A 71,683-nucleotide genomic window follows, 5' to 3' on the forward strand; every position below is an offset into this window, starting at 1 on the left:
TTTTTTATGGGATTTTTCTTTTTCTCGCGTTTCTTTCGATAGTTTCTCTATGTCTCTCTCTCCGTCTCTCTATTTTTCATTTTTCTTCTTTTTTTTTTTATTGAAAATCACAGAAAAACTATTTCAAAAATATCTTGAAATTTCTCATAAGAAAATGAAGTAAATAAATCCAAATGTACAAGTGCGCGTATAGAAGAGTCTGATAAAGAGCTGAGTAGTTGAAATCTCCAAATAATGATTTTATAAAACTTATTACGGATTTCCATTCAGCTATAAAGAAGGGAATTTTTTCGCGTTCCGCTATTAAACGCTCTACACCACTTCGCTTAATATATAATTATTCATATAACGACTTTTGAAAATAAAGCGGATTGTATTGCAAGTAGTCGAGAAAGTGGTCCGATTCGAAGCGATCCTATTTTCAATAGTGTTCGTCCTTGAGGCAAAACGCGGCAGTGTATAAAATTTCATTAAAATTTGTCAAAAATTACGGCCTGTAGGTTGAACGGACGACCGGACAGGCAGACAGACAAACTTAGATTCATTCCGAAAGTGATTCTGAATCGATCGGTTTAATAAACAGTGTGCCTATCTCAAATACTTGCGTGTTTTGCATGTATTCAGCACAAACCTGATATATACTTGTATCACAAGTTGTATAGGATATAAAAAAACAAAAAATACTTCTCTTCCTTATTTAATGACAGAAGAGCAGAAGCTACGAAATTATCGCGCCTCTTTCTTTTTCTAGTCCACACCACTTGCTGATGATTCTGAATCGATCTAAGCTTCTCTGTCCACCTATCCGTCTGGTGTTTGCCGCTGTAAATTTGTGTTCAAACTACAGGCCGCAATTTTTGATATATTTTGATGAAATTGGGTACACTGACGTGTTTTGGCCCAAGGGAAAACGCTATTGCAAATGAATTAAGTCGGTCAGCTTTTGTTTGGGCCACCCGCCAAAAAATTGCAATTTTCAAAATCCTCGACAATAGTCGCTGAGTAATTCGGCCTTAGGGACCTTAGAAAGTTGTAAAAAATTTGGATCGGGCGGGGTAATTTTTTCAGCCCTCTTGTATATAATCCTTTTTACAAAAACGCAAACCTCATATGTTAAAGCGGCATAATGCCATTGACAATAGTTCGAATCGGTTCAGTATTTTGACCATTTCCTTATCATTCCATATCATTCGTTATCATATGGAAAAAAACTACAATTTTCAAAATTGTCAATCAACAACAATGGCTGGATAATACTAATGCGACATTACAATTTAGCACAAAGAACTTTTTTCGTCAGCGCGAAGTTTTTGAACCGCCTCTAATATAATAGTTCCTGCGAAAACTGAATCGTTATGTAGTAAAAACATACGATTTTTAATATTTCATGTAACAAGCGAAGCGGTGTAGGGTATCTATCTAATGGCCGGCCTTGCTCGACTATAACATTTATTTCTATATATTTTGTATTTGTTCGCATAATATCATCGAAGCACGCAGCGAAGAGTGTGCCTTGGGAAAGTATTTTATTCCAAATTATACTAACATGACCCTACGTAAATCTATTAGAGAACGCAATACCTCTTTATCACGACCTGTAATCTTTTGTTTTTAAAACCTTTTTCTTTCTTTTGTTTTTTTTTTTTTTTTTTTTTTTTTTGCTCTGTTGCAGTTTTTTACTGCTTTTGAACTATTGTAGAAAATGAGAGTAAGAAATGCAGTTCGTATTTAAAAAACAAAGTGTCCTTCTATTTTCACGGGCTTTCGATCAAAAATATATCTGTCATCTTTTCCATAAACGCTTCAGAAGAACTTCGCCCCAGCAAAATAATACATCCAAATTGAAGCGATTCACTCAATAAGTCTCTGGTCTGAAACATACTATTGACATATAATTTCTGAATAGTACCAACCTTCAAACGATGCGTGTCAAAGTTTCCTTCTTGACATTCTGACAATTAGTTTAAAGGTCACGCGATTTTTGATATTTCCAGAATTCTGGAAAACTCTGAGTTTCGTTGGTTGATTAAATGGTGCTTTTTAGTAAGAAAAAGTACCGTTCAGACTTGACATTGGTTTGGAAAATGTTATGGCTGCGCTTGGCTGTCGAAAAAATAAATTTTTAAGTAGTTCGCTAATTTTAAACAAGGTTACGTGGACCGATGGCCGATGATGTTGGATACTCTGGTCGCCAAAATTCGTCACTTGTTGTAAAAAGTATAAACGAAGTGTACAAAATCGTTTTGGAAAATCGAAAAACGAAGTTGCTTGAGATAGCTGATACCCTAATTTGGCATCAACATTTATCCATGGGGAAGATCTGCTCGAAGTGGCTGCAGCGTTTGACTGCTTTTGATCGAAAACAACAAGGTGTCGAAGATGATGTTTAAGCGAAATGAGAAGGGTTTTCAGCCGAGCGGACAGCAGCCGGCGAGAGTCGACCAAAGCAACCAAAAAATCAAAAATCGTCAGAAAAAGCAATGGCACCCATATTTTGGAATGCATATGCTACAATAGAGGTCGACTATCTCAGAAACGGACAAGGGATCAATAATGAATATTATGCCGCATTGTAGTTAGATCGGAGACTTATTGAATACTGTGATATAATTTAAATGTTTTAATTATACGCATGAACAGAGTCTGTTACTAGGTTTCTTTACGAAATCAGTTCAGAGATCACCCTGATGATCACGAAATGATTGCAATGCACAGACCCGAAGCTTTCTCGTTGAAGATGAAAATTTTCATTGCAAAATTTACTGCAGGCGCCTTAGATCTACTTTTACTTCGGCATTAAGCGAGGCTGGCTTACCCACAAGAAATGCGTACAAAATTGTCATATCGATGATAATTTCATGCTGGTGGTGGTGCAACTACAACTACCGTGTCGCTAATGGTTTTTATTTGTAATTTTTACCCTTTAAAAATGCAGCAACAGGCATCTGAACTTGTTCAGCATCTACGACGAAAGTATGCAAAAGCTCTCACAAACATTAGGAATTAAACAGGTGATCAAGTATTTGTAGACTCAATACTTGCAAACACTTTAAGTAAAAAGATCGAATTTTAAGATTTCGTTGAGACGAACAAATGAATGGTCGGTAATGTATCGACTCGGAGTAGAACTGTAATGTAAAGTATTTATCCGTTTTTTTTTTTGCAGGTTTTCTTTACTTGTTCCGGGTAGAAAACAGAAAACTATCCTGAAACTTCTTAAAGGTATCCAACGATCACGTCTCTCATATATCATTAATTGAAACTGTTTTACAAAATGTAACAGTAACACCTCTTGATTTTCTCACTAACACGATCTCTATGATCTTCTCACTTATTATTATCTATGTACATATCAATTTCTGAATAGAAATTGAATTTTCTTCTTTTTTTTTTGCTACAATTTCTTTATGTGTTGTTGCTATTAAAATATAATGCATATTATATGCCATGTGATGATAAATACTAATTATAAAATAATTCTATTACTTCCTGTATGGAAAAGAAGAAAAACAAGTAAGAAATTCATACACGGCATAGATCGACGCTTTCGATAACTACAATGTATTTGTTTTTTGCTTTTTTTTTTTTTTTTTTTTTTATTACAATTAACATAAACCTAACATGCTATGTGGGTAAATGCCTTACAGCTTAATTTTGTCATAAGGTCGATAATCGATTACTCTCTTCGGTAAATATATTGTATATGCTGCTCGATCACAAGCCTATGGAAAAGTCGATTACAAATAAATTGGGAAATGTACGAGTGACAATTAATTTTTTAATTCGTTACAAATGCTTGACAAATTTCATGTCTTGTATTTTATATTATGTGCGCGTGTATGTGTTTATCACATTATTTCAATTATATTCTTGGCCATTTTATTAATAATTAACAAATGCTTTATTCTACTAAAATTTTTTGAAGCGAATGCAAAAAAATGCATCGCGCAATTTTACTTGCAGTTGATATGAAATCAAAAACTAAGAAAAGTAATAAAAGAAATTCTATAACAGTTTAAAAGTAAAAACTAAAAAGTATAGAGCTTAGCACATCTGCGTACATATCTACATATACGTATACATATACTTATGTATATATATTCGTTGGGTGGCTACATATAAATCTTCTGTTGATTGTTATAACAATTTCTACTTATAAAAGAAACTAAATACCGCGGGACTAGGCAAATACAACCAGGCAATTACAACTGCTACGATATCAATGCAAATTGTTTAACTTATAAACTTTCTAAATATCATTCAATGTTATCAAAAGTAAAGAAAAAGAAACGAAAAAGAAAAAACTAAAAACATTTTCTTCTTTGTCCCATACGTCCATGACATTATATTTTTAGGTAGACTTCTCACTATCTTTTTGCAAGAATTTCCAGTGTAGAGTGTCAATCATGTGTGGTGTATGAGTTAATTGCAAGAGTTAGTTTAATAATTGCTTCTGCTCACTAACTTGCATTTTACAAGATTTTTTTTCTTTTTTTTTTTTTTTAGCCTTACTTTTCAATAACATTAACGGCTTAATATTGTGTATAATTTTCTTGAGTTTCCATGTCATGCACTGATGCCTACAAAACATTATGCTATTATATATGCATCTATATATATATATATATATATATATATATATATACATTGTTTTATATCTTTTTATAGTTTTTCATCTTCACACTTGTTGTGCATCAATTTCAATCTCTTTAAGTGATAGAACTTTATACTCACACCTCACATGCAACCTACCTAAACAACGCGTTTGATAATGTTCTTTGAGAGAATTTCCATTCATATTATTGTTCCGTGTATTAAGGATGCTGTTTACATTGTAACACTCATCGGACAATCATTATCTGAAAATTTTTTTTTCACCAAAAATACGTATGACATATCGTATATTCGTGTCAGCAGTCATTTCTTATTAGAATCCTTAAGTTCACGAGAAATTTGCGCAAAAACGATCAAATTTAGCGAAAATTTTCTAATATCGCTTTCGCATTTTTGTGATTCGCTTGTAAGAACCCTCACAACAGCTGCGAGTTCAAAACAATTTTGAAAACTCAATAGCAACTAATTTAACAGAATAGAAACCTTCTCCTTGCAAAACAGTAGACCCTTTTCCATAGCATAGGCGTATATTAGATATAGCCAGTCAAAAAAAGAGGAGTCAAAAATGTAAGGTCGGGTGACAAATTACACCCTTAAAATTCTCATGCTGACTCAACTTCTTCTTTTTTTTTTTGTTGTTTTTTGCTAGATTGCACTCATTTGAGGTGATGACCTGAAAATTTCAAAAATGATGAATAGTTTTAGGATCTATCCAATCAAATTTCATTTGAATCGGATTGCTTACTCTGCTGTATAGAAAAGGTATATATATATATATATAAGTACACTGCAATAGAAAGAAAATTAACTTTTTTCATTTTTTAGTTTCCTAAATTTTTCGCAAAATAATTAATTTTTTTTAAATTTCTGAATTTAACTCTGTTTTCAATCGGCTCCAAAAAGTATGTTACAAATCTTGTATCCAGATTTTATTAAATTTTTATATATACACTATTTTGTTGTTGCATTTCGATAGCGGTCGAAGCTGACCGTGACTTTGTTATTGCATTTTGCAATATTATTTAAATTCTTATTTTATTGTTGCATTTCGACAGGTTAATTTGAAAAAGTTTGAGCATTCTCAACTTGTTTGTAACCAGTGCTAAAATATGGACCGCGAGGGACAGCAAGAAGCGAATGGAATTACCCGCCTTACGATGTTTTAGTTTGTCAAACCACAAAACAAGAAACCGTTCAAAACAGACTTGCCTAAAAATTTGTTCATTTGATTAAACCATCACATACACAGAAATGGACTAAGGTAATTTGCATTGGGCCGTACTAATGACAATGACTCGTAAGGCTCGTAAAAGCTTTTTCAGACTTAATGCCTAGTCAACCATCTTTGGCGGGCAGTTCTATACCTTCTTCACCTTTATTACCTTCGTTAAGCCATCGACTGCGTATAACGCCTTTATGCGATACGCTATTAATGAAGGGCAGCTTTTGTTCTTTCCAGTCTTTTTATTTATTTTTTTAAAACTAAGTCCGAATTCCTTAGCTATAAGACTCTTTCAGTACTTTAAACCACCGAGTGCAAATGTCGGACGACGACATAACCGCTTCATACCTTTCAAGTAAATAACGATCGGGAGAGCATAAATCTAAAACCTAAATTTGTTAAATAAGTTTGCTAATATGAATATATTTTTTTTTATTTTAATACTTTGTAAGTAAGCCAAATATTTCTGAATTTTGGTGTAGCTTTCTATCCATGATTTTTTTCTATCCTTTTTTTTTCCTTGTCGTTCTTTCATAATAACAAGTGCGCTTCGTTTACTATTTAGGCGATCGTTTTTATTCGCAAAAAAAAACTTACCATCACTTACCCTGGTATACAGAGTAGCGGCGATGCTTTGTAGAGATGATAAAAGATTGAAGCAATTCCTTATAGAACTGATTCAAACCTGTTTAGAATCGCATCTGTAAAACAAATATCGCATAGAGTGCGGCAAAAACAATGAAAAAAAAAACCAATTCCTAATATAATTATTTGGGTGTTTTTTCTGGTATCTTCCTATATGATTAGTCAATTTTTTCTCCATCTTCTTGGAGTTTGGTTTTCATGAATTTTTTGCACTTCTACAACACATTTCCTTTTTTCCTTTACTCTTTCTTTAATAATAAAATATGCTTTTTATTTATTATTGGCATTATTGCTTCTACACACAGCTATATAAAATTGACGTAATTTTCCATAGAATTACTCTTGCACGGCGGTTTCGCTATCGATATTAGGATTTCTTTGTATTCAAGAAATACAGCTCCTGATCATATATATGTATGAAGTACGATGTAAATAATAAGAGTGTGGCAACGCCATTAAGAATATCGAACCATACAGTTACTCTTGGCAACACTAACGACGCAAAAAACAAAAACAAAAAGTCAAAACAAGAGTTTTTTCCTGAACACAGAAAAAATTTACTTTGTAAAAGTGGACCTGTTCAACTGATTTGAAAATAAAAAATTAAAACATTTATATAAATGAAATTAAATAAATCAAATGCTTAGAGCTCGTTAGAAAAATTGTTCCCAATTGCATGCAAATTGATAAGCAAACAAAAATTAGTGCACTTAACCACTTCAAAAATCGAGTTGTCGTAAAAAAGACGTACAGAGAAAAGTATAATAAAGAAAATTGGATTAGCAGAAAATTAATTTAGTTTCACGTGCGGTAAAAGAAAAAAAGAGAGAGAATACTTAGTATATGAAATATACGTATATATAATATATATACGTAGCGATATAGGGAAAGTAAAGGGTCCCCACAAACCACTGATGAGTAAACTACAAAAACAAGTAAATTGGCAAGAGTGACAACAATTCTTTGCGACCTTGACTTTAAAAGAAGTGTAAACTTCAAGGACATTGCATGTTTTCTTTGATTATAAAAGCATCAAAAACAGTGTCGCAAGAAACATTCGTTCGGTATATTGGTGGAGATAAAGAAACTTATCAGTACCAGCAGCCGCCGAGAAGAAGACTGACACTTCATATGTTTTTGTGCGTGTTGAAGGAATTGTCAAAATTGTGTTTGGTCTGCAATTGTGGCAACCATCCCAATCCTCTCCAGCTATACGAACACAGGGCTGGTTTGGATTCGGATACACACCCGATCAGTTACTAACATTGAGCCGGCGTATACAAAAAATCTGCAATAAACGGGATTTGTTAAATATGTCTCAATCGTCGGCCACTAATTCAGAAGATGACAGCAAAACGGCAAACAATGAGTCGGTGGCTGTCGACAGTGTAATCGATTTTAAAGGGAAACACTTCGGCCTTGAAAGCACATCCCAAGATTCGGATGATTACTTAGTTTCAGGATCGGAAGGCACTATGATTGATGTTGAGAGATTTTGTCACGCCGACTATCGTATAGAGCAATATGCTCACAGTGTATTAGACTTCAGTTCACAATATGGTATAGATCTAAGTATATCATATACGGCGCCAAATATTACGGGGCGTCCGTCAAAATATCCGGAATATGGGGATTTCCCGCAAACATTTGCTATGGTAAATCTAATAATAAAAAAGGAGATTTTACAAATTTAACAAAGTTTTTTACATATTAGCGTACTTACGGTGCTTGGTGGGATAGAGCTCCGTCACGTCTTAAAGAAATACAACCTCAAAATGTATCAGAAATACCAGCAGAAGATTTTATAGGTTAATACACATTTTCAATAAATTTGAGCATTTTTCTCCTATCCACCATCGAAATTGTTCCAAATCTCTAAAAAAACTGAACTCTGCATCTTCGCTTGTCCAAAGAGTGCCGATTGCAAAACTTGAATTCCTATTCGTAGCGTATATTGCCTTACACGTATGCTCACGATAGCTAAAACACTTAAAATATTTCCAGCAATATCCTACCAGATTATGATACATACAATGTGTATAAATATATATATGTATCTTTGAGCTGCGCAACTGGACAAAATGATGCAATAACACACTAATTCTAAGATTATTTCTGTACCTACAGTCGGATGTTATTTTTACTGTCATACCATATGCAAGATCCAGTAGCAAGCTTCAGAGACCCTGCGTACATTGGTTTATACATTCCAATCTGTCCGACACACCAACAACATAACACATCACTTTGAGAATAACTTTGCTTTCTGCTTATTACTCCTAAACTACAGCAGACACAATAATTAAAAAATATCCAAAATATATTCTATAAGTGATACCGCAGTACCTGTGCATGGCCAGGCCTTCCCAAGAGTTCCTATTTTTTTTTTAAGATAAGATGATGGATATAAGATTCGGCCACGGCCGTATGCAATTTTTTTTACTTACTTAATTTCATTGTATCGCTCTATCAGTACTTTATTTTGAGGACTACATTATACCTGATGAAATAGCAATTTTTGAGACCTACAATCCTGGCGCTGTAATACGCGTGTGGGCGTATACCATAGCTAAGACATGGATTTGTTTATGGGAAGATAAGGAATTTTACACTAAACCTATATATAGCCCATCTCGTGCCCGACGTTTTACACCACCACTTAAGCGAATACAATTACCCACAAAGTAAGCGCAAAAGTGTTAAATTATTGCTTTTATGACTAACAGTAAACTGCTTTCAGGACGATAAGACTGGAGTTCAATCATCAACGACTTCATTACTATACTGAAATCGATGCGGTATTATTAAGCGGTAAAAAATTCAATACACGCAATATGCAACATCTACTTGATTACTATGAAAGGCAAAGAAAAGGTATTTGTTAACGCATTTGAATCCCCTTTTTTTTTTAATGCATAAAAAGAAGTTTTAACTTTAGGTTCAATTTTATGTAAATTACAAAATATGAAATTTCGTCCGATCTGCAGGGATAACTATCAAAATCGTTTGCAGCATTTCTTAATGCATGATCTGGATAAATTTATCTCGGTGTTGTCTGATGTGCAAATACAATCCATGCAACGCCAACAACAACAGCAGCTGCAATCATCCAACACTGATGAAATGAAAATTTCAAAAATCGGTTTGAAAAATATGCCGGTAACTTTATCCGTGGTTTTCATATTTTTTTCTTTTATGTATATATATTGATTACATGAATAACTTGGTCTTTACAGTTCGAGATAATGCTAAAAATTTTTAGCTATCTGGATTTGAAATCTTTATTCCGTGTAGGAGCAGTATCGCGATTCCTCTATGATGTGTCTACACATCCTCTCTTGTATAGTGAATTGAATTTGAAACCTTATTGGCATTTAGCCAGTACCGAATTATTGTCTACTTTGGCCAAAAGAGCAACGATATTAAAAAAATTAGATATGTCCTGGTGCGGCTGTACTGTTCAAACCATATCACCAACCGAATTTAAAAAGTACGCATGACCAGCCTTTTAAAAAGTGTATAATTAATTAATTGTTCTTACTGCCTCTTCTATTATTCCAAAGATTCATACAACAACGAGGCGATTCTTTAACACATTTGCGATTGAATTCTACTAAATTCTTAAATGCCAGTTGCATCGATACGTTGGGCATAGTCTGTGATAATCTAAAAGGTAACAATTTTTATATCAATTTATAGAATTTATCTATGAAAAACTAATAATAATAATAATATCTCCTTGTCGTATTGTAGAATTATCGTTACGTAATTGTTCTCCTAGTCCGCCGTTGTTGAATTTTTCTTGTTTAGCAAATTTAAAAAATCTCGAGCGTTTAGATCTGTTTCAAACCGTTATCGAATCCGATTTGTTGTTAACCATGTTGGAGAATAATCCAAAATTAAAACATTTAAATCTGGGTAAACATAATATAATAATATGCGTATAACATACGTATCCCCATTATATTACATTATATTTAATTACGCTATATGCACTTTCAGCATTTTGCAGTGTAGCCGTTAATATGGATGATGTGGCCCAGCACATAGCCAAGTATAATAAACAGTTGATCTCCTTGGATATGTGGAAAGCTCATTTTTTATCAGCCCAAGGATTGTTGGTTCTATCGAATTGTCATAATTTAGAAGAAATTGATTTTGGCTGGTGGTAAATATTTTCTGTTGATCTTTCGTTTTTGCTTAATTAATTTCCCTCTTTCTTCGTTCTCCGTCACAGTTTGCGTGAAGCTTCTTTGGGGGACAGCTTAAGAGAATTTCTTACTCAGTGTACAAAATTGAAAAAATTATTTTTGGCAGCTGTTCGAGGATTAACAGATCGTGACCTAGAGTATATAGCGAATTTGTGTCCAAATTTGGAACAATTAGATTTAATGGGTGTTTTAGGCATATCCAAAGAAAGATATATTGAGTAAGTTTGGATGAATATATATTTAATTGAAAATATTGTTCATTTTATTTATTTATAAATTTTTTACTTAAGCATTTTACAAAAGTGTGCTAAACTTCAACTATTGGACCTATGCTTTTGTGATAATATTATGGATTATGATGTAAGTTTACTAAACACTCGCCTCATTAACGCATTACAATAGATGATCTATTATCTATTTTATTATCATTAGGTGGCTTTATGGTCTCGCACTTTCAAAGTGGATATCAAGTCTTGCCAGGTACCTAACGATTTTAGATAAGTTATTTTTCTAAGGTCAAAAATTTGTTGTAGTTTTAAATGTGTAAAAGAACATTGTGAACATTTTGAAGTGCTTTTAATAAAAACTTTATGCTAATGTTAAAATAAAACCAAACCAGGTTTTGCTACAAAATATATAAAAATAAATTGAATTTTTAATTTTATATTATATACGAATGTATAATATATATTTTACTATTCAATTCGTTCGGAAGTGCACTATCAAAAATTAAAACGCGATATTCCTTTTGCAAAGCGCATATAATATTTCCGATTACAGCTTCCTCGACTTAATATAAATACGAAGCTGGCTATAAACTCCAATTCTAAAGGATCCCAGTTTATAGCAGTTTATTTACATCAACACGCCAGGTTTTTGAACGTTATGTCAACAGTAGTCAACCGACGAAGAAAAACAACTGAGACACAAAGCAGTTGAGTAACCAAACGGCAAATCTTTATTAGTTAAACGCGTAAATAATTTAAAGCTACAATTTCAACATACAATAACAATATAACAAACTAAATATTTTGATTGTCATTATCTAAACTATGTTTGGAACGTCCATATTTTATACATATCACATAAATAAATATGTGTTCAGACACACAACATACAACATGCATACATACAGATTTCATGTCTGGCTTGCTAACAGACACTCATTACATGCACATGCATATTGATTATTTATTCTCCAGAGAATACGTAATCAGAGTCTTTGCATTCACATTGGCCTGTAGCAAATATGCAAAGAGAATTGTTAGTTACCCTTCGATTCACGTAGCCATCAAGAATATGAGTGGGAAGAACTATGCAAGTAACTTTCTCAGTTTAGATTGAATTTTGTCCATTGATACTATAGTAAGCCTTTCCGGACTTTACATGCAAGCAATTCAATTGAATCAGTAGCCTTAGAGCGACTGGAAATTCGTTTAGCATTGAAATGCGAACTCTCGCAATAATGGCTTTTGTCTAGGACATCGTTGAATTTATCAAAATCTTGCAAATTTTGATTTCTAAATGAATACAATTTTCTTGCAGTTCATCGAAACTGATTTTATTACCTTTGATAATATTTGATTGAGTTTTCGAATTTTTTAGGATTTTTTAGCTTAGAAAAAAAAAGTAATATAAATTGAATTGTGTTATTACCCCTCTACATAGCTGTGTTTTTTAAAAGAAATTGTTTATCATACGGAGTAAATTCCCTATTGTAAACAATTTAATTTTAATTAATTTCAAATATATCCAAAGAGCGAATTTATTTTATTTTCGTTAGTATCGATTTTAAAAATTAGTAATATATATAATAATAATAGTAATAATATTAACAGTTGATATATATAAAAAAAATTATGACAAATAAAAGAAGTGGCAACAATTCTAAGAAATGCAACAACAAAATACACACGGTCTTGCTTTTGAAATGTAAACAATAGCACGTGCAGGACAAATGTAAACAAAAATGGAATTTGCAACACCCAGCACACATGATATCAGTATTTTGCAACAACAATCCTACATATTAGTAATTTCACAACGATATACAACCACACAAGACGAAAGTAGCTAAAGCTACGACACAATCACACACAAAAAGCTTTACAAAAATGGTGATTTTTTAGCAGAGTCGTTGTTCACGGAAAAAAGGTAATCACATTCCTGAAAGCATACATTTTATCCAGACTTGGTAATACTTTTCGGTGACAACAATTTTTCCATAAAGAAAGTAATTTTATAAAACACCTGAATTGTAAAGAAAAATTTTATTTGCATTAATTTTTGTTGAGCGGCTCATATTAAAATTAAAATGGAAGTGCTTTGAATGGGGTCGGCGCAAAAAATTCAACTTATCTAATCATCGGCTCTATCTGTCGTAATTATATCTAAAAACTAATAGTTTCAATGAAATCTTACGATAACAAGAAAATGATGTGAAACCATAAAAGAGAACAAGGAATTTATGCCCCAAACATCAGACATTAAAATCTAACACTCGGTAAAAAGCAATAACGAGAGTTACAATCAAAAAATATGTAATTGAAAAAATACCGAAGGATCAAAAAAAAAAAAAAAAAAAAAAAAATTACAGGTGAAACGGACAGAAACACAAAAAATGTCAAAATTACTTTGTTGTTATTTTCATACAGCGTTGCATGCTTACGGTGTGTATATGTTCTAATTGACTACATAATTACTTTTGCTTATATTGGACAATCCGAAAACTCTGAGAAAAGAGCTATTCAAGTTAGAAAATGTAATTCGTTGACGTTGTCTAAGGATTTCATTAACGACCGATGAGTATTAACTATTTTAAAGACTAGATCATTTTAATAAATTAATTAAATTAATTAATTAGTCCTTTTGCTAGTTAATATTCAAAATTTGACGTAGATAATGGACTACAATAGTTATTCAGGATTCTATCATTTTCTAAATTATGACAGATGCAAAAGGTCGAAAAGTATATATATATATATAATGGAATATATTGATATAAAATGCTTTCGACATCCTTTCGATTTCGGTGATTTTATTGGCTTTTCTTCTTGCTCTTGAGAAGATTTCTTTCAAAACAATATGGCATAAGTTTCATAAAATTTTACTTTTTCACAAAACATATTGCATAAATATTGTGTTGAAACGAATATACTGCGTTAAATTTGCGACACTGCACAAGGCCGACGTACGAATGACATTTCATACTTCTCTTTTTTTTTCTGTCTTGTCGTCCGTCGTTTTCTCTTATTCGTTTGTGGAATTTCACTGAAATGCGTTGCAATTTTGAACAATTTTAACGCAAAATTAAATCTAATCAAATTATTTTTCAGTTTAACTTGCATCAAATCAGTCAATAGAATAATAATACTGCTTCTAAATCGCAAAAAGAAGAAAAAAACGTATATATGCATGCATAAAAAGAAACGTGATAATACAAGCAGAAAAAAAATCGTTTAACTAAATTTGGAATAAGTGGAGAATAAAAAGCAATTTTTGTGAGAATGAGCATGAATATGTGTTTGTGTGCGAGTAAATGAGCAATGTACGGCTAACAACAAAAAGCAAAGGAAGAAGTGCAAAAAAGTTGTGATTGTACTAGAAAGAAAAATCTACAGCATAAAAGAAATTCTAATTAAAAAAATAGATGAAGTCGTTTTGAGTTCAAAGAAAGCATAAAATTAATAGAAGTTAAAGTCACAAATATATATATATATATATATATATATATATATATATAGAAAAGCAAAAAAAAAGGAAAATTTTTAATAAAGTTAATTGAAAAAGAGCGCACAATAATAATTTCACTGGCAGAAAGTCGAAAATTTGTACAAAGAAGCAAAGTAAATTTCTTTGGTGTTATTTTATGGCCAAGGCTGGCCAGTCCGAGTGACCATCAGTACACGCCTAAAGCATATATTGTGTACATGTGTGCCGCTTTGGCTATTGTACTTCTTTTTTATTTAATTGACTTTTTTACCCATTTGAACGTTTGGCGTGTTTGATAATTTTCATCGGCCGCTTTGAAAGTTGATTGAAAATAGCAGTAGCAAAGGTAAAAAAAAAACAAAAAAAACTTGTTCTTCGAATTGAACAAATACTGAGCGCTGTCAATAGCACAAGGCGTTAACGCCAACGTTGTCCGTCACCTTCAACATTCGCAACGATCACACTTGAGAGAGCAGCAACAGCAATAGGAGAGCAAGAGTAACAACAATAATCAGTAATCAGACAACAAAACATAAACAACAACTTTTTTAAAAGGAAAAAAGAAAACAACGAAATCGCTACAACAGCAAAACAGTAGAAAATTACAGAAATGGATGAAGATGAAAACAATTTAGCCAATAGCGACATGAATAACGACGACGATGATGATGACACCGATGTTGATGATTTTGATGACGATCTACTCGCCGGAGTAGAAGTAGCTATGGCAGCGGCCACTGCCGCATCATTGGTTGAATCGGATGTGGAAATTATAACATCACCCTCGAACTTGTCCATTAGTTCAGCTACCGTAAATAATGTAATAAGCGCCACGGCCGGCGATGTGTCTGATATGAGGACGATTGGTAGCATCAGTGAGTCTGCGTCTAGTGAGCCGACTTCTAGGACAACAGTGGATTTACCTTCAAGCCTCCTAGAGTTGCGAGAACTTGAGCCAGTTACCAGTAGGGAGGGAAACGATAATGATGCATTAGCTAGTAGCTCTTCAATGGCTTCAACGTCAACTGGAATCAGTAGCTCTTTCGATTATACAAGTTTAACAAGTGCAGCAGGTGTTACAACAAGTAGTTCTAATATTTCCGTCGGATTAAATAACGCAAATACAAAATTAAATTTTTATCGTAACTTGTCCCGTTCGACCAAAACAACAGTTGATAGCAGCTCGGAAGCTGCTGTTGACGGTGCATCGTCTAGCTGCAGTGGCGGCGCTAAGCCTAGTTTTTGCTTCGGTACATCTTCGTCCAGTTTGCGGACCCGTAAAGAAGTTGCCGCTTTTATTAATGCAGAATGCTGTCGTGGTGGTCCCACGCCTGATCTAAATTCCATCATGGACACATTATTCAATCCCAGCACACTTATCGATAATCCCGATAATATCGAGTGGATACGTTGGCTAATTGCAGGAGGTCGCACACCACAAGAATTCGTCAAAATTGGTAAGCGTAATCGCTTTTCAAATGCAACAATCTCTTTATCGAAGTTTATCAATCGTTTTTTAATTGTTCTTGAAAAACGAATTTTATTAAAAGATCGTAACAGCATCCTAAAATCCATAAAAGCTTACTCGGCGATGTTTGACCTATGTTGTTATTCTTATACACATAAAATCGAGTTCCTTTTCTGATTCTTACAAACGTACAAATTGTATATAAAATCATGCTCGCGTATCCAAAGACCGAACGACTTCAACCATGTTTATATATAGTTTGCAAGTTTTTTTCTTCTTTTTTTTTTTTTTTTGTTTTTCTTTTGTTTGTTTTGTTCAAATTGCAGTGGAATGCATCAAAAACAGATATGGAACTTATACTAATGTCATTTTCAGTATTATGGTTCTGTTGGTATTACATTGGCATTTGGCCATCAGTTCAAGCCTTTAAATTCAGTAATGCCTAAAAGACGAGTAGATTTCAATTTCTACTGATTTAATTTTGTTTGAATTTCACTTTAATGTGACGTCAGCAAAATAAAATAAAAACAACAGTAACAATAACTGCACAATAAGCTAATTCAAGTCATTGCCCCCACAACAACACATTTGTACAGTTAATGAAATCATTTTACACAGATCAACAAAAAAATTACTAAAAAAAAAAAAAAAAGAAAAAAAAAGACGAATTGGGTTAACAAGCAATAAGGGAAGCTTATCAGAAAAGTTTGTATCAACGGATGTTAATATGTGCTTGTATATGTGTGCATCACGAAATATTTAAACGTTCAGAATAAAAGGTGATCGTTTTTACTGGTTTCTTCTTCTACTTCTCCTTCTTTTTTCATTTCAATATGCTCATGTATTTGTTTTCAAGTGAAATTGATCGATAGGTGTTAAAGGGCAAAAAACGAAAACAAAAAGGAAAAACCGCTGCATTCAATAACTGCATTTATTAATATTTAACTATGTATATTACAATTAATTTCGCTAATTAAAAGGAATGAGGGAACGATTTTATCCTTCATATTTGCGCACTGTCCGAACAATCGATATCCCCTTAAGCAATTTTCATTTCTTAAAAACCTCAAAGAACAAAATCATCGAAATTATCCATTAAGCCGTTTGACATGTATATTTGTGCACTTGTGTGCAATAAGAATAGCGATTGTTGTAACTGTTCGTTCGGAAACTACAACAAAATTGCATTAACTATGAGCGGAGATATAATGTAGATTGATTGAAATGATTATTATCCCCGACTAACTGTTATCTAAAAAATTTCACAGTTTCTTAAAGTTATCTTCTTCTGCACTTCTCATCCTCATAAGATTACTGCAATTTTTATAACTATTGTTGCGTTTTTCTCTAAAAATTTTAGACAAATTTTTGCTCTTCTCTTTTTGTTCTCATCGACACTGAAGCCACCGAAGGATGATGGGTATATTCATTTCATCGAAACGTTGGCAACGCCAAGAGGGAACCTTTTGAACATATTACATAGTATATATTTACTCAATTGGTATTAAATTCTGAATTGATTAAGCATGTCCGTCTGTTCATTTATGTAGTATCTGTTGTGAACATCCTTCTAGGCGTAAAAATGAAGCTATCGGTTTCAAATTTGGGAGCAGCATTGGAAATTTTTGCACGCAGATCGGTACTGGCAATAGGCCAAATCAGTCGAAGGAGAGGCCCACAATACGCCGAAAACTGAGAACAACTCTGCTTTGCAAAAGTAATAAAAAATTTGTATATTTTTATTATTTCTCATACTGCTGTAGCAGATAAATGTACAAAAATTTCAAAAGTATATTCTAAGGGCGATCCTCAATACCTTTTTAAGACGCAAAACTAAGTTTCAAAAAGCCCTTAAAATATATAAATTCTTGATCAGTTTCAAATTTGGTATCTACCTTAAGATGTCCGTTTGTTCGTCTGCCTGGCTCGGATGGAACTGCCCTTCTCGACTACTATTCATATATCGTCTTATCTTAAAAATAGTTATATGAATAATTGTAAAGTGATGTAGGGTATTTAAAGGTGGGCCGAGACTCAAGGTGATCTACTTACTTGCATTATATTAGAGAAAAGGACATTAAAAATGCCCTAACGTTTTCAAATATTCATTCTCATTCTCGTTCTTCGGAGACTCTGAGACTGAACGCGTTTCTGTTTGCATAATTGAGATTGAAACCCTTAAATTTAACAACACGGACATGTGGACGGACGGACAGACAATCACTATAATAAAAGCTGAGTATATTTTAAATCCTTCCGCATGCCATATGCGAACACGAGCCTATAAGAAAACACGTATGCTTCAAAATTTTAATCGCGTTTTTACCGAAACACAATTTTTCATAGCAGCATATACCATGACTGCGACTATTTTTATTGTTTCATTTGAATATTTTTATTCGTTAAACTAATATTAAAATAAGTAATGTAATAGTACTGAAATTTGGAGGTGATTTTCGATAAGTTCCTTTAAAAATTCTTTATTACTTTATATAATAATAGATTGTTCTTTTTTTTTTTTCTTTTCAATAATTAAACTTTTTCATTCATATATCGTGTCAATCGCGCAAAACTCAATACTCTTGAAACCCCAACATATTTCTTATATTTGGCACTGTAGGTGTTTAGGTTAAATTTTTTTTTTTTTTGGTAGTTCAAATTTGGATCAGTTACGTATCATAGAGATGTTACGCGAGAGTAATTACGTTGTTGACGGTTTTTTAATATTTTTCCAAAATAATTTATTTTTTCCTTCTTCAGTGTATGCGCGCTTAGTAAGTAACCTTTACGAATTTTATCATTCTATTAACTTTAGTTATGTCCTTAAAAAATTGTCAAATGTAATCGCTCTTTTTTCTTGGCCGCTGCTATGGAATTACCCCTTAAGGTTATTCAAAAATTGTAACGATGCAAGAAACGCTTGATCAAAGAAAATGAATGTTGCTTTTATAAATGATTAGTAATGGGAAAGGCGACGAGACATGAATTAATCAGTTAACTAGGTCGGTCGGCTTCTTTGGCGATGTACTCGCGTATTCGGCAAACACAGGGTATGTGTAATATGAAATTAGGTTGTAATGGAATGACTTGGTAAAATGATAAAAATGTTTTCTAAAATACATTATTATGGCAAATGCACATTCATAATGATAAAATTTTATGAAGAAATCCGGCAAGGACGGATGGACGAATCATGATGTTTGCATTTATAATATACGGTTAACTAGTTAAAGGTGCTTAGCGTTTTTGAAATGCTATTCTAAACACCTTAAAGGTAATAGGGTCTAATTTGATAAACCCAAGCGTAAAAAGAATGATTATTGTCCGTCCGTCCGATATTAACAACGAAACCGGATCTTCATACCTGTAAGGTAATGATAGTTAATATTAATGCAATGTAACGAAGGAGCGCTTTTAGGATCTATAGAATACGATCAAGGGCGAATGTTATCAACAGCAGCAGGAGTAATCCGCAAAGTGTGTACTACTCTACTACATATAAAGAAATATTTAAAAAAATTTTTGAAGATATGCACAATGCAATCAAAGTGCTAAGCCGATCAAAAGAACGCTTCAATCGCAAACTGTGCCAAATAAGTCAAATAAGTCATATTACGATACCCGTTTATCGTTTACTCCGTCTGAAGTTTAGCTTCAATTTTTAGAGATATGTTAGGTATTTTTTTTTTTTTTTTTTTTTGTTTTTAATCTGATAAGAAAGAACAGATAAAATTTGAAGATCTGATCTTCGATTTTAGCAATCGCTTAAGGATAATAAATTAAATGAATTCCACCACACTGCAGATAAAAAAGTTATGAAATTTGATGTTTAGTAAACATTAAGCAAATATAATAAATTATAAAAACTAAAGCAAACAAATTACTGGCAGAATAAATACTGTCCAGGCGCGAACTACACTACACACTTATTTTTCTTTCTTTTTATAACGGTATTCATAGAGCCCTTGTGGTACAGGATATATTAAGTTTGTGCGAATGTATGTAATACTCAGACGGGCTTAAGATAGGCCTACCTTTTATTATACCCGTCAATTCAGAATCATTTTCTATCGGTCCACTTTTTCGACCACTCCCCATACCGTTCGCCCTAATTGGAAAAATGTAATGTGAAGAATTTCTCGACAAAAGTTGCTGAGTAATAATAATAAAATAACGAGTAATAAAAAAATATTTAGACATTTCAAATTGGCGCGAACTATTTTTTTCGTCAGCAGCAATTTTTTGAACACCCCCTTTTTATACCTTTCATACCGAATCATTCTTATCAGAATTCTGAATCTTTGTAGGAGATGCATCTAATTTTCAATATTTAATGGTGTGAATTACTTCATAATAGTAAATTGACAAAGAAATCAATCTTACCGAATTTGAGGGACGTGGGTCTATTTTTTGGCTACCACCGCTTAGGATTAGGATTTTGAGAAAATGTAAACGCCTGTACGCCAAAAATGCCTAGTTGTTCATATTTTATGAAGAAGAAAGTTTGTTTATGACATAGAAATTAAGTGGGGGGTAAATTTGAACCACATGGGTCTATTTCTTAGGCACCACTCCATGTACGATTCCCCACAAAGATTTCATTTTCAAAAATTTATGTTTGAAATTGGTCCATCGTAGCAATTTAGCCAAAAAATTGTCGATAGGGAATGTGGATCAGGTGTAGGTCTATTTTTTAGATACCCACATATAAAAGGATTGTCGTGAAAAGCAAGGCCGCAGATGGAAAGTAAGTCTAGTTTTCCGTTTTTTATGATCACGCCATATGATGACGTATGTGTAATATTTGGTATATTATTACCAAAACGAGTGAATAACTGTGTTAGGTGGCGTATTGGCGTGGAGTATCTAATGATCGGCCTTGTTCGGCTTCCTTGTTTTCACATAAAACAATCCTGAAAATAAATGATTTTTTTCACATTTATGTTATTTTAAAATGCATTTTTACATTTATATATCAAATTTTAACACTTAAGCTACCGACGTTTGCGTGGACCAATTTTTATCAGAAGGGATCAATTCTGATCCGCTTTTACTGTGAAATTGCCGCAGCCGTAAAAATGAAGATACGAAACTATAATTTTGCAGCAGTAAACATGGGGGATGGGCGCCGCTTTGCATCGAACGAGAAGGCGGTCTTAATGAATAACTGAGTAGCAGTTTATCCGAAATATGGCTTAGTTTAATTCGTAATATTTATTAATGACAATTCAATCGCACGTCAATTAATAGTCATTACTGTAACTAACAATTGATTCGCCAGTGCCGGTTGTACGTACGTACGTACGATGTAAGAAATAAAGACAAGACAACGACGACGTGATTTATACTTTATAAAAAGCTTTTATATCAGATACTTTAAAACTACTCGGGCTAGTAATCATTTCCATAGCTCCATAGCTTTGTAACGTTAACGAAGAATGTCGTCGATGATGTTAAGTACTTGTGGTCTCAGGCAGAATTAAATTCATTATCCATTCAGATTTCGCGAACTGAATTCTGTCATGCAAATAACCTCGTGTTCGGATCCGGATATGCTTGTGGAGAAAAAGCAGATTTCTGATATTCAGATTTACCGTAAGATCGGAATCGAATTGCTATATTCTACTATATATCTCCGTTTGTTGGAGATCCACGTGGCACACTTGTTGACGACAACTTGAAATTTTTCATTACAAAGCTAATCTTGTGGTGGTCTTATAATTTTCGATTCTTACAGGTAGATATTTAAAAGTCTTTTTATACTAGTCAAGGTCACAACAAAATTTTCTAACTTTACACGACTTTTTTGTGGCCAATTTTTCGAAAGTCGAAAACAAAAAAGAACGAAAGAATGTTTTACTCGGTAGTTCTGGTATTAATCATAACCACTTTTATATATTCGGTCATTAAAAGCGAGACAATGTGCTCTTGAAAAATGACAATGATTAAGAAAAAAAAAAGAGGATGAAAATAAATAAATTTGAGCAAACGTTTTCGTATTGACTTAACAGAGCTCCGAAAAGGTTCACACGGGGTCACGATACTTAATTGGCGAATCGCGGTAAACAAAAGCATAAATTAAGCATAATTTATGTTAAAAAGCTCAGCGTCGCTAAATGAGGAAAAGTAGTCTATTTTGGAATCTATCGTAGCATCCTATATAGAAATATCTTTAAGATCAATTCTTTTGCAAAGTATTTCTAATAAGATATTCGTGAATTATGTATGTATATTAAAAAGCGACATAACGCCTATTAATATAAACAGAATGAAATAAACTTTAAATTTGTTTATTAACAAAAAATCAAATCGATTTGTTTGTCTTTTAATAATAATAACGTGCACAGTGTAGAGTGCATTATTTATTAGACAGAGCAGAGTGTGTTTATTAGACATAACTTTGTTTGCAGAAAACACATATAGATTGTGAGATCAGACAGAGTGATGTTGTTAGGCTGTTCGATTGATACAAAAGCAAAATCGACGAATCGCGATTGATCAATAATACGACAACCGATCGACGAACCGACTGATTCAATAAGTGATAATCTTACTAATAGAAGATTGGGGATAAACCCACAGATACAAATTCACAGATCGACATAACGGCAAATCAACAGATAGACAAACCGATGAATCTATACGCGATTATAAAATCTTTTCAGATTTTATAAATAGTGTGCATTTTTCGACTCGTGATTCTATTACTTGAAGTTCAAATTTCACGTTTTAAATAATAGACGAAAAATTCTTGCTCCTTGCCCCATATTAGAGGGAGATAAAGTATATCAATTGAAATAAATTTAGAGATACATGTGTGAAATGAATTTTTTATAAAATATTTATAATTAAATAGCTGGCATTATGTGTTAGAACTTGATATTTCGCTTATCAAAGCTAGTAGCGGTCTGTAAGTATATATCCAGTAATAAAGATTTTTCGATTGATGATTAGTTCCTTTAAGAAAGGAGAAAAGTTGGTGGCAGGGAGGATACGCTTATAATACACAGGCGTACCAAGCATGCATGATGTATGATGTATGCAATGTAAAACATTGACTCGATTTGATTGCATTGATGCGTCCAATTGCTTGCCGTCGGTTTTCGGAATGCGCTTAAGTTCACAAAATTTGGCATAGAGCGATGAAACTTTTTATTCCACACTGTATTCCACGATATATGTGTGTGTCATTATCAAATTCAACTGATCCTTGACTTCAAGGACTGTTAGAGAGACAGGCCATTGTCACTAAACAGCAGACGTTCTGAATCGACGGTGATACTTGTTGACCTTCAATAAATCGCCATAAACATTGCAAATTTTCTTCGTTGCTACTGTTGCGTTGAATAGGTCGGACAATAATTTATATACGTCTCGTCTTCTATAAAGGAAAATATGAAAGCAACTGGATCTTATTTCATTTATTCAGGTACATCAAGGCCGTGATTTCTTTTACATTAAGTCAAGATTGTATTCAGTACAATTTTTCATATCGAAGGTAGCAAAAAAAAAAGAAAATATTTGTCTTTTAGTCTCCTAGACTTGGATTCAAGCATTGCTCCAACTAAATTAATTTTCAAGTAGTTTGAAGACTGGGTCCAACCAGAACTATATATATCGCATTAGACACTATACAATATAGTACTTTTTCCAGGCATTACATTACAGGGTAACCTATATCGCTGAAATGTCAACAACACGAATGTTTTGAGTTTTAAATGCATCGAGTTATGCATGAAAGAGACGCCATCTGCTGGAAACGTGATTTTTTCTATTTCATTCGGAAGAAAGTGAAAGCCAAGAATTGTGACGGACAATGAAAATTGGATATGCTGTTTGCAAGACAAGTCATCAACAGCAAATTGCGAATATATCGCGCTTCACCTTGGACGGTTATTTGAATGTGTTATATTATGGGTTATTTCAATTGAATTAAACCGCAGCCAGTTCACGTTTCCAACAAGCACTGAGATAATTCAGGCGAAAAACGACCGCGTTATGCAATAAAATATGATAATCGGTTTCTGTAGCATAGCAACAACCCTTACCTGTAGATATTGTGAAATCTACTCAAGAAACATATTGATGGTCTGGATTGATCTGGAATGTGGTATAATCGACGTTGTTCACACAAGAGTTTGCCCGTTTCCTTCGGTAGTTGTGTCAAATGCTGGCTTGTAGTGGCGACGGCTATGAGTAGTGCTTCCATCGAGCCCTCCGGTAAATGTAATGACTACTAGCGAAAACATCTTTAACCCTTTGTAATCATAATTTCTTTTCTATCTATCATTAGGTCCTTATTATCATTTTGCAAAAAAGGCATAACAAGTGGGCTCAATAAAAAAAAAAAATGGCATTATTGCAGAACACGATATATTTAGTGTTTGAAAAAAAAAAAAAAAAAAAAAAAACAATTAATAAGTTCGAATAATACAAAAGTTGATATGAGAAATACGATATCGGCACATTGTTGACATAGGAGCGGAAAGGGTTAATTAATAATGAATAAGTTGTAAGTAATTAATAAGCAAATGTCTGACAATCGATTCCTGTATCTCTTTAAAAATTTGGTTTTTCATTTTATAACACATTGCAAGGGACACAATCGTAAATACAAAGTTATTGAAAGTAAAAAAAAAAAAAAATGTAGATTCATTCATTATGAAAACGAAATCAAACCTCCATTAAAACTAAAACGATAAAGATGACGAGTTCGTTCTAGTTAAAAGCAAAAGGTTGTTTACTTGATAGCAGCGATAGTGCAAGATTGAATAAAATTTGCTTTTGTTTTCTAAGCTGCCATCATTATTCCTTTGTTATGTGAAATAAAATTTGCGTCTAAACATGTGTCTGAAACTTTTTGATGCTTGTTGTTTTTCTTATATCTGTCTATCCATACATCTGTTATACTGTGCACTAACTGCTGATGGCACAGGTAAGTTTATGCGGACGTGCGCAACAGCCAGGAGAGCTTAAGTTATACCCATCCTTTATTGTACAGATCGGTTCAGAACCATTTTCTGAATCGATCTACGCTTGGGTATCCATGTATGTTTTATTCAACCTACAGGTCGCAATTTTGGACATTTGATGAAATTTGATGAAATTTGGTATAGTGACGCGTTTTGATTCAAGTACTCAAGGCTGTTGAAAATGCTCACATAACGTCCTATTTTCAACAGCCGTTATATGGAGACAATGGGAATTTTCAAAACTTTTTGACAAAAGTGGCTAAGCAGTAAGTCAGTAAGCATTTCGGCATTCGAAACTGTATGATAATTTTGATTCGGATGGGGGAATTCTTTGAACCCTCTCCTATATAATCCATATTAGGTCTGATCTTCAATAATTCCAAGTAAAAGAGTTAGTTCGCAATAGTAATTTGACACAGAAATTAACCTTATCGAATTTGGGTCACATAAGTCTACTTTTTGTATCCCACCCCGTATAGAAGTTCTAATGAAAAATATAAATCCTTACGTCCCAAAAAAAATCGAATTATTATTACTTTATAAGTGAAATTGGTTCCCAAATAGCAGTTTGACATAAAAATTGACCATAAGAAATTCGCACCTTATGAAACTATTTTTTTAGATCTCCCATCATATACAGCGATGGCTAGTGTTTTTACTTGCTTTATTTACATCATTTTTGCATCGATGTAGGAGACCCAAACGCTATTAGTCAGCGATTTTTGCGACAAGTCTTGAAAATCGCAATTTTTTTTGCCAATCATCGAAAAAATTATTCGATTCGATCGGAAGTTCGACAAGTACATACATATGCACAAATTGAATATCGCATGTGTACTATCAGTGGTGTAAGGGATAAAAAGAAGAAAATGAGACAATTTGATGGCGAATTTTCACAATTCTTATGCATTTGCTTTGAACAATTGATAACGATTTTAAATTTATTCCGATATAAGTATACAAATTCTGCATGTGATCAACATTTTTCTGATATGTAATCAGAAAGCGTAATTTTAAAAGTAAATCAAAAGACGGTATGACATACACACATTAATAATGCAAATGATGGCTTTAAGGGTTTTTTTCCTCTAAAAACTCTTTCTTCTAAAAAACAATAGCCAAGTGTCGAGCAATTCGTGATTTAATCGGAGAAGCCGAAGCGGTTAGCTCGTTGCCAAACTTGAAACGAATCGATTGTCCTTGATTTTTAAATGAAACTATTGAAATTTCTTAATCCATATACGTGCTTATAAAGTATTCGATCCGTTTCATGGTCGCGGTATAATTCGGGAGTTGATTTAATCGCAACTGCCTATTATCGGTATATGTGTTGTCTTGAAAGTTTCCAAATGGACGCGATTGTCCACAGAACAAAAAATAGAGAAATATTATCGCATTTCTATTAAACATGCTTCTTGTGCTTCCGTGCTTCTCGCTGCCTGAAGTTTACTAGCGAGCAAAAAAAAATTCAAAAAATTATCGCAGTCGATCTACTATCACACGATCGCTATTAATAAATCAGAAATAGAGATGATGGAAATATTTCTTACTTTTTTTTCTTCGAGCCTATAAAGGAGCCTTGAGAAGCTCGACATTTTTTAGAGACCATTTAATACAATGATTGGGATGATATTCTGGTATCCGTACTTGACGTTAAGAAACAGTAAGCAAAATTATGTGAATCCTCCCTCATATAAACATATATTATAGTTTAGTGAAGATATCGTATGACAAGCCGTAGAGAATTTTGCAAAATTTGCAATTTTTACACTTTTCAAATGTGTTTGTTTGTCCTATATACGTACGTATACATGGTTTTGTTTTTGTTTCATATTTTTTTTATTTATTTATTTATTTTTTTTATTTTTATTATTATATATTTAAAAAAAGAAAAGACTTTTAACCTCATTTTTTTTTTTTTTTTTTGCTTACTTCTTCAGCACCATTCATATTCTAGTCAAGCATACTTAATATTCTGTAAAGAGTTGTTTGTTAAAAGTTTACAGTGTATGTATGCTTGCACATTTGTACCTACATTTACTTATGTACATATTGTAGCACAATTTTCTACAAATAGATTACGCACACGTAGATTTGTATAGATTTTATATAAAATATACTCCTCTTGAGGGTGGTATGTATGGATTGAGATATAGTGCGAAAAAAAAGAGAGAGCGAAAGAGAGACAGAAACTGAAAAAGCACGTGTTTATTTACAAGCCTCGTCGTCCTATATTACTCTGCCTATTTTTCATAAGATTGTCGCGGTTTCTATTGTTCTTCTTGATGTTTATTTATCCAAACTTTTTGCAACAACATGTGCAACAACTACATACAGGTAGACTTTATACAACGTAATAATAAGGTGTGAATGACGCGGATATGTGTTGCAACAATGCAAGAAAGCTCTTAGCCGAGAAAATAACTAACTTTGAAAAATTTATTCGATTTTTATATTTAATGAATCTCTACGTGTTGTTCTTCATATACCAGTAAATCTTTTTTTTTTTTTGTTTATTTTATTTACACATTGGAAGGGATTGAAAAGTTGACTTTAACAACTTTTTTTTTTTTTTTTTTTTTTTTTTTTTTTTTTTTGTTAAATATAAGTAAACGGTTTCGCCACAACTGCATCAAGTTTTTAGTATTAAAAACCTATGGTGAATTTTGCCCGACGTATATAAAGGAGTTTTAAGAAATAAAATTGATCGGCAGAGTGAAAATTTGCCAAAGATTGTCAATATTAAAAAGTCCATTCATATGGAAGATGGTGTTGCACAGTTTCCGCGTCAAGTCTTTTAAGTCGCAATTTACTGTGCGCTTTGTTCTGCGATGTGCGAACACTATGCAATGCAATATCATCCTTTCGTTTGTTGGCAACACTGGCGTCCGTGCATGTAATGCGACGCGTATGCCTTGCCTTGTTTACGTGCCAAGTCTTGCAGGTTGTATATCAGATTGTTATTCGCTTTGCTCTGCGATGGCCAAATCTTTGCGAGTATGTAATAACAGCCGACACAAAATGTGATAAAACATCATCGGTGCAAAAGGAATAGTCGGCGGTCGAAACCAAAAGTTGGCAAAGACAGGCGAGCATTAGAAAGGATTTCGATCAGTTAATAAAAAAACTAACGCAGCCAAAATGATGGCAGAATTCAATACTCACTTGAGTAATACGTTCCATCAAGCTCACGTTCGAAGGATGACTTCAAGGGCCGAGTTCACGAATGGAGAATCCCAAAATAAACTTACGATCGGGGCCGTCTGCATACTACAGTTAAGCGGGGGAGAGGATTCTTCATGATTTCGGCTGTTATATCAGGGTAGCCAACTACCCTCCTTGTTCACATCATCAGCTGGACTAGTGCGAATGAATGTCTCGACATCCTCAATGCTAAAGTTCTTACTGTGGTTAACATATTGCCGTCAAGCACTGCCATATTCTAAGATGATAATGCACACAGTTAAAGAAACTTTGCCTCGTTTCGAAGAGACTCAAAAGATCATCAAATATTGTTTCCAGCCAGCACAACCGTCAAATCTCCACATAATTAATCTGTTATGGGGTAATTTAGAGTTGAAAATGACGAGCAGATTTCCAGTTCTAATGTCGTTGACGTGATTGATGGACGTTTTACTGCAAGAATGGTACAACATCCCGTTGGCCACTACTTGGATGCTTTATGAACCCATTGCGCGAAGAACTGTAACTGTTTTACAAGCAAATAATGTATATGTCAGGTGTTCATGCTATTTTGTCCATGCACAGTATACGTATATACATATATACATATTTCCCGAAATAATTCGATTGATGGGCATCACATTACCTACATTAGTAGGCGTTACATTAATTACATTAATTTTGATTATTATTATTATCATAATATTAGGCGAGAAAAAAGTAAAATCTAAGATGGCGTGTGTGATTTGAACCCATGACCGTTGAATTTGTTAGTCGAGATCATTTCCCTACTCGGCCATTAAGTCTTTTATTGAACTATTTTTCCATTATTTTTCCAAGATCATAAACACTTCGTAATGAAATTTCGAAAACACGACAACTGATTGGCACTCTCGTTCGCGATGCATCGAATACGGTACACTTAACTCTTCTTTGTGCGACGCCGAGATAAAAGAGAGTAGGGCATATGTTTTCCTTTCATGACCTGAAAAGGTAATGCAATGAGACTTCATATAAACAATGAAATTAGGGAATATGAATGAAGTGTCGGCTCAAATTTTAGCTTTCACTTAACGTACCTACAACATTTGTGAAATGTATAATTGCGCGCTTTATGCTCGCTTTGCGAATTGGCGTAAACCAGGCCACGAATACGGCGTGCTGTACGAAAGTTGCCTGTGCATGCATATATATATATATATATATTTATATTTATATTTATATATACATATATATATATTAGTAATAGGAGAGACAATAACTTCCGATTAAGCTGCAATTGTCAGCACGTACATATATATGTATAAATTGATGGATATTCGTGCTAGCATTCGCTATTTTGCAATCTGTTCCCCTTTGCTATACTGCATTACATGACTATATTATATATATATATATTTTTTTTTTTTTTCTTTTTATTTGTTGCTTTTCTCAGTAAGCTGTGGTCATTTTTCGATTTTTTTTTTTCTTTTGTTTTATTTCGTTGTTGCGTTGACTTGTGTGTATCGCGTTTGGCAAACGTTCTTCAGTGAGAATATTTTGTCTTAATTTCTTTGGCAATTTATACGGTTGGTTGTTTAATATTACCCTCGTGCATATGAATTCATTCAGACCATATCCGACCAGACCAGACCATTCATCCGACTAACTGAACGTTCAGCTAATTTGCAGTAAAAACTCGCACATAAACATAAATATTTAGCTTTTTAAAGAGCATTGAACTTTTTTCTTCGCCTTCTCATCAGCTCTTTGTCTCTCTCTCTCTCTCTCTTTCTCTCTCTTGTCACTCTTCATGTGTGTTCATATAAATTTTTAATAAATATATTTATTCTTGTTGGTTACTTTTTTTCTTACATATTTTTCCTCCCTTGCATATATAATAAATATTAAGTTTCTCTCTCTCCCTCTCTCTCTCCCTCTCTTTCTCTCTCTCTCTCTTTCTTTCTCTCTCTCTCTCTCTCTCTCTCTCTCTCTCTCTGTGTGTGTGTGTGTGTGTGTGTGTGTGTGTGTGTGTGTGTGTGTCTGTCTCTCGCTCTCTCTTTTTCTCTCTTTCTCTTACCGCACATAGAGAGACTTTGTTTAACGCGGCCGTTTTTCCAATTGATATCTTGTTCCTGGTTTAAAATCATTTATTACGCTAACTATGAATTTTATATTTTATTGATTTAAAACAATTTATTGAAAGACTAGTGTTTGTTAAAGATTTCGCCTTTTCTTCTTTCACGTTGTTAATTAGCTTTAAATCATTAACGTCGTAATAATTACAACAACATTTAACAAGATCAATTTGAGAAGTTCGCATGTTCAGCACAGATATTATTCAAGAATATTTTCTTTCCTTCCATTCCACTCTATAGGTATCTATATATGTATATATGTAACATGATAATCTAATATCACGCTGCCTTGCCCCCTTTTCTTATTATAAAAGGATTTAATGCATGTTACTATTTAAGATTAATTTTCCAGATATAAAAAACATACTCAACATATTTGTTTGTCACGTGATGGGATTATATCATAACACACACATATAACATAATTTGAACATTCAATTTCAATTACTTTTTTTTTCGCCCGCAGACTTGGTTTTATGCAGTAAATTATAAAAAGAAATGAGTTTTTTCGTTGGATCGTTGATCCCTTTGATTAAGGTGATCGCAGCGATCTTGAAAGAAGTTAAGTGACAAAATGAAAGCACTTGTAAGGCATAATTAAACGATTAGACAAATTCTTTATTACGTCCTTTCGCTTTTTAATTTATTGAAGTCCGCCTGAGTGGCCGAGTAGGTAAGAGTCTCGACTAGCAACTCAATAGCCGTAGGTTCAACTCTCAAATGCGGTAGAGTTTCTACTAAAGCCGAAAGCCTTAGATGCTAGTGCTTTAAGACTTTAGTCTTAGAATTTATTCTCTGGCTAAATTTATAATAATGATAATAATTCATTGAAATATTGGATTTGCGTAGCGCTTACAACACATAAATGCTTCCTGCATTCTCATCTTTTCATTCGGTTTCAAGAGGTAGACTGCTCTATTTCTCTTAAGACTAAGTTCGGAAATAAAGCTGACAGAATAGAAATCGAAATTGGGAAGAAAGTGATAGTTTTTTCTCTCCTTAGGCAAAACGTTGGTAGTTTTAATGTTAAATCAATCATAAGATTCGCCCGCAATAAATCTTTGATAGTCATCCACTTAAGGGATCCACACATTTTGCACCTTTTTCTTCACCGTTCTTCTTATCGCCTTAAGTGAGGACATCTTATACAGAATGAAAGAGAGAATGAAATGTAGAAGGCTTTATAGCTTCCTTTCTAATAATTCCGATGTCGAAAATGCACCTTACCTCTGGCCGTTCAATCGCTGAAAAATTCAATGAAATCTTACAGTAAATTCAAAGAGTCTGACAAACATAAGTAGTCATACCATTCCTAACAAATCTAATATCGATTATTAAACAAGTTTAAATCTTTTTTGTGGGGCTAAGTACACACACAAATACACACACGCAAAACAGTTCGTTGATTTGTGGGGTGAGGCATTTAAAAATAAATTATTTAACTGAATTTCTATTCGAACGAAATCGATTCACTTTTGAAGGAAATATCGCTCCAAATAACTTTAAAGCCAGAATAGGAGCCACATGTGTTTATGCTGTTTGTACGACGCGATTAGACGCAGTCTAGCGCTGCAGGAAATAATTCAAAAGAAACCAATCACAATTGTCTCTCCTCTCGTCATAATAACGCATGGCTAGGCAAATCTTTGCTGACCCATAAAAAACTAAGAGAGCTTAGTTGGAAATTTCTGACACATCAATCCCATAACGGGACGATCCTTATGTATTGCTCTAAAATAAGTTTTTTTTTTTTTTAATAAGTGAAACTCCCACCTACGACTCAGGGGTATGAAAGACCAACGTATATAAAAATGATTTTGGTGTATCTGTGCACCTAAGCAGGATGCTGACAAATGGTGTTTGCACGTTGGCCCAAAAATCTGTGGCCTCCGTATGGAAATGGTAGCATTTGTCCACAAAAGTTAGGAAATAATACGTTTGTGCGCGTGCTGCTGTGCACGCGTATTCGCCAAAATTTCAGTCGCGCCATTTTTTTTTCGACAAGTATCCATCAATTTAGATGACGACGAACATGCGATATAACTAAAAACTGTAAACACTGACGAAAACATTGTTGAAATCGTCCTTGACGTCAATGGTCGTCTAGAGAGGTCGATTAGAGAGATTGCAGAGACTATGAACATGTACTAAGAACGTGTTTGTCACATATTGAATCACGATTTTGATATGAGAAAAACGTTTGCGTGGTGGTGGATGCCCCCTCGCGTTCACTCATAGTGAAACAAAAACACAGAGCTCCTCGTCTAAGTCCCAGCGGCTGTTATCAGTCTTAAAAAATCGATCTAAAAAAAAAAAAGAAAAGTGAAAACATTATAGTCGGATTAGGCCGACCATTAATTATGCTACAACGCCTTGTCCCACACGATTTTTATTTTTGCCATAGAATACAAAAATTGTACAATGTTTTTATATGAGCTTACTATTATCGGTAAAAGGTATGTTAAAATTTAGGCCTCTTTGCAAATAAAGGCTTACTTTCCTTAAGAACGGCTGTGCTCAAGAGGTTCAAAACATGTGGGTCCGTATTCCAAGTTCGACATAGTTAATTTCAATATCAAACTACTATTATGTACCAATTTTCATCGTAAAATATTAAAACTTAGGCATCTTTGCCCTCCTAAAAAGCAAAAATTTTCGTGCAAATCCTTATATAAGGTGTGATCCAAAAATAGGCGCGACTGGTCCAAATTTTGCACGGTTAATTTTTATATCAAATTGATATTGTGGGTTAATTTTCATTCTTACGTACTACAATTTAGACTTTTCTACCTTAAAACGGAACAATAGGCTAGGATCCAAAAAATAGACCGGGATGGTTATAATAAGTAATTTGGTACGATTAATACTTATTATCTTAAATTACTATTATGTTCGCTGACTGTTTTTATCATACGAAATTTAGCTCTCGTTATATGAGATAGGGTTCAAAAATAGGTGCCACAGCCGGTCTAGAATTTTCACAACAATTTGGAATACCGAAATAAAATTGCTCAGCCAGCTTTGTCGAGAAATTTTGCAAATAGCATCTTTTTCCATATGAGGATTTTTCGAAAAAGGTAGTTATATTGAGAAAAAAAAAAAAAAGAAAAAAATGGACCGAATTTCAATGGATTTCAATATCGTTTTGCGCTTAGGCACACGTCAGTGTACCAATTTTCATCAAACTATCTCAACAATTAAGACCTGCAGTTTCAACACAAATTTACATAGACAGACCGCAAAGGGACAGATAAGGTTCAGAAAATAATTTTACATACATCCGGACAAACTCAATATTACACCTTTGTATGGTTAAAAAATTGAATTGCATACATACCCATACACACTGATCAAATTTTCGTTGGTGGTACGATCGATTATAATGGTTAAAATGAAGAAAAGATTATCATAGAATATCATGTCGTGTCTACCCAAGAGCATACTTGTAATAACTTGGCAAGAAGATTAGTGCCATTTAACGTTATAAGGCAAATTTGTAACTCGGGTGATACTCTTAACGGGAGTGAAATGGATAAACTCAAGATTATCTGTAATAAATATGAAATTTGTTCTTGCATTCGTGTAAATTTCATGCTATCTTTCACTTTACTATGCCGCGTGAACAGGGTGACCGGGCTAGGGTGAGAGTATATTCTTCCCCTGAATGCATTCTTAAGGTTAATATCATACAGGCTTTGATCTACATTTGAAAATTTTATAACCTAATTTCACAGCAATTATTAACCTGAATCGATTTCCAAGTAAAACTGATCTGACTGATTTACTACTAAGTAAATTTAAGATCATTTCAAAATTATTCCAGCGTTTATTTTGTATATATATTCTATCCCCGTAGCAACTTCAAGTTCGTCTTTTCTTTCTTATAATTTGTAATTTTCTTTGTTAGATTAGCGATTAAAACTTAAAAATTTGTTGATTCTTAAGTCGACTTAAAAGAAAACGCCTTAGCCAAACTAATCCTTAAAACCTCAGTCTATGAATAGTTTCTACAAAAAATGTCGTCTATTTGTTTAAAGAAAAAACTTTTTGTTTACATTCGACTTTTTCGTCATGAAGAAAGCGAATGTTACATATATACCTTTTTCTTTAGTTATTTTAATAAGAAAAAAATGTTAATCTTTGAGAGTTATTTAGAAGAGAAAGCGTCTCGTTATTTGAACTGTTTGCCCCGGCTCGTTATTGGAAATATCGCGTCTTCTCGCCGAGCTATTTTATTGGCCACAATATGACACCTGTATGAATAGACGTGTATATACTTCGATACTTGAGCTAAAACTGTTTGGAATCGCAATTGTTTGCTGAAAGCATACCATCATGTATCTCTTATTTTCATTTACCTTTACATACACATGTAGCGGCTTACGCAGCTTTATCTAATAATATCTAAAATTGAAACTTATGTACTTTAAGGTATCATTCAGAATTTTGATACTATGCGCGTTACGTACGCTTAAGTAGTTTCGTTAGTTACATTTGGCTGGGGCCAAATCTCGAATATCCGCCACAATGTTTTTCCGCATTCAACTCTTAACGGTCTTTTATTTGATGATAACCATATCGCTGATATTGTTAAGAAAATATTAATCACGGTATCTAGTTTAAGTGTATCTTCATTTAAGAAGCGTACAAAATACTATTAAACATTCGGTCTTGATTGTCTTACAACAAAGAAGCATAAAACCTCCAAAAAGCGGGGGGAAAAAAAAAGAGGAATTTAATCACTTCTAACTCTGTGTGGGCATGTGGGGGGATATGTTTCATTTTTACACGTAAAGAGTAGAGTGCTTCGAGTAAAGTAAATGTGGAAAATTTTACGATTCCAATTTTAATAATTTCCGAGCAACGAGCAAAAATCCATAAATTTTTCTCGGAAAATTTCGGAAACTGAGTTGCGTTCAGTTTACGCTCCATTGCGCGCTATTGCTCTGACCAATTGGGCCCATTTTCAACACTAACCTGCGTGCGGAAACTTCTAACTTGTAACGATGGACGGACATGGCTAAATCAACTCAGAATTTCACGCTAATCAAGAGTATATATATATATATATATATATACTTGATAGGGACTGTGAAACTTCCTTTTGGGTGTTACATATATTCTGGAATCAAAAACAAAATGCGTATACCCCCCCATCTTACAGTGGTGGATATAATAAAAGAAGATTTAAAATTAGTTTGTACATGTGTGTGACGATTTTCGATGGTGTGATGATTTTATGACTATTAATTTTGAATATACTTTTTATATATTTACAGTGCGCAGTTATGATAATCATGCTAAATGTGGTCTGGTGTGGGTGCCACATGTGGTAGCTTACCGATGTCGAACTTGCGGTATCTCGCCTTGCATGTCCATTTGCCGCGATTGCTTTAAGAAAGGTAATCATACCAATCATGATTTCAACATGTTTCTTTCACAAGCCGGTGGAGCTTGTGATTGTGGAGATACGTCTGTAATGAAGGCAGAAGGATTTTGCAGTGATCATGGCATTAATAATCGAGTAAATAAGGAACCAGTACCCGCAAATTTATTGGCTGTTGCCGAGGCTATTATGCCGAAATTATTATTTCGTTTATTGCAACATTTTCGCGAGCATAGTGACGCTACATCACAAACTTTCAATTTAGCTGCCCATTTATGCGAGGAGTTCACCAACATGTTAATCGATTTAAATAATATGGGCGAAATAATGCGCAAAGTTATGACGAGAGCTTTGATTAGCAAAGAGGTCTACAGTTGTAATGATGTTAGCACACTTTCATCTCGTCACGTTAAAGTGCTGCGAAGGAATCGTGAAAAATATGAGGAAGCGGTGAATCGATTTCCTCGACCCGAACCGCCTGATGATTATAAGGATTTACCAGCTTTGGGTGCGAAATTAGAGCATACCACACTGCTTGAAGAATTCATATTTTGGACATTTAAATTTGAATTTCCTCAAAATTTAGTATGTTTTCTACTTAATATGCTCCCTGATCAAGATTACAAAGAGCATTTAACGCGCACCTTTGTAATGCACTACAGTCGCATACCATCTGTATTAGAAATGTCTCGGGATCCGGACACATTAAGCAATCGCGTTGTGCACATGAGCGTGCAGCTATTTTCGAACGAAAGCTTGGCACTCAAAATGGTTAAGGAACTATCATTGTTACATGTTATGATCATAAGTCTAAGATTGATGATGTCCAAAATACTCATACAAAATACTTTGCACGGTAAGTTTCGAAATTAACGACATGTTTTAATTTTTTCATCATTGTCGTCTTCTTTTTTATCATATTTTTTTTTTTTTCCTTTTTGTAGATCCAGCGAAAAATTTTCATTTTGTAATTGATTGCACACGGCAAGTAATGAAGGACCATTGCTATTGGCCATTAGTATCCGATTTCAATAATGTATTGTCCCATGAATCGGTGGCTTTGGTTTTCTTACGCGACGACAATTTAATAGATATGTGGTTTCAATTCCTTTCCATGTTGCAAGGTATGAATGTTAATGTGCGTGAAACTGCCTCCCATGTTGAATTCGAGCCAAACTCATACTATGCGGCGTTTTCATGTGAACTGGAAGCGAGTGCTTATCCTATGTGGTCGATAATCTCTCATTTACAGGACGGCAAACATGCTCATTTGGCCAAAAAAATTATAAATGATTGTGTGACAACGCTCCACGAATGGTTAGACGCCATATACTACCAGGAACCAAAAATTTCACAGGTTGGCTTTTTTGAACTTTCTCTCTTTTTATATCTATCGCCGAAGACGTATTACTTTTATGAAAAATTCGTAACACAACAATATCGAAAAGGAGGACACACTTGTTCATTTCAATATCTTATGAAGTATAAGTATTTTTTTTTTTAATTTCTTAGTAGAAATTCAGCACTTTTGTGAGTAATCTTTTTGTGAGTGTCTTTTTATTATTTTACCAATTTGAAGGCCAATTTGAATTGGAAAAATTCAAGGCTATTACAGTAAGTCCGAATCGACTTCATTTAAAGACGATACAAATGCATTCGGAAAAATGATGAATGTAGATAGCATAGATTTTGTCTTACTTAGTTTATTTAGTTAAAATGATTTACGTTCATCGCTAACATAAACATATATTTAAATTAAACTACAATCTTCCCTTACCACATAATATATGGTTAATCAGCGTGAATTAGGTGAAACGATGCAGTCATGTCCGTTCGTTCGTGCATTCAAAATATAATCCCGTCTTAAATAACAATTTCGTTTTTCACTATTTTTTTTTTCCTTGAACTTGAGTTTGCAACGTAGCCGTCATTTTGTCTTAGTTCGCCCACAATTAGAAAAGGTGTGGTTATTTGAATATGTAGCGTAAAATAATGTGTTTCTTTTTTGATTTTATTGGCCTCTTTCATTTTGCAGGAGGAAATGTTACAAGCTTCATTTCATTTTCCTTTGCATCGCTACTTGGCTGCTTTCGTTTGCCAGGCGGTTACGAAAATGGGTATGTCTCTTTCAGAAGTCTTACCTACACGGTCGTATATTCTTCCATTACTGATGATGCATCCATTAAGAGTTCAGGTGAGTTAATATATAGTACATAGATCTTGTGTATGGTTACGGATAAGTAGCACTTTAATTTAACAAGAATATTTGACTTTCCTCTCCACTTTGTCTTTTTCAAATATTAAACATATGTTTTCCTTAAAGAACGCTTTAATTTTCGCCTTTATGACGATTTCTCAAGTATAAGCGAAATTTATTCAATAATTTAGTTATTGTGGATATTATTAAAACTCATATTTTTATATTTCATATTGTTCCTTACAATATATTCTTGGTATATTTAATAATTAATTTATTTTTACATGTCTATCTGCGATGGCTTAGATTTCAGCAAACGAATACTGGCCATTAAAGGCCGCTTAAGCATTTTCATATAATTTTCAACCAGAAATATTTTCTGACGGCTATCACTATAAACTACAATACATTATAATGAAGTGGTTTCCTAACGAGGATTGGGATATAAATTTTTAAAGACTACGGGGTGGTTGAATATGTGGAGTAAAATCATAAGTCAATAATTTAGGAGCTAAAAAACCTCCATAGCCGGGTCGTCCTTTATGATAAATTCCAATACCCGCCAAAGGTACCGATGGATATGAAACCACATCTTGTGTATCAATGAAAGGCACCGTCGATTGTCCGGCATCTTTACGCATGCTGGATGGGCCAAATTCAATATATTGATTATGCCGCGAGTCGGGAATCGATTTAGCCTTTGTACGTGTCGGCATATCAGGTTCATTCAAAACGATTTTAGCTCTGCAAAATAAAGAACTTTTAACATTTTTTGAAACTTTGAAATAATAATTTATTAGCTACCTTCGATCTCCACTAACATCCGTGTTATCGTTTGATTTCCAAAAACTATTGCTCTCGGGTCGTACCAGTTTCCCGGTTTCGAAATTAAATTCCGTTAAGCGTGCTTCCAAATTTAAATGCGCTCCCATCACTCGAAAACGTACGCCAGTTACTACAAACGTATGGTCGTCAGTTAGAATGTCATCTAAATCAATGGAACGTGCCCCATAACTTAGAGTATAATAATCACGATTGTTATGAACACCTTTCTCATAGAGTGTATAATTCTCTACCGGTTTCCATGCTAACGAAGTTTTATTGATAACGCCTCGTGGCGAGAGCTCGCCTTCTTGTATTTGCAAATGAAATACTCGATTTTGTTTCGTAAACCGTAAGCCTGTCACTACCCTGAAATGAAAATGTAACGGTTAATATATACATATATATATAGCAATCACCTTAACAAATAATTTACTTGTTGGCCGCTACGTCAGATAAAGTTTCGCGTAAGTTAAAGTATCGATCAGTTTTTGTACTATAGATATCATCGCAATAGCAAAAACAATAGGTACAATGCCAAAACAAATACCGCCACCATGAATCGACCTTGAAAAATCATCATATTTATCATATTTGTTTATTGTAAATATTCGTATCTTCTTACTTGGGTCGTACCACGTGTACATTTGGTTTCTTCACCGAATGTTATACCATTTTCATATTGAACGTACTCATAACGTCTTACATTACCCCGACCCTATTGAATAAACCTATTATTAATTTCAACAAATTAAAAGTAGAAGCAATTGATGTAATCCTACCGATTGACATATAAACATGTCCGAATCAACATAACGACAATTATGTATATGACCGGTGCAACGTTCTTGACGTGCACAAAATTTGTCCTTAAAGCAACCTTCACTTTTAGAATATTCATAGTCTTCACATGTACGCCAACATTCCCTGTTGTGATTCATGTCAACTTCATTCTCAATATAACCTTGAATCAAACGGGTCACTTCCTCGTACGTTTGGCCCAACTTGTACATTTGAGGGTCACAACGCCAAACGATACGATCAGCACGATTCATTACCTCACGCAACAAACGTACGGTTCTTTCCGTACGTTGATGGTAACCCTCGCGCATAAGTTCGGATTCTTGAGTGAAGTTACCTAAAAAATTAAATTCGTTTCAAATGTATTTACAAAAAGGAAATATGTATTCTAATGTAAACTTTGCTTACCTTTACCATAAATACGTAACATCATCCAAGAAAATTCCATCATTGTATAACCCTTCAGTTCAGTCAAAGCTATGTCCGAATACAAGGAATACAAAAACTGCTGGGTTGATTGTTGATCATGGCAACGTTCTTCTTTTGAGGCCTGTAATGCATTAAAATGTTATTATTAACAATTCATGCAAAAAAAAGTGCAAATTTCAATCAATACGGTAATTTATTTAACGTTGTTTCAAATTCCTGAGCAAATAAACAGATGTTTTTCGTTCTCACAGTACTTTTTGTGGAAAATTTTCCATTAAACATGAAATGGAATATGTTCTTACTAGTAATAATGTAATCACATGCTAAATATCAGTTTATTTATTTATTTATTTTTTTTTTTTTATATTTTATTTTATAGCATTTTGATACTAATTAGTGTTGAAAGAGTTGTTTAAACAGAAAAGGTATAAAACTAACCACTAATGCTCGATAATAAAGAGCTTGCTTCACCATTATCAATTCAATATCTTGAAAAATACGATCCATCGAAAATATTTTATCGTTACGCAAAACACTGTCTGCTAAATCCATTACAGCCCGCTCTTCTAAATCCACACTGTTGCCGCGGTCGTTAACGAAACGCATAAAAAAACCAAACATGCTTTCTATCAGCAATAGATCTCGCTCTAAGATGCTCCATTCATAATGATTTAATATATGGTATTTTCCCTCCGTCCAGGTCGACGACATATTTTCATTAATAAATAAGCGATGAGTGCCAATTACTTTTCTTGCAAGTTGTTCAATACTTCGATTCGATGAAATTCTATTTAAATTTTGCCATAATGATTTTTCCAAGCTTATACATTCTTCTCGAACGGCATCAATTTTTGAAAGAGGTGGTCGTCCCATTTCATAACCCTTCACGAAATTACCATTAAGTAATAAAAACCACAGCATTAACGGTAATAATATGACAGCCATTGTGACTTTATTCAGTTTATATTACAATGTCCAAAACTGTAATGACTTTCAACTCTTCTCTGCTTTTTACCTACATAGCATACTGTTTAATGAAAATTTGTTGTTGCTGCTGCTGCTGCTGCTTTATGGTTTTGTTTATCGAGTAGATCTTTGTTATTAAGATATTTTGCTTCTTTTTTTTCTGTTTGCTTTTTAATCACAAGAAAGAAAAACGCACTCGTCTTAAAAGTGAAAAGAAAGAAAATTTCTCTTTTTATAATAAAAAGTACGAAAGGAGATTTTGATAGATTTGAAATCTCTTTTTTTTTAATATAAGCAAAAATAAATTACGTACGAGCAGAAAGTTTTGCCTGCTGCCCCTTCTTATCTATCGTAAAGTGTTTTGTTTTTTTTTTTTTGTTTGTTCTAATACTAATTAAATCTCAAAGTGGAGCGTTTTTTTTTTGTAAGCATCATTTGAGAGGGTAATTCTTGCCAAAGATTCTAAAAAATTTGTTTATTTTTTCTTTACTAATCATTGTCTAAAACGTGCATTAAATGCCGTGAATCAACATAATGATTGCTTTCAATCATAATGTCAATGTCGATAATCGAATTTTCAGTTGTTCGTTAATTAGATGCAATAACAAAGCCAGCAACAGTAACGGATCGGATTATAGCAGCAGCAATAAAGCATTTAATTTATTTTTCTTTTTTGCTGTGATTTTTTCAACAATATAACAACAATGCCAATCGTCATCATTATTACAGTATGCGAGGACTCACAATTCTATTAATTTTGCTTTAGAATAAATAACAAATATTTTTCTCTGTAAATATTCTTTCCTTTTTTTTTGCGTTTACGTTATTCTTTGTAATAATTTTTCGCACAAAATTTAGAAAATTTTATTTAATTATTTTTCTTATCGATTTTCTTTGCTTCCGCTAATATTAATTTCAAGTTTATAATCAGATTTTATATGCGATTTACTTTTAAATTTAATTTATTATATATGTTAATTTAAACCGTTCACAATGCTTCCCGAAATAACAATAAATATAAATCGATTTAGTTTTATCAACAGCGTGGCAACTCCCTGGAAAATTTCTTGAATTAAATGCTGCTATGGTTCGATTGAAAAGCAGTTAAAATAACTTAAGTGATTTTTTAAATGAGAAATTGTGAAATATTGTAAACATTTTGAAATTTTTAAACTAATCATTATGTAACTTTTCTGGACGTTCTCTGTTTTGGAAAAAAAAAAGGAAATCAAAGAGAAACAATTAAATCTTCATCTCTACAAAAATTGCTTAGCCTTTAATGATCGCTGTGACTGCTTTTTACAAGACAATTTTCTTTTTTTAAGAGGTAGTTATCGAATCTTTCTTTATGATTTAATGTTACATTTATTGGATATGTTCAATTAGGAATTCAGTTAATTGATTTGATTTCAACTTCTTGTGCAAACAAACAAACAGGCAATGTGCATAGAAGTAACATTCGCCGATTTTTGTCATATATATTTGTATTACTATTTGAAATTGCTAAAGGAAATTATATTAGGTTCTACGCATTTTTCAAATAATATCTTGCTAAAAATTTTTTTTTTAAAGTTTTGCATTAGTTATAATACTTTTTTCTAATGGCAACTCTGTTGGATTTGAAATTACTCTTTCTTCTTGCCGCTCTCTTTCTTTTTGGTGAGAATTTTGTTTTAGATGTTTGTTATGTATTCTCTTTTATCTGTTGGAAAGAGGTTTACGTGTACACGCCTATAGCAAGAATTCTATTTAATATCTTTGCTTAGGAATGGTTTTCACAGTATGTTGTTTGTACCCCGTTCTTATTATTAAGAGGATTTTCGGGAACTTTCAATTTCGGCTCTACTATTTTTATTATTGTTTAAATTACATGTTAGTCACGACATTACAATTTTAAGTAAAAGAGAAAGCAAATCTAGGAAGAAAGGGGCGTAAAAATACCCGAGGGTTTACTTTAATAAAAGTCATGTTTGGCAAACGTTGTATTCTCCTCGTCTGTTATCTCCATTTTTTTTTCAATTTTCATACTTCTCACATTTTCGAGACCATTGTTTCCAATTAACGTCTGACGTCATGTCAAGTTGATTTTACTTGATAAGCATAATATGCATACAAAAACGCTTTACCACCACGAGAACGCATTTAACTTAAATAGAAATCTCAGTTTTGTTTTTAAGAGAAAATTTATAAAGAAACCAATGAATATAATCTATGATCTCGCCAGGTCGTGATTTTGTTCCTTCTACGAATTTTTTCTTCTTTTCATTATTTTCTCGCGCAAGCAAATTTTTATCATTTATGATATTCACGTTTTTGTTCTCATTTTAGTTGGCTGGAGACGATGACGATATTTTATTTTATATCATAAATATAAATATTTAAGTTTGCTCCTTTTTTTTAACACTTTAGTCTATTTTATTGCTTTGCCATTTACATATACACACTTAGCTTAATTCTAAAAAATTAGTATCCAGGAACATGTAAAGAAAGCATATCTTAATGCATGTTATTGATTTTGTTTTTTCACTAATTTTATGAAAGCTTCTTGCCGCCCATTTTCATTTCAATTAGGTTTCTCTTTTAATTAAACGCATGTCAGTCATCGTCAAAACAAACAATCGCTAATAAAATATTTATGGGCAGACGAGACAAGAAAACTTTGTCACTTTTCAAACTATCCAATAGTTACTTAAATTAGGTCACTGACATTTAAAGAAGGTCGCCGCCGCATATCGGATTTTTTCAATACAACTTTTGTAACCATTCAATATATATTACCATATATTAAAAAAAAAAAAAAAAGAAAAATTGTACTAAATTTTAAGCAACAATTCATTTAAATATTTGCCAAAATTTATAGTTTGTTTCATCAAGAATAATTTTGTAACCGGTTTTGAGTTAACGAACGTACAATTTTTTCTACATTAAGTAAAAGTCGTCGTTGTTTTGATGATTCATCACAATTTCTTCAAGTCTTTCCATGTTGTTGCATATAAATAAATATGTACATATTTAATGTAAATTATAAGTGTTGTATGGTTTTTTTTTCTTTTTAAATGGTTTGTTATTCATTCATTCATTCATTTGAGACATATAAACTCTTATTTTTCACTCTTTTAGAATATGTTCTTTCATTCTTAATTCGCACGCATTTACAATGATTATATTACATTTTTTATTCTTTTATTTACTCATTGTCTGCTATGCTTTTTAGAATGTATTAAGATTCATTGTCGGGTAGCATCGGGTTACATTTCAATGCATTTCACATTTTACCCAATATATGCACACATACATATATTATATATGTATTCGTGATATTTGTGGGGGGCGGGGTGGTTTGGATTGAATACCCTTACTAAAAAAGTAGCTTGAAAAGCCTGCACGAAAGTAGTTCTGTATACATTTGTATATTGGTACAGAAATCGTGACTGACTTTTTTATGTAGATAAGTTTCAATATCAAAATTGTTGTTTTGTCATTAAAAATCGTTAAAGTAAAGATGTGCTTTTCGATAATGGAATACGTTGATGATATATATCTTTACCTCATAGCTTTGTATTAATAAATCAAACATATTACTCGAAGTGATTTTGTCTTCGGCCCCAAACATTATCAATGATAAACGTTCCATTAGATGATGTACTGAATATGCGTTTGGCGATACTGTCCACTTTGCAAAATCCAATAATGTTGATGCTTCCAATTTCTCCTGGTAAGCTTCGTATTTTTGCATTTGTTGAAATCGTGACGATATTCGATTAATAATGTCAGCCATTTCAGTACGTCTGCCTAACAATTTCAAATAACTTTCAACGTAATTATTAACTGAATCCACTGCCACGGCAATTTGTTCGGCATGCTTAAAATAAAAACATAATGTGAATAAATTTGTTTTCATATCTTATCAAAATTTTGTGTAATCACCTGGTCTTCGATTTGTGCGATTTGTTTACTAACTTCCTTAAGACGGATTAAAACCTTTCGTTGCTTCTCTCTAGCTAAGGGAAAATCTAAATTTTGAATACCAGGCGATTCTTGCACTATATTCCAAGCTTTCAAAACAGTCAATGTTACTTCTTTAACTATATGAAATACGTCCAAGGCATCGTCCACTAAAGCATTAGCTGGCGCGGGTGCGGACAAAAATAATACTAAAGATAATGTTAATGCAGCAAGCAATTGAAGTCTTCGTAATAATTTCATTTTTCAATTTGGTTTATTTTTAACGTTTCTTGCTTTACAAAGGCAGCTTAAAACAAAATTGTAAAAACAAGTTTTTGCTTTTTATTCACTTTTTCGTTTACTTCTAACAACACATATGAAAATAAAATCATTTGGTATCTCGACTAGACAAAAAAAAAACAAACAACGTTGTTTTATAATATTAAAAGCCAAATTAAAGAAAAAAAAACCAGTCGTCCTCTTTTTTTTATTCTCTTATTTCGAAAACAGAAATATAAAGTAACCGCTCGACGTCTACTTCTCACGAACGTTAAAATACAAAATACTTTTTTATAGCATTTTATAATATTTAATGAATATTTTCTGATGTGTCAGTCAGCCTTCTCTACTCTAGAGAGTAAATACTTTTCTCTACGCTCTCTCTCTCTCTCACTCTCACTCTCTCACTCTCTCTCTCTCTCGTTTGTTACTCTCCCATTATGCAGTTTTTATTGTATAAATTTACAACTTCATCTGCAATCTGTCATTCAACTGTAAGCATACACATTTATTGCGTGAAGATGCATTCACATATGTGAGAGGAAATTTTTAATCTCACAACAGCATACGCTCTTGTCGTCTTTTCTTTCTTATATGACTTTTCTAGAAGAAAAAGGAGTACAATAAGAGAAACTTGAAGTTGATACAGAATTTATATGGAGTGCAATGTCATACCATTTTATTGCACACACATTTGGATTACTACACATACTAAAGTAACTATTGTTGCGAAGTATGTCCTGCCATCATACCTTAAAATATTACTTGCTTCTCATAAACTTTCATGGAACTGCTCGCATTTACATTTGTTTTATCCGCCTGAGTGGACGAAGGCGACGAATCTCGACTGGCAACTCAATGGTCATGGGTTCAAATCTCAAGTGCGGTACAGTTTTTAATAAAGCCGAAAGTCTTAGATGCTAGCGCTTTAAGACTTTAGTCTTAGAATTTATTCTCTGGCTAAATTTATAATAATAATAATAATAATAATAAATACATTTGTTTTGTTGCTCAGTATAAAGAATTCTTATAGCACATAGAAACGTACATCAGCTTAGCTTGTTTATATATTTTTCAAGCTGGTAACTCAATTGAAATGCGGATTATAATTATAATCTCCAACATCCATGTAAAGCGTATATTTAAAGGTACTCGTATATTTTACGGTTATATTGTAGCTTTTCCTTTAGCTTCTTTGAGGGATTTCAAGTTCATTATTTACTCATTTCATATAATAATATAAAAATACACATAGGATCCTATAATATTTTCACGTAAACATGCAACAATGCAAAGATTGAATGAAACATACTGGGGACCCGAATATATTGATTATGTGTCTCTCCTTTGCTTGGACTTGTCGTGCTCCACTTAATTCAAGGACCGAATAACTATCAACTATATATAACTATGTTGTAGAGGTTTGAAATTTTTTTAAGAGAGTCGATAATTGTCACTGAAGCAACCATAAACAAAGTTAGTGCATTTTTCCAGACTAAAGTTTTATAAAAAATTTAGATGCTCAATAGTTCAAGCCAACAAACTATTTTATCCACTTAACTCTATAATCAATTAGTTACTCCTATTCTGCCGTACACTAGTCCAGGGGCGACAAGGAAATTTTAATTTTCATATCACTGCGGGAACCAGAACAAGATCCGATAGTGAAGACAGGTAGATACAACGCATTTGCAGCATTCTTATGTAAATTGAATTGTTCGAAATTCTAATGGTAGCGGGCCAGACTCGACGACATTACGGGCTGATATCACGGGTTGTTCATGCCTGCTATAACCCGTTACCTTAGAGAGAGAATAATTTCTGAGACTAAAGTGTTAATGCATTAGCGTCCAAGGCTATCGGCTTTATTGGAAACTCTAGCGCACTTGAAATTTAGTCGAAATTCTTTGCCTACTCGGCCAGTCAGGCAGAGTATGTACAAATTAGGAAATTTAAATTCTTGTCTTTTACTCCGTTGTCGGATTATATTGAAAAGTCAGGAACCGTAATGTCCTTTATATATCAATTTTTCCATTAATAATCGCGTCCGCATCGTTGTTAGGCTTTTTGAGTATGTTTTATGTTGTAGCCTTAGCTAACCATATATCGGTCAGCAATGTAATCACATATATGGTTAGACTTGCAGAGAAGGTCATGCCATGTTCTTGTCTTGTTCCGTTTGATTAAAAAACAAGTAAAAACATTATATTCGGTCAAGGCCGACCATTAAATACCCTACACCACTTCGTCTAACGTAATTCTTATTCGAAAATATCTCGAAAATTGCGATCTGTAACTTGAGCACAAATTTACATGGACAGACGCCAGATGGACAGATGGGCAGACAGGCTTAGATCAATTCAGATTGGGATTTTGGATCGATCGCTATAATAATGCGTGTTACATACGTCGACAAACTTAACATAATCTGTACCCCACGTGGTATACAGTATAAAAATAAAAAAGCGACCATGTTGCGTTCGACAAGTTGAGATTTAGTCGAAGGAAAATACAATTTTTTGTGATATTCAAGAAAATCCTGGTCAACATTCTGGTCAATTTCCCTTACCCCAGTAGCTTGAAGAGGACGACAACAATTAGTTATTGTTTAATTATTTGTCTTTGCAGAGCTTCTTTTATGAGATTTTAGCCGGTATATGGGTGCGAAATGGTTTGCAAATCAAAGGCCAAGCAATGACTTATATACAAGCAAATTTTTGTAATTCAATGGCCGATATGGATCTTTTCTTTTTGCAAATTTGTGCAACGAATATGGCTCAGTCGTTCTTTTTACAACATGCTATTGATATGTTTGGTGTCAGCCAATGGCTCGAGTTGGCCCCTTTAAAACAACCACAAAAAGTAGACCAGACGTCAATGCTGGAGGGATTTCTTACTTTTCTGGCTACTTTGGTTACAAGTCGCACTAATCTAGGAAATGATGAGGCCACTCAATGCATTATCGAAATTAGTGCTTTACTCGCTACTGAAAATAAAACGCATTCTCAGTTGCTTGAATTAATGCCTGAGAGGTCGGGCAATGTACACACTAAGAATTTTGAAACGTTTCTGAAACAATTGTCTGTCTACAAAGCGCCGTCGGCAGGTTCAGACAATTTGGAGCAAGGTCTGTTTACACCGATTGACGAAGTATGGGAACAATATTACGATCCTCTACACGTTCTGTTAAGGGCTGTACATCGTAGAGATTTTCAGTCGTCTTTGGATCGATTCACTAATTATGTGAAATCAAAAAATAAAATGCCGGTAAGCGGTAATTTGTGGCCGCCGTTTCGTTTGCCTCGTCCAGTGGGACCAGCGTTTAGTGATCCTTGCCGCATTCTTGGCTCACGAGTCTTCCATTCTACTATATTGTCAATACTTCATAGAGCGGTATACTCACGGGATGTTTCCGAACACTTGCTCGCCTTGGCTATATTTCTTTTAGAAGTAGCTATTGAAACTAGCGAGGAGACAAAGTTTTCCTGCAATGATAAAGCGGCCGTTGTTGAGTGTGAGGACAAACATAAACCATGTTATCCGTATGGTATGCGGAGAGAACCACCCAAGTTGTTCAAATGTTATCCGACTGATAACCTTAGTTGTAATTTACGCCATGTGGTATCGAAAATATCATTAAAATCACAAGATCCTAAGGTGACACCAGCCCATTTCCGTTCTAATCCCTTTTACTCAGATATAGAGTATATAGTTCCTGATGGATCAGATGCCGCTATGAATATGTCCACTACCTGGGAATATGAAGAAATGGCTCGAAACTTAAGTGTAGTACGAAGCAATCCGTCACCAAACGCAACTTCTACCGCTATTGTACCGATGCGCTTACAAAACATGGAAGTAGCTCTACCGCCTGATCTTTCAGTAGTACCCGAAACTGGTTTAGTTATCCGTCAAGATAGTCAAGACGACGATTCTCTTAGAGAAACTAACAATGCACTAGAAAATGTTGGTTCGACTCCTGCCGTGGAATTTCGATTTTCATTGCAACCCATTACTTTGCCAGAGACGGGAATGGAAGTAGCTTTACCTGATAATGCAAACATATCCGGTAACAATAGCACCAGACTCGCAAATCAACACCAGCCACACAATCAGAGGCAACAACAAAATGAAATGTTCTCCCCTACAAATAGCTCCTCTATGGGTATGCTTATGCCTTTTCCTCGAGTACAACCTGTTTCTCTATTACCCAGTAGTAACAGAGATATCGTGCCTTCTAATCCAATGGTACCCGGCGTGACAGCTATAGGTCATATAGGCACACGCCGACCTTATGAAAATATAAATCGTAAACGAACTGTAGATAATGCAATTGATAGCCCCAAAGATGAGGTTCCGATTGAGGAGAGCATACTCTCTCTATTACTTAAATTACATTCTCAGCTTAGCGGAACCTTGGATAGTTTCTCTCTAACTGATGGTGACGAAGAATATATATATGATGAAGAACACACCGCCACACAAAACATGGATATTGATTACGATGAGGGAGCCAGTACCTCTTCAGCAGCAGCCTCTAGTCAAAGTTCAACCCAGTTTCCAAAGAGGAGACAAATTAAAGTATCAGATTCACGTATAGGTGACGGTCCACACTTTATTGGTAATTTATTAAGAAAAATAGCGAAACACGACGAATTGTGTGCCGAAAATATCGACGAAATACGCCAACGCCTTTGGCCTAATCAAAGAGAAAAGCAGGCTGAGCAGAAGGCACGTGAAGCCAAAGAGAAGGAAGAACGTCGTAAAAGAGCACGCGAAAGGCAAATGAAAATGATGCAAGAATTTGCCAATAAACAAAAAGAGTTCATGCAGACCGCAGCGGCCAATAATATGGACACTGGTATTGACGATGAAGATGAAATATATGAAGAACAACCTCGTGAAAAAGAATATGATTGTATAATTTGTAATTGTACGTCAGCGAGTACTGAATCGAATCCCATTGGCCTTGTTGTTTTGGTGGAATCAAGTGGCATTGTGGGTCATCGCAGACGGAGTCCTGAGCGCCTGCCTTTACCTTTATGTTCTGACGATGAAGAACGTCTTAAGCACAGCTCACGTTTAGCCAACGAATTTAATCGTCGCACAGAACTGTTAAGCTTAAAATACGGAGAAGAGTCGTGGTATTTGTCAAATAACATGGCTTACGAGAATGGTGTTCACGTGCAATCGTGTGGTCACCACGTTCATCTCAGTTGTTTAGATGCTTACCTCAAAACTTTGTATGCCACACAAAGGCAACATTTACATGAACTTGGTGAGTTTTACTGTCCTGTATGTCGGCAATTGTCAAATTCGGTATTGCCTTTGAGTCCACAATTGGATAGACCAACACCAATGGTAAGATCGGGTGTTCAATCATTTGAGCAACTTGTGGCAGAGCTAACAAATCTTATTAAGGAGAATGAGAAACCACCGGTAAGTTAAGACAACTGAGATTAAAATGAGATTAAGTTGAAATATATTTTTTCAGCAGACTTCTACCAAGCTATCGGAAGCCATGGGCCGTGCCATGAAAGACATGACTAATATAACGCATGGTAAAATGAAACGTGTACCCCCGACGTTTCGTAGTTTGTTTATATTCGTGACGTCAATAGCTCGCACTAATTTGGAATCAGAAATTATCCAAAGAGGAGGCTCACTATGCTCAATTAATGCTACTCGCTACAAACCAAAACGAGAATGTATAGTACCGCTATTGCATGTACTGTCAGTCCATGTGCGGGTGCTTGCGGAATGGCCATTGTGGAGTTCTTGGGCTTCATTAGCGGGTATGACAGTAACTGAAACAGCGCCAGCACCTGCGCATTGCCGTGAAGTGATACCGAGTCTTTTGGCAGATCCGATAGCATTGTTATTGAAGTTTATACTATTGGCTCCGTTGCATCTGGATCAAGGTAGGATTTATTCGAGAAAAACCTGAACATAGAATAATATATATGTTTTATTTTTTCTTTTGCAGAATTTTTCACTTGTATGGTCAAAGTAATGTATAATCTGTTATACTACCAAATTATTCTGCAACTATGCGTAAGCCTTAATGATCTCGAGTGCGACTATATTATGTCCCATTTTAATATCACACCCTCGGCCGAACTGAGTCCAGCTTCAAGCCGCCGCAGCTCGGTTTTACCAGCATTACCTACCAACATTTCCTACTTAGGTCGCTCGATGGCGTTAGTCTTAAAGCACACTAATCGCTTAACTCATCTAAGGCGTGAAAGCATACCTTCCACGTCAGCGGCGGCTTCAGCGACTTTTTCTAACACTTCCTTAAACATCTCGCCATCGTCGTCCAACAATTCTGTTTGCAATGTCTATGTTAACTTAAAATCGATGGAAATGCAATTGCAAACACTATGCTTACCATTTCTTCGAATTGCGGCTCTGTTACGTCAACATTTATATCGTCATGATATGCCGGAAATATCCGCACCCGGATTGGAATTCGTTCGCCTGCTGTATTATCTTGAGCTGGTCACCGATTCAATGGATTGGGATTGTTTTAATGCTTCCAAAGGTCTTTGCTTTATACGTGGTACCGAAGAATCCTTACCTAAATTCTGGTGCGAGCAGCTAATGAATATAAGACCACCATTAGACACAATTGGCGAATTAGTTATGATTAATCAACATGTCGCTTGGCAGCAACCAAAGTTATTGGAACTACCGCGCGAATATGAACGTTTATTTACGGTACTATAGATTGCTTGCACAACATTACGCAACATCTAATTTGCATATATAATTTTCCATTGTCCATTTTCAGTATTATCATGAACGACCATGTTTAAATTGTTATAAAGTACCAAAGGAAAGTTCAATATGCCTACTTTGTGGCACAATAGTTTGTTTAAAACAGAACTGTTGCGTCGAGAAAGATTGCTGTGAAGCGGTTAGAGTAAGTATTATATAAATTCTTATCTTCTTATCCATTGTTAAAAAATAGGAAAGTATTATTCGTTTAAGCGTTAAATTTAGTGGTATCCAGAACCAATACATTTTTCAGCGTATATATGTATATAGGATTATCAAAGGAGTACGAAATCGTTTCAATGGCAATCGTGTATTTGTCAGTCCCATAGAGCGTATTTTATTTTTTTATTTTTTATTTTTTTTGGGTAGAAAACATATCTCATATAAATTTTAGAATAGTCGCCAAAAATCAGATTCGAAAGCGCACACAATATGTCGAAAAGTGTAACCTTTCGATTGTAAACTTTCGAACTGAATGATCTTGTAGATATAGAACATATATGTTTACTAAGATTATTTTAAAAATTCATCATAGAGGTATTCCTGATCAGTGAAATGATTGGCTTTCAATTAATAAAATGCTTTGAAATTGTTATTGTAGTCAATATAACGATATTGAATATAGAAATATAGGTCGCAGAATGAATTCTCTTTATAATTTGTTATCTTAAATCATTTAATATTTATCAGCACACAATTATTTGCGGTGGTGGTATTGGCATATTTTTGGTTGTCACCTCAACATATATCATTGTTATACGCGGTCGACGAGCTTGCCTATGGGGTTCTTTATATTTAGACGATTTTGATGAAGAAGATCGTGATCTAAAGTAAGTGCTTTTTTTTAATCATAAACTTTTCAAATGTATTTTTAATTTTGTTGTCATCTTAGGCGCGGTAAACCGTTGTATTTGAGTCAAGATCGTTTCAGTTTACTGGAAGCACAATGGTTATCACATAAGTTTGCCCATACAAAACAGACTTGGGTATTTCACAGAGATCTCTTGTGAAATATGGAAGATCTATTGCGTAGCATACAGGAGTTGGTAGGACAAATTTAAATTAAAAAAAGAAAAAATACGGAAAAAAAGGAAAACAAAAATAAACAAAAAAAAAAAAAAAAACAAAAACAAAAAAAAAAAAAAAACAAACAAAAAAATGGCATAATAAATTAATGAAATTTAATTTAAATTAAACGATAATTAACAAAATTTAATAAAATCTAAAAATTAAAAGAAAAACAAAAAACACAAAACAATCAACAATAGTAATTATAATTATTTAGAACACGCTAAAAAAAATCTGAAATATCTGATAAAAATGAAGATTTGTTAAGATATCCAATTAGACAAAGCAAAGCAAATGTATTGGAAAAAATTAAGCCATAAAAAAGTTGAAATGAAAAACCGAAAAGTTGAGAAAGTGCATACGAGAAAAATCTTGTGATGTTTACATATATATCCTAATAACATCAAGAAAATAAAATTGATATTTGCGACTACAATACCATAAAATATAATAATTCTTTAATCGAAAAACATTAAATTTAATTTTATATATTTTATTTAAAAATGTTAACATATTTATACAATTGTTTCTACATAATTTTTTGAGTCTAGCCCATTATGTATGTATAATATATATGTGTAGTGTATATATACATATATATATATATATATATACATATATAATAAATATGTATATATACATATATATATATATATATACATATATAATAAATATGTATATATATATATATATATATATGTGTGTGTGTGTACTGTATACATATATATACATATATAATCTATATATAATGTAGTCTATTTAATTATTTTCGATATATGTATGAGTTTAATATATGAAAAAGACGTTTTGCCCCAATTTTTTTTTAAGAATATCTTCTTATTTTTTCTATAATAAAAAGCTATAAAATAATAATAACAATAAAAAATATTTATAAACATAACCTATTTGCCTTCAGATTAGCGTGTTCAATACGGTTTGTGTGTAGCTTGTTACATATTTCCACTTTTAGCCTATGTTTTTGTTTACATATACATACATATATATATGCGTATATATATACACGCGTATATATATATAAATCTTGTAGGTATAGAATTTGCAGAAAAGAAAAACGAGAATTTCTTAAGTTAAAAAAAAAAAAAAGCAAAAACAATTTTATAATTAGAGAAAATAAATTGTATTGAGAATTAAGTCTATAATTACAAATATATTTTTATGGTAGTTCTCTGCACTAGATTAAAATGAAAAGAAAAAAAGATATAAATTCGTTTTTAAGCCAATTATTATTAGAAAAAAAATTAGATAAATAATAATACATAACACTTTTGAGTTAACTTCATACAAATAGACGCAACTCTAAAAAAGAAAAAAAGTTATACAATCTAAGCTCCCCCCTATTGTGTGTTTACCTATTTTAAATATTTAAGTTTAAATAATTTTTCTAAATCTATCTGATTGATTTTTTTTTTTTTTTATATATATATATATAAAGATTTTATAAACTTTTCATTTTGAAATCGATTGTCTCCTAAAAGTTCTTTAAAATATTGCTTATCTAAAGTAAAAGAAGTATTTGGTAGAGCTAAAATGGATCGTTGTCTGTGGTACTTTGCTCCTTTTAAACGCTTTCGATTTTTGTTTCCAGTTATTTTTGTTATCTATCATATTTTATTAACGATTATTATTACTATTATTATTATTATTATTATTATTATTATTATTATTTTTTTTTTTTATTTTTCTTTTACATTTCGATTGATTATCAATATTTATAATTTTTTATCAAATTAATTTTTGAATCAACTTTACAAGCACTTGAACTTTATACTGATACTGTTATTCTAAACTTGTTAGAGTTCAGATGTTAAAAGGGAAAAACAAAATCAATTCATTTTGGGCTGAATTTATTCATATCCGCTATTAACTTCTTTGTGCGATTATTTAATTGTAAAATAGAACATACATCTTCGATATATGGATCACATATCGCATCGTGCTAATCATATATACTGTATTAAATCGGATTTTTGCAACGTTCTGCCAACATTTCTTAAATATAAAGTTTTTAAAATCATATTTAAGATATATTTACATTTTTCTACCTTATTACTACACGATGCCTTTTTCCCTTCTTCTGGCAATTGTATATATAGGATGGCGAGGTCTTCAAATTCTAATCCTATCACCTTTGGGCAGACCCATGAACCAAGTTTGTAGATGTTCGAATTTGAACTGATGTGAAACTGATAAGAAATAATTTTTAATTAGGTTTTCCCTCTCGGATAAATTTTAAAATCATCGGTGTCTTTTCAATGGGTGGACATGCAACCGAACAAAGGTAATTGAAGCGATCCCGCGATTCTGCGAGTCGTGCTAATCAAATATAGTCATATGTTGCGAAATTTTCGGGATATATTTTCTTATTCTCTACAAACATTGATCGAACGCACCGTAACAATTTATATACAACCCTAAAAACTTTAGTAAGGCTCTTGCGAAAAATAGGTAACAGGGTAAAATATGTAAAGATCGCTTGGAATATCAGTAATCAATTACTTATACTTAGGTGTCTCGAATTCAAAGACCCGTTGACCCAAACAGGAAAAAAGATATGTTTAACTAATAGACCAATATGCCGAAAAAATGTTGTTGGGCCTTAAAAACGTGTCCTCTTCCTATCTCTATTTCTGCAGAATTGGTCTTTTTTCCTCTTCAAAAAATTGAACATGATCAAGATAGGTATTTCATTTGATAGGATAAAGCGGTAATTGCAAACTCGGTACAAGAGAATACAATAAGGGTACAAACCAGTTCCTTCTGTTCTTCAATAAAATCCATTTTTATTTAAAATATACTTGTTATAAAGCTTAATAAGCAAAATATCCACCAGCATTATCTATGGTCTTATAACATTTCTCGGGCAGGCTATGGCCTCAAGGTTATGCCCTCACTGTAGAAACTTGCTGGTTTGGAGGCGAAATAGCTATTTTCGGACATCTGCAACTGCATCGTTCTGAATAGGTAGAATAGGTAATCAGAAGGTGCTAGGTCTGGAGAATAAAAAGGTTGCGTTAAAATTTAACAGTTTAAGTTGAAAAATATTTTCATAGTAATTTTTACAGGAGATAGAGGGAAAATTTGCGAATTTTTATCGTTTTTATGTCGTTTCGCTTTGTAAATGTTTTGTAGCTTCCGTTGCCAACTTAATCATTTCCCTAGTCCCTTCAGGTGCATTCTTTTTTAGGTTAATCCAGTTAAAAACATAGAAAAACGCAGTGCCGTGAATGACATTCATCTTTTCAAACTTCAATATATACTGAACGACAACTTGTAACCAACTCAAATTACATCGTTCGAACATCAATATCTGTCAGTTATCTGCATTTGAAATATCGGATAAATCGCACGCATCGTGTAGGTTTTATGACGCAAACAATTTCAGTGGAAGGAATTCATTTGTATATATGTAATAGAAAGTGCAATGTTACCTTTAGTCTGCTTAACATACTTAAGCTAGAGCGGGATCCCTGTAAGGTATTGTTTTCCTTTGCTAAACCATCAAATGAAGCATTTTAATTTCGGAAAATGTTATTCCGAATTATATTCTTCATTTGCACATTTAGCATTGACGCTCACTGCATAATAATGTTATGGGGATAAAAGTAGTCAGAAACTTTTGCAGACTAAAAAGTGACAAACGTTATAAACAAAACTATTTGCATAAGTAGAACGAAATAAGTGGAAATTGAAAATTCGTTAAAAAAGAGAAAATATTTTATGTTAAAAGACTTTTATTAATCAAAACTAAAAATTGTTGTATTTTTATTATTATTATTATAATTAGTTTGTTTGGCCAGAGAAGTAAATTGTAAGACTAAAATCTTGAAACATTAGAAACATCTCAAGCTGTGGACTTTATTGAGAACTTGTACGACATATAAGGTTTGAGCCCACGACCATTGAGTTGTTAATCGAGATCCTTTGGGTGAACATTTCCTTGATTTAAATATAAAATAATTGTAGTAAACGGATGAATGACGATACTTTTTTTGTGTGTATGTGTTCAACATTTACTTTACAACGACCTTCAGCTGCTTATTGGTTTTGAATATTATTTTAAGAAGACGTATATATCTAACAAGTATAAAATAATAGTGTCTCTACTATATATATATATATATATATATATATATATATATATATATATACGTATTTATGTTTTTGTATACTTTTTATGTGATAAATGTTAGTAAGGTAATATGTAATACTTTTATGTACATAGGAGACGACAAATATTTTACATTTTACATTAATGAATGCAAGCAAATACACAATAACTACAAAGCAATTAAACAATAAAACTATTTTTAATTTTCTTTACTCTCTCGTTCTCTCTTCATATATATATATATCTAATGATTGTTATGCTTATGAACTTTTCTATAACGATATTTGTTTTTGTGTTATCGATTACATAACGAATGTAATTCAAGTCTTCAAATAAATTAAAAGTAAGAAAAAAAAATAAAAGAAAAGAAAAGAAAAGAAAAGAAAAAAGCAAGAAAGCGACATTCGCTTGAAAGTTGAACTTTCTCTCCGTCTAAGGTAAACATATATAAAAATTCTTCTTCTTCTTAATTGTGTGGACTGATTGAATCCATTTTAATCAAAAATGTATCCAATATATAAATTTATCGAAATTTTCCTAAAGTTCTCTTGGACGATATCGGAATAAGCAAAAGAAAAAATGCATAATTTATGGAATCTTTGAACCGTTACTTTGGAAATGAGAAAATTGGCGAATCCCGTTACTCTTATATTCTTAATACATGCACCGCCATGGTCACTTAAATAGCATAAAAATAAGTCAAGACTAATAAAAAATTTTCAACTAATATATAATAGAAAAATTTTATTTAATTTTTTTTTTTAACTGTCATCGCTATGTTCAGCACTACCATTGCGCATAACACGTTGTTCGTTTACAGAAATTGCGTTTGTACTTTTGTTTTTCTGATTCTATTCGCTTGTATAGAGCAAAAAATAAAAGTTTAATAATCGTCTGTGTCAATTTTGTTAATAGTTAGTAACTAAGCCAGTCAATGCCAGGTAATTATAGAGCCACTTGCTTTCGGCAGGAAGATTTTATTATTTTTCTAACAAAATTTAAAAAAATTTAAAAAAAAACCATTAAAAATTTGGGCACGAACCACCATTAAACTAAATACACCCTACACCACCTTATACTTATTCGCATGTTAAATTTTCAAAATAAATTGACATGCAGCAAGTCGTTGAAAAAGTGGTCTGACCGGAATCAATTTCAATAGCGTTCGTCCAGAAATGGTCGATGTACCAAATTTTATCAAAAATGTCTCCAATGTCAATGCGGCCTGTAGGTTGAATACAAAAAAACAAGTCGGACCGACAAGCTTAGATCGATTCAGAAGGTAATTCTGACTGGATCGCTATAATAAAAGGTGGGTCCATCTCAAGTCCTTGCGGGTGTTATATACATTCACCCAAACTTAATATATCTTTAATTTAAACGCTGTAGGGTAGGGCGTCAATTCCCCCTGCGACTTGCAAGTTCACCCCCAGAAAACAGGACTATCTGCCCGCAAGCGAACATCAATTCAGGAAATGATTCTTGAGCGCTACAGTGAAAGGTGAGTCAATTTCAGCAGCTTTTGACTATTGTGTATATCCGTCCAAACTTAATGTGCGCTTGTTGCCTTAAGTGATGCAGGGTAGAGAACTAGTCAATTTCACTTCGAAAAATCGCTCATCGAATAACCTAACTATTTATAATTTAGTGAAAAAATCCTGCATAACTGAACACATAAAATTTAAGGCGACGGGATGAAATTTGAAGCCAGTAGTCGTGCGGCAAGCGGAAGAATCACGCATTTAAAGTTTCAAGCATTCGTAGTATGTTCGAAAACTCAAAATTTTGAATCATTTCAAAATTTGGTACCGCCCACAATTGTTTTCCTTTATCACGTTTTCAGTATTTAAAGGAAGAAAAACGGAAAAACCCCTCAGATTATATAACCCCCTAAGATAATAAAGAGGCTGAAACTAAGAAAAACTATGACTAATTATACCCATTTTAGGGCGACTCTACGTTATACATCGCACCAAAGTCGTATACTATAAACGTGCAAAATATTTATTTTACGGTAAGCATGCCGGTCACTTGAGCTGTCGAGATCATTTTTCAACTGGGTTAAAGACGTTTGTCTATTGGGTTGTTTCGCAATTGACTACGAGAATTTCTCCACCGAAGTTTTAGATGATCAATATAACCGTTTTTTCTCGAGTTCTCGAACAATATATGCTAAGAACTATTAAATATAATTTTCTGCTTAATGTGGGCAAAATGAGAATATATATGCCAAGCTTCAATTTTTTATCGAAATTTTTGCAATCATGGCAACAGTTCGATTCACTTCTTCACTTCACTTTTCCAATTGCTTTGATGATGAAAATGAAGAGAACGCCTTAAGAGGAAAATATTCTTTGCGATCTTAAAAACATAAGCCAAGATTAGGTAAGTAACGTCATTGGTTGAATTTTTTTTTTTTTTTTTTGTCCTTTCACATTTACGAATTGGCTTCCGATTTTGTTTACTTTTCGATGCACATCTAAAGGATTGAAATTTCCATTAGAAGGAGATGGCATTAGGAGCAAAAAAATAATATGGCCAAAGCTTTGAAATGTACAAGAAATGATGGCAAGCAATGCTTATAATTACTTCTAACAGCCTTTACGTGGATTTACCAAATTTTGCTTCAAACATCTATAATCCCGCAGGATCTTTTTTAGACATTAAACTAGTAATTGATGTCCAAGAGATTTAATAGAAAGTCTTTCAAATGTGATCAATTTCACTGAAAGCTTGCCGTCAGAGTGTGTGCGATTTTTTAATATCAAGTTTAACAATAAATGTATGTCAGTTTGACATGTGCATGTCTTAACGTACAGCTTTAGTTTATTAAGCAAATTAGTTGCGGGGCAGATATTCTAAATTCATTTGTGTTTTTGTATATTCATTTAACGGTAACTGCATTGATTTCATCTACCGCCGTAACGCAATTCTCCTTAATAAGTGCAATATATTTTTTCTATTGAGAAACATTAAAACAGAGTAATAATCAAATTTTATTGCAAGCGGCAATTAAGTTGATAATACGTCTACGACCTGTCGTAAGTCAAAAGATAACAAATGCGTCCATTTGTTTGCTTAGTGCCTATGTTTTTATTACAAGCCATAGTCCTTAATATTGGAATCGGAAACTCATCGGATTCTCATATATGGTGCATATGTTTTATTCCCATATCTGTCACTTAATCAAAAAGTTAAAATATGATTTTATTCTTAATGGAATCTGCAGGTTTGCAACATAGAAATAATTCAAAGATTCCAATTGGTAAAATTACAAGCAACTCATAAGCAATGTGGAACACAAATATGAAATCAACTTATACTTTGGATGAATGGATTGATATTGATTGTAATATTTTCCTAATTAGATGGCATTCCTCTAATACGATTAGCGTAGAGAGGAAGGACATCATATAATAATATATATAATGCCTCGAAAAATTACTACGCTGTAAAGCGGAATGAATTCTAAATAGTTGTTAATAAAATGTCAAATAAAATATTGCAAAAATTTATTATAAAATCGTGCCTTGATATTAAATAAAAACAAAGCAAGTAAAACTACCATAGGCTGGCATGACCGGCCATTAAATACGACATTTCAAAATGGGTTGTGATCGAAAAAGTGGTCGAATGCGAACCATTTTCGAAAGTGTCCGTCCGTGACCCAATATACTTACCAAATTTCATTAAAAAAATATCTTAAAAGGAAACAAGTCGCACAGACAAGCTGAGATCAAGTTAGTATGCACTTGTTATCTCAAGTCATGTTGGATATAAAAGTTGGCGTCAATTTTACAAGCCTGACTTAGAAAACAATTCCGAATCGATCAGTATAACGAAATATATAACGGCGATATATAACGACTTTTTAAAATAAAGCATTATATAGCGCCAATAGTGTCCGTTCTTACGTCAAAACACATCAACGTACTAAATTTCAGACAAGCCGCGATCAATGCGGAAAATGATTTTATTCCTATAATAGACAAGTCTAACTTTGCACACTTGCCGCAGGATTAGTATTCAGCAACATCGAAAATTTAAACGGTATGACTGCATTTATCCAAAGTGCGCAGATATGAAAAGAAGTAACTATAAACGAAAATATAGAAAAGTGTTGTCTTTAAATCATGGGAAAAATTTCATCGAAAATTTTTTTTTACTTATTTTTAAGTCTTTTAAACCTCTCTGGATTTTGAAAGACTGCTCTTTTGACATCTCACTGTCTAGATACTCCAAATTACGTCTTCAGGAATCTAATAGCTGCGAAAACCCAAGTATTGGACAATGCTGGTTGGAATCTTTTGTACACAGATGGCTCAAAATCTCCTGGTCTGCCTCCTGCTTGTGCGGTGGTAGATGCTACAGGACGGGTTCTTCTCAACCACATATTTCACGAAAGCACTTCAACTTTCATAACCGAAGCCAGAGCTATCCTTCACGCTGCGAACCTTGCCCATAAAAACAAATTGAAAACCGTCATTGTCACCGACAGTTTGTCTGTATTAGAAGCTATTCGGAACCCTTCGACTTCGAGATGGAGCACCATCAACAAATTAAGAAATATAATTACTACACCCGAGGGAAAAATTAAAGTGTTGTGGGTACTAAGTCACATCGGTTTATTGGAAAATGAGTAGGCTGATCGAGCGGCAAAGTATGCTGCTTCTGCTCCTCTAATTATGGATGATGTCATGGAAAAGTTGGATCTTCAAAGGTACATTGGAAGAAAAGTTAAAGAGAAAATTGCAGAAGGAAATTTAAAATACCATCATCAACACTACTCTTTTATTAACCTTCAATTAACTCCACCTTTATATCCAACAAAGATTGAGCAAACCAAGATCCAAACATTTTCGAGAATTCGCCTTGGTCATACAATTGCAACTCACCAATGGATCCTGAAGAAGTCTTCTCCCCCAATCTGCTGTTGTGGACAAACTCTTACTATAAAGCACATTCTCTGCGACTGCCTCAAGTATTGCATTTGGAACAATTAACCACGTGGACATTCTACAATCAGCTTCAGAACAGAATATCAATCCAATATTTTACTTTATTAATACTACTAAGCTTATTATCTAATATCCATTTATTTAAATTAGAGCCGATAGCCTGTGTTGCTAGTGCTCAATGTCTTTTTTTTAGTCTAAGAATTCAATTCATTACTCTAAAATTAAAATAATAATAATAATAATAAACTGGAAATTTTTAAATGTTTATATCTTTTTAAATGAAGTTGTTTAGATATTTTTATTTTTTTAAATGAAGTTTTGAAAACGTTTTTATCATGAAATAAATATTTTGTTTAATATGCATTACAATATGTTTATGTAATTTGTTCAAATTCCTTTTTCCTTCTCTTTGGATACCGGTTAGATTGTTACTGCTTATAGCTTCGTCCACAAAATCAGTTAATTCTGAGTTCATTTCAGCATCAGTTCCTCTTTCCGTTAGGTTGTTATGCAAAGTGCAGCGCGCATGAACTACATACGCTTCGTTTACCTGGCTATAATCCAAAAGTCTTCTTTTGAAAAAACACCTACACCTTAATTTGAGGACTCTGAAGTTGGGTGGAGTCGTACATATTTCTCAAATATTTTAGCAATGTAATGAAATTGTTCAGTAAAATAAATTAATAAAAAAAGAAGCTTTTTTCCACAAAATCACATAAAAACATTGTAATTATTTTTTTTCCATTATTTATACAGTAAAAGTTCTTTACTCATCGGGTATATGTGCCGCGAATACTGAAACCGTGAATGCGAAATGGTGATTGGATACCTATTAGAATCCTTTTATTATTATGTATGTACTTATTAGATCTGCGAATAAAGAAATTTATTGTCGCGACCATAGCAATTTTTTTAATTTTTTTTAATTCGCGAATAGTGAAAACGGGAAAGAAGGAAGCGCGAATAAGGAGCTTTTACTGTACTTTTCTTCTATAATTACTTACAATTTGTAAAAATCTTGCCTGTACTATTGCACTGCACACTGTTATATATTCACTGTGACCTGTCGAAAAGCAAGCCATGTCATCATGTCTGAACATATACTTTAACGCCAGAACACCAAAAAAGCATTAAAAAATTACAAGAACAGCAGTTCACCTGTTTAACAGAAACATATGGTTTGCGACAATGCGCAGAATAAAGCTATTAATTTCAAAAAGACTTAAATAAATAGGTAAAAATCCGACATTACAATACAAGCGAACTATCCTTTCATGCACTTACACAGTGAACTGAATTTGCGAAATAGCACTTATCATTTTGTATATAAAAAAAAAACTTTTCATTTATAGTAAGTATAGAGGACTACCCGGTCTATCCACGTCGTCTCGGGCTTAGGGCTTAGGGAGCATAAGCAGACCAATGTCAGTTTCAATTTTGTAATGAGATAGGCCCGTAATAAGGAATATGAGAAAAATCACAGCTTATAAGAACGAAATTTTCATATGTTTTGAGTTCATTTCAATCGTCATTTTTTGATAAAAGGGCAGAAATGTTGTCAAATATATGTAAATTCTGAAGTAATTTTTCATAAATATGGCAATTCTTCTTTTAATTTATATTTGGCAGCGCTGGCTCTACCTACAATATTGTAATCTCATCAATTTAAAATTTAATTGTCGTTCAACATTTGGAAAGGTAAGTTCTCATTAGATTTTAATTAATTTTTTTTTTTGTCTATTTGAAAAACAATTTTTCTTCCTAACCTTACTAACAGCCACACATTCTCGAACTTGCTGACCCTTGCTATTAATATATAATAAATATGGAGTCTTTAAATATAACACGTCAGGATATTATGAGTTTTCCATTTCCATATAAATTGTGGTTAGTTATCCATTTAGATTTTTGCGATTTTCTACGCTGGAATCGCGACGGCACAGTTATATTATTGGAGTTAGTAGCATTGGAGGATTATCTAAATTCAACGCGATCCATATTTTATATAAAAAATCGTTCAATTTTCTTAACCCATTTAGAGGAATTTCAATTTCAGCGATTGAATATGATGCCTGAAGTCGGGGAAATTTTATTGTTGCAATATAAAAATGAGAATTTTAAAAGACATCGCTTGGATTTAGTACCCAAAGTTCGACGATCCGCTTATCATATATTCGCTGACAAGTCAATGAATATGGGAGGAGGAGCTTTCAATAATGACGATTTAAACAAAAATAAAAATGCCTCTCATAAACCATTCGATGCTTTTAATACACGCGCTGCCGAGCGTATGAAGGGGGATTTGTGCTTTATGTTTCACGGTGGCTTATCAGAAATTCAAAAGAGTCGCTTGCACTTTCAAACCATATTACAATTTCAAAGTATGACGCATATGCTGCAAGAGAAATTAGAAGCTTCAAATAAGCTGACTGCCAAACCACATCGTATTAAACCTAAATTAGGCCGTCGAAAGTGTAGTAACGTCGCTACTGAAGAACAAGTGATCGAATTGCCGGCCGATATTTACGAGAATCCTAATGATTCCGTATTAAAATTGCAGAACGACTTTCGCCCAGAATATGCTGGTTATTACGGCAATTGCAGCAAAGAATTGATTGTGCGCTTCTTCGGTGATTATTTGCCAACAGCAAATGAAGACTGTTCAATGGAAGCGAAGAAAGTCGAAGTTGAATCATGGTAAGCTTAATTTTATATATGTGAGCAATAAAATCGAATTGCACTATTTTTGATTAGGACTTCTAACATAAATGTGTTGCCGCCCGAACGTGAACAAGTATCACAAACCGAAACTCAAAAATACGTTGACGGTTTACCGTTGGATATGACTTCGACTTCAACGCCTATAGGGCAACGCAATTTACCAACTTTGAAATTCTCGTCGGGCCTTGAACCCATTTTCAAGGCTGATGAAGGACAAGACAATGTTAATTGCGTAGAAGAAGGCATAACCGGTACACAAACCCATCAGAATAGTATGGATACCGAAGTTGATGCTTTCATGGATGAATTCCTAAATTTTAAAGGTGGTAGTTACAAAAACTTGATAACTAGACCTATTAGAGATGCTGAAACGAAACCACAGGATATAAATTATTCAAATGCAATCGCCGAGCAAGCTGCCGCGCCAGCACAGCGGCCAGAGTTTCCACAAATGCCTGCAGCCGCTAAGATGGAAATAACTGATGAGGAAGATAAAGAAAATGAAGTCAATTTTCGTAATTTCTTTAGTCAATACAGAGCCTCATTGAATTTACTTTACGAAAATCCGTGAATATTTTCTTTCTTTACTTGACTCTTATCTTGTGTTTAAATATTTACTACCATTTTCATGTTGCGTCTATTAAATTGCAATTTAATATGAGATTGATCTTCATTTCTTATAAATACGTTCGTCTTCATTTGTCACCGTTAATTGAAATTGCGTCATTTTATTATTCTATTAATTTTCTGTTATATTCCATTTTGCATTTAACGTTCATTCTAATAAATATTAAATTTTAGTTTGGATATTAGTTTAATTTATTTTTTAAATATATGTGTTATTATATATTGTGTTACACTTAAAGAAGAAAGGAGGAAAAAATAGCTACTAACGCATCAATTTCTTTTATTTTTCTAAATAATTATTATTTTTCACTCATTTACCACTCAAGTCGGATTGTCCGCTTTGTTGTTGAATTGATTATTTCATTGATACTTTTGCTATCGCCTCTCATACCGCATCGATTTTTAACTATTTTTTTGCGTGATAATGTAATCTTTGTATTTATTTAATAGTTGTCTCTTTTGCTTTAAATATGCTTTTAAAGATATAAATAACGGACGCCCCATGAATTAAAATTAACAAGTGGCGCGCATCTTCTGCTGTTTTTTGTTAGTTTCTTTATCAACTGCAGATATACATTTTGCCATAGTGGGTGAAGACCTCGAGATTGCATCGGTCATGAAATAATCGCGCAGATCTTTTAACTTAATAATCACCTTTGAACTGTCAATCGTTTTCGACTACAAATGATAAAAAATCCAAATCGTAATATGGTAATTAATTAAATTCATTTAAAAACTAACCGTGACCAGCTCCTCTTCAAAACCGGTAAAAGTCGCTGATTCCAGTTTACCGAGCCGCACTAAATGTGGTGCAATATCCTCAATTCGATTTCGCAATTCGTCGATAGTATCGTAGGGTAATGGAGTACCTTAAAGTTAAACGTATACTATTAAGAGAAAACCAATATAATTTCATTATCAATATTTACCGGCAACTTCTGAAATAGCACGAATTATCTTCCAATCCTCGCGAGCCATACCGGGTGGTGTCACAGCAGTTAAAGTTTGTTGAGAACGACCTTCAGTGTTAACGTAAATTGCCGTTTTTTCGGTATAAGCAGCCCCCGGTAGAACAGCATCCGCCATGGACGCACCATTATCACCGTGAGATCCTATGTACACAACGAAACAATCTTTGGGTAATTGTTCTCGCGTAATTTTACCAGCGTCTGCTCCCAACAAAAATAAAACTTTTGGCTGGAACTTGAGAAGGGCTTGATAGCCCGCCTGATAGCCGACATCGTAAGCGCCAGTTTGAGCCGCATTGTTTTGTAAAACATTTAGTGAATTCCAGTTCTAAATAAACAAAAATAAGACAAGCATAAACTTGACATGTACTGCTATCGATCATCTCCCATAGATAGCGAGGCGCTCTCTTCTGAGATGGATATGAAAATATGCAAATGTTGAAGAAATCGTTCCATGAACTTACAGGCTTATTCAATTTTTTGCAGAAACCAGTCACTGTGGCAAGTATACCAGAGCCGTCAGGCCGTTCCAGCACAGCAGCACCAATGATGACTGCCGGTTTTTTGGCTGATTGTAATACTTTAGCGAAGGGATGTGTTCCGCTGCAGACATCATTAATTAAACTAGCATCTTCACCCAAATCCTGATGTTTATACGAGAGATCCACGCTTGTGCCAATGGAGGCCAATTCCAATTCATTATGTACGTAGGCCTTACGTAAACGTGTATTAACCAAAGGAGCTTCATATCGAGGATTTGTACCGATCAACAGCACGGCATCAGCTTCCTCCAAAGCTAAAGCAAACGTAATCGATAAATTCAATTGCAGAATAAAACGAAAATTCTAATTACCTGCAATAGAACTGTTGCAAATATAGTTGGACCTTAAATCTGTACCGGCACCTTTGGTAGCGAAACCTTGTTCTGTGCATAAAATTTCACCGCCATTTCGATTTAATAAATCTTTCAAAGCGACCATGGTTTCAACGTCAACTAGTTGACCTGCGATACCGGCCACTTTACCCTGGGCATTCTTTAAGGCTTTCGCTACAGAAATAAGAGCACCTTCCCATTCTACGGCCTGCAATTCACCATTAGGCATGCGTACCATCGGGGCCACTAAACGTTGACGTTTCAGCCCATCACAAGCAAAACGAGATTTATCAGCTAACCATTCTTCGTTAATGTCTTCATTCTCACGTGGCAAGATACGTAAAACTTCATTGGTACGTGTGCTAACAACGATATTACTACCCACCGCATCCAAGACGTCAATACTGCTAATTTTTCGTATCTCCCAAGGACGAGCAACAAAACTACATAAAAAATTTTAGATGTAATCTACGAAACAGTGAGTTTTTCCTAATCCTGCAACGCACACCTGTAAGGTTTATTAGTTAAAGCTCCCACTGGGCATAGGTCAATAACATTGCCCGAAAGTTCAGTTAAGAAAAGTTTCTCCACGTAGGTTCCAATTTGCATGTCATTACCACGACCTGTAGTACCCAAATCATCTACACCGGCAATTTCCGAAGCAAATCGAATACACCGCGTGCAATGGATGCAACGGGTCATAATCGTCTTTACTAAAGGGCCAATATCTTTATCCTCTACCGCTCTGTAAGCATATAAATTCATACAAGTAATTAATTAACAAAAGAATTTCTTGACAATATTTATATAAATAACATTTTGATTCTTTTGTACGCATTTACATATGATAATATGGGTCTTTAATAGTTTAATAATTTGACTTCAGTCATTTTATGAAATATTGTATTCAAGGAAATATTCGAGATGGTGATGCATTTTTCAAACCTTGACCGCTTGCGATGGTTTTTGAAAATATTTTTTTTAATACCTTACTTATGCCTTGGAATAGTATATTTGGAATATAATATTACTATTTATTTATTTTAGTGATTATATGATTAAAGTTTTTTATTTTTAATTTCCCGTGTTGTACGTCCGCCACGTAGGATAAAACACAAGAGCAACGAGTAAATTCCGATGTGTAAGATGTAAGGTGGTACATGAGTATAAAAACGAATTGATTGCATTGAGTATGTGAACAAATTGATGGAAGTGGAAGCAAAAAAGTGTAGAAGAGAGTAGGTTCATAAATTGACTGTAAGCGCTTATATATCTTGATTCCATGATTTAAAAAAAAAAAAAGATTGCGAAGTAAGCTGTTAAATTGCGAGAACGCAATGTGTCAAGAATGCTGTTGTGACGAAAGACCACGTATACTCAATTTGCGAAGTGTGGCATGGCGAATAGAAGTGCAATTTTCGGACCGACAAATAGGGTATGATCAGGAGATTGGAAGGCTCTACATGTGCATAAAGGCTTGTTCACTATGTTAACCTTTTGCACTCAAGAGCTCCGAAGCGGAGCCATTTAAAATTAGTCTTCAAACTCGAGGGCTCCGCTACGGAGACATTGTAAATAATTTGCAGTTTTTAACATAACAACAAATCGTAAAAACTAGTATTCGGGTGTTTCGCTATTGATGACAAATGGCGGTTGCGACTCGCAATACGAATGAAAAAAAAAATTCGAATCCAAAGGTTAGTTTTAAATAGATCATCATTACATCTATTACTAAGACAAATAATACCGAGTCTGAGTCCGCCCTAGAACGGAGTTATCGAATAAATGGCTTTTTGTTGTCATTGTTACCACGCAAAACAAAAAAAAAATGTATATATATATACATATGTATATATATAAATAGAGTTAACCCATTAGAGATCGATGTTCATGCTTCCCATAAAAACTGAACAATCGATTTTTGTCATTACCTTTTACCCGTATGATCAATGTCCGTAAAACGTGAGCGATCCGAACCAAAGGCCATTGCTTGATCTTGCAAATCGCATTCTCCTCCCTGATCACAAATCGGACAATCCAACGGATGATTCATTAATAAAAATTCCATTACTCCTTCCCGGGCTTTGCGGGTCAGTTCGGAATTGGTTTTGATGCGCCAGCCTTTCATCACAGGCATAGCACAAGCTGCCACTGGTTTCGGACTTTTTTCTACTTCTACCAAACACATACGACAATTACCAGCCACAGCCAGACGTTCATGATAACAAAAACGGGGAATTTCCACACCAACCATGGCAGCTGCCTAAAAGCAGACAATATATGCAATTAGATATTAACTAAATTTGAAACGTTAATTTACCTGCAAAACAGTGGTACCTGGTGCAACTTTAACAGGAATGTCATCTACAAACACTTCAAACTTTTCGGGTGCTTTGGCTGGTGTCTGAGCAGCAGCGGCACTAGTACGTACCGCTTGAGTAGCAATTTTGTGGGTAGGCGAACCCAGCGTACCCAATGCCTTGACCAGCGGTGCACGAATCATATTTTCTATGACCAAAAAAAAAAAAAAAAAAAAACAAATTCTTTAAATTCTCTAATCGATAGACACATAATAATTACATAAGTTATAAGTTTCAAATAACACCACTTTACGTCGGCCACAACAATAATTTTTCACTCGTTTGGCGTCTTATAATATTTAATAATTTATTATTAACAATTTATTTACTTGACTTGTGCGCTGTCCTTCACTTATTTAATATTTTTGTAATATTAATATACTTACCAAAATAATCCGAAAATATATAAGAGCAACCGAAAAAAAATAATGGATAAAACTTTTTTTATGAATCTGCGTTGGCGAATTGCAACTGACAAGCGTTACCAGAAATTCACAATTTGCCTTCGATGTTTTAGTTAGTAGTTAGTCGTGTCGTGCCATCTGTTTTTCGGGCTTTTACTGCGACGAGATCGTAAAGGAAAAGATTTAAATGCATAAAATAATTTATGGAGCTGTGAACAAATGCATGATTTAATTTCATTAAAACGTAATGCAATCGGCTTTCATGATCTTCATATTATATTATATTATATAAGAATTAGTTTACATGCTTAACGTGGTAACATTTGTTAAAAGAAAAACCATTCTTTTCCTTATTTGCCTTCCTACGTCTTTTTTTAAGGTAGAATTTTATATCTCTGTACATTCCGTATTATATTATTGGTTTTAAAACGTTTAGTGTGTTCCTTTAACATACATAATAGAAATGGTTAAAATGGGACAATGTTGCTAAATATGACATTAGCTGTTCTATTGTTCTGTAATGCGAATAACGACCATTCAAATAAGCTCGATCTGTTGTTAATTTTTTGTGAATGTCTAAAAGTAAATAAAAACATGTTTATTTATGCAGTCAGCTGTAATAAAGTCCAGTGAGGGTTAAACTGAATTACAGAATAAAAAATAAGTATATAAAATAGTATTTGACAAAATGTGTGAAATGTTGCGTAAAATATTATACTATGAAAATGTATTAGAATTCAAAGTGAATACTAAAAGCTCCTTACAGCCTGAAGATGTTAACAATTGGCAATTGTGCCGTACTTGCTTGTGCGAAATAGATCTCGACGATAGTTTGTCCATCAATGCAATGGTCATCGATACAATTCAAGAAAAATTTCTGAATATTAAAGAAATGCTTCAACTTTCTATAGGATATACTGTAAGTATACCAGATAATGTATAAGCTTTTCAAGTACATATGCATGTATATATGCATATAATCGGTTAAATTATCAGCCGATTTAATCGTGTCTGTCTTTTTGTCTGCAGTGCATATAATAATGCCGTTAAGAAATAAAATTTTGCTTCTGGGGTGGATGTATGAACTTTTCCAAATGATTTTGATTTAGTCGGTGGATTACAAAAAATCGCTCCCTGTTTGCATGAGTGCTTATGTTTGCATATTTACGTTTTACAAAATCGAACTTAGTTTGCTTTTTTTCAACAATTAACTTAGTTTTTCTTTTATTCAACCACTACAAACAAATTTTATAGATAAATCTTGATCATCCTTTACCGTCGATGGTTTGCAAGTCATGCGTCAGTAAAATAACTAAATTATATTACCTTACCGTTCAAATTAAAAGAGCTGAAAACGTTTTAAAATCGCTTTATCAAAATTTGAATTCATGCGAAGAGAACGAATCAGAAAATAATGAAAGCTTAAACCCAATTAATGTAAAAGATAGAAAAGAGTTATCAACAACACCAATAGAATATGAACAGTACGAAGTTTTAGAAGACATTGAACTATTGAGCTCAGAAGAAAATGATCCCAATGATGGTAAGCGAGATGACGATAATGCTGACCTGTTGAGTGACATTCCGCAAGGAAGTCTTGAAACATATGAACTAGTGCCGGCGAACGCCGATGACGAATTATTTACTTTTGAGGACATTATTAAGTCGGAGGAAGAAGGAGCACATTTATCAGAAGAAGAAACGCCAATTGTGGAGGAAAATAAAGACAATAAGGAAGGTACAAAATCAAAGAAACCAGAAGATGTTAATAGTTTTAAAAAACGTTTACCCATGCGTTATAAACACAAACAACCTCGAGTAAAACG

At 33.4% G+C, this 71,683-nt stretch overlaps 6 protein-coding genes and 1 long non-coding RNA gene across 13 annotated transcripts in view; 5 read left to right on the forward strand and 2 right to left on the reverse strand.

The window, feature by feature from the left end:
* The first annotated feature begins 7,002 nt into the window (after positions 1 to 7,002).
* Positions 7,003 to 11,232, forward strand: LOC119637343 (F-box/LRR-repeat protein 4). Of its 2 annotated transcripts, none has more exons than XM_038033314.1 (12): positions 7,003 to 8,136; positions 8,196 to 8,289; positions 8,955 to 9,165; positions 9,222 to 9,355; positions 9,408 to 9,640; positions 9,718 to 9,971; positions 10,045 to 10,154; positions 10,235 to 10,399; positions 10,484 to 10,649; positions 10,719 to 10,910; positions 10,983 to 11,052; positions 11,125 to 11,232. In XM_038033314.1, exons 1-12 carry the CDS (start codon positions 7,795 to 7,797, stop codon positions 11,191 to 11,193), a joined length of 2,040 nt encoding a protein of 679 aa, XP_037889242.1. In that variant the 5' UTR covers positions 7,003 to 7,794; the 3' UTR covers positions 11,194 to 11,232. The 2 variants fall into 2 exon arrangements, with proteins under 2 accessions (XP_037889242.1, XP_037889243.1); XM_038033315.1 differs by having other exon boundaries at positions 9,420 to 9,640.
* A 2,845-nt stretch (positions 11,233 to 14,077) lies between these two features.
* Positions 14,078 to 52,866, forward strand: LOC119637501 (E3 ubiquitin-protein ligase Ubr3). Of its 2 annotated transcripts, none has more exons than XM_038033544.1 (10): positions 14,078 to 15,860; positions 35,423 to 36,385; positions 36,474 to 36,886; positions 37,565 to 37,723; positions 47,597 to 50,407; positions 50,463 to 50,889; positions 50,955 to 51,688; positions 51,762 to 51,893; positions 52,439 to 52,578; positions 52,641 to 52,866. In XM_038033544.1, the coding sequence occupies exons 1-10, from the start codon at positions 15,014 to 15,016 to the stop codon at positions 52,756 to 52,758; spliced, it is 6,744 nt and encodes a 2,247-aa protein (XP_037889472.1). In that variant the 5' UTR covers positions 14,078 to 15,013; the 3' UTR covers positions 52,759 to 52,866. The 2 variants fall into 2 exon arrangements, with proteins under 2 accessions (XP_037889472.1, XP_037889473.1); XM_038033545.1 differs by having other exon boundaries at positions 50,466 to 50,889.
* LOC119637502 lies at positions 37,945 to 45,072 on the reverse strand. 3 transcript variants are annotated; one of them, XM_038033546.1, is made up of 8 exons: positions 44,672 to 45,072; positions 44,292 to 44,606; positions 39,758 to 39,899; positions 39,331 to 39,686; positions 39,174 to 39,266; positions 38,985 to 39,115; positions 38,531 to 38,917; positions 37,945 to 38,470 (listed from the first exon to the last, which is right to left on the reverse strand). In XM_038033546.1, the coding sequence occupies exons 1-8, from the start codon at positions 44,948 to 44,950 to the stop codon at positions 38,179 to 38,181; spliced, it is 1,995 nt and encodes a 664-aa protein (XP_037889474.1). In that variant the 5' UTR covers positions 44,951 to 45,072; the 3' UTR covers positions 37,945 to 38,178. The 3 variants fall into 3 exon arrangements, with proteins under 3 accessions (XP_037889474.1, XP_037889476.1, XP_037889475.1); XM_038033548.1 differs by lacking the exons at positions 44,292 to 44,606; positions 44,672 to 45,072 and adding exons at positions 40,217 to 40,793; positions 41,489 to 41,526; XM_038033547.1 differs by lacking the exons at positions 44,292 to 44,606; positions 44,672 to 45,072 and adding an exon at positions 40,217 to 40,903.
* A 5,351-nt stretch (positions 52,867 to 58,217) lies between the features above and the next one.
* Positions 58,218 to 61,159, forward strand: LOC119637454. Its single transcript, XR_005247252.1, has 3 exons — positions 58,218 to 58,257; positions 58,335 to 58,446; positions 61,123 to 61,159. It is a non-coding gene; the product is annotated as an uncharacterized LOC119637454 (long non-coding RNA).
* A 2,395-nt stretch (positions 61,160 to 63,554) lies between these two features.
* LOC119637352 lies at positions 63,555 to 65,478 on the forward strand. The gene is made up of 3 exons (XM_038033324.1): positions 63,555 to 63,601; positions 63,681 to 64,600; positions 64,658 to 65,478. The coding sequence occupies exons 2-3, from the start codon at positions 63,729 to 63,731 to the stop codon at positions 65,193 to 65,195; spliced, it is 1,410 nt and encodes a 469-aa protein (XP_037889252.1). The 5' UTR covers positions 63,555 to 63,601; positions 63,681 to 63,728; the 3' UTR covers positions 65,196 to 65,478.
* Positions 65,479 to 65,514: 36 nt separating this feature from the next.
* Positions 65,515 to 69,939, reverse strand: LOC119637351 (NADH-ubiquinone oxidoreductase 75 kDa subunit, mitochondrial). Its single transcript, XM_038033323.1, has 9 exons — positions 69,840 to 69,939; positions 69,414 to 69,601; positions 69,025 to 69,356; positions 67,602 to 67,838; positions 67,073 to 67,536; positions 66,684 to 67,015; positions 66,181 to 66,547; positions 65,993 to 66,120; positions 65,515 to 65,929 (listed from the first exon to the last, which is right to left on the reverse strand). The coding sequence occupies exons 2-9, from the start codon at positions 69,594 to 69,596 to the stop codon at positions 65,765 to 65,767; spliced, it is 2,208 nt and encodes a 735-aa protein (XP_037889251.1). The 5' UTR covers positions 69,597 to 69,601; positions 69,840 to 69,939; the 3' UTR covers positions 65,515 to 65,764.
* A 587-nt stretch (positions 69,940 to 70,526) lies between these two features.
* Positions 70,527 to 71,683, forward strand: part of LOC119637296 (zinc finger protein 33B-like) — a 33,305-nt gene continuing 32,148 nt past the window's right edge. For all 3 annotated transcript variants that reach the window (XR_005247236.1, XR_005247235.1, XM_038033231.1), the window contains exons 1-2: positions 70,527 to 70,776; positions 71,112 to 71,683. The exon at positions 71,112 to 71,683 is cut by the window's right edge and continues 40 nt beyond it. Coding sequence is in view for 1 of the 3 variants with exons in the window: in XM_038033231.1 (XP_037889159.1) it covers positions 70,546 to 70,776; positions 71,112 to 71,683 (803 nt within the window). In the remaining 2 variants the exon portion in view is untranslated. The remainder of the gene's footprint in view (positions 70,777 to 71,111) is intronic.

Source organism: Glossina fuscipes, unplaced genomic scaffold, assembly GCF_014805625.2.
Source record: "Glossina fuscipes isolate IAEA_lab_2018 unplaced genomic scaffold, Yale_Gfus_2 59, whole genome shotgun sequence".
NCBI classification, from domain to species: Eukaryota; Metazoa; Arthropoda; class Insecta; order Diptera; family Glossinidae; genus Glossina; species Glossina fuscipes.

Excerpts from the sequence above, each read along its gene's own strand:
- LOC119637343 (XM_038033314.1), top strand. The coding sequence starts at position 7,795 with ATGTCTCAATCGTCGGCCACTAATTCAGAAGATGACAGCAAAACGGCA. Across the intron at positions 9,972-10,044 it reads TCACCAACCGAATTTAAAAA|ATTCATACAACAACGAGGCG; the intron begins GTACGCATGACC and ends ATTATTCCAAAG. Across the intron at positions 10,650-10,718 it reads GAAATTGATTTTGGCTGGTG|TTTGCGTGAAGCTTCTTTGG; the intron begins GTAAATATTTTC and ends TCTCCGTCACAG.
- LOC119637352 (XM_038033324.1), top strand. The coding sequence starts at position 63,729 with ATGGAGTCTTTAAATATAACACGTCAGGATATTATGAGTTTTCCATTT. Across the intron at positions 64,601-64,657 it reads AAAGTCGAAGTTGAATCATG|GACTTCTAACATAAATGTGT; the intron begins GTAAGCTTAATT and ends ATTTTTGATTAG.
- LOC119637502 (XM_038033546.1), bottom strand. The coding sequence starts at position 44,950 with ATGAAATTATTACGAAGACTTCAATTGCTTGCTGCATTAACATTATCT. Across the intron at positions 39,267-39,330 it reads ACATGTTTATATGTCAATCG|GGTCGGGGTAATGTAAGACG; the intron begins GTAGGATTACAT and ends TTTATTCAATAG. Across the intron at positions 38,471-38,530 it reads GATGTTAGTGGAGATCGAAG|AGCTAAAATCGTTTTGAATG; the intron begins GTAGCTAATAAA and ends TTTATTTTGCAG.
- LOC119637501 (XM_038033544.1), top strand. The coding sequence starts at position 15,014 with ATGGATGAAGATGAAAACAATTTAGCCAATAGCGACATGAATAACGAC. Across the intron at positions 15,861-35,422 it reads ACAAGAATTCGTCAAAATTG|TGCGCAGTTATGATAATCAT; the intron begins GTAAGCGTAATC and ends ATATATTTACAG. Across the intron at positions 50,890-50,954 it reads TCCGTTGCATCTGGATCAAG|AATTTTTCACTTGTATGGTC; the intron begins GTAGGATTTATT and ends TTTCTTTTGCAG.
- LOC119637351 (XM_038033323.1), bottom strand. The coding sequence starts at position 69,596 with ATGATTCGTGCACCGCTGGTCAAGGCATTGGGTACGCTGGGTTCGCCT. Across the intron at positions 69,357-69,413 it reads CAGGTACCACTGTTTTGCAG|GCAGCTGCCATGGTTGGTGT; the intron begins GTAAATTAACGT and ends GTCTGCTTTTAG. Across the intron at positions 67,016-67,072 it reads TTGCAACAGTTCTATTGCAG|CTTTGGAGGAAGCTGATGCC; the intron begins GTAATTAGAATT and ends CGTTTGCTTTAG.